The sequence below is a fragment of the Aplidium turbinatum genome, chromosome 3, assembly GCF_918807975.1.
Source record: "Aplidium turbinatum chromosome 3, kaAplTurb1.1, whole genome shotgun sequence".
NCBI classification, from domain to species: Eukaryota; Metazoa; Chordata; class Ascidiacea; order Aplousobranchia; family Polyclinidae; genus Aplidium; species Aplidium turbinatum.
Window position 1 is genome coordinate 40,051,572 of NC_137474.1, and position 72,089 is coordinate 40,123,660.

Consider the following 72,089-nt stretch of genomic DNA (forward strand, 5'->3'; position numbering starts at 1 on the left):
AAGCCAAATGAAGCTCGAGTACTGCATGGCGTTTTCCATTTTTGTGCGATTGGGACCTTAATACCTTTATTAATCTCCACATCTCCATAAATGAAAACAATCTACCAACTGCTCTATCAAAAAGTATATAGACTGCGCAATGTCGTTTGAAGTTATGCGCATGATCAAAATGATATAAGCAATTAAATGCATAACTAAAATTGCAATCGTTAATGTACAATAAGTTTGATAAATAACATGAAAAGTAAATTTTACTTGTTTAAAAGCAGGCAATTGATTACATTTTTAGTATTGTCACATTTTATATATTTTTTGATGCCATTAAAATATTTTTTGTTGATGAAGACCTAGTCCTGTGCAGGAAACGTTGATCTTGTTGCTTGGTTTTGTATAATTGTGGTACTAAAATACATCATACACTAGAACACAAAACATGTATTTTTAAAATTGCAATAAGTTGGGCTCTTGAATATGTTAGATCTCGCTAATCTATGTCCTGGTTATGGTGATCGATTTGACCAAAGAACAAAACCCACACATGGCTATGCAAACGAAAAAAATCGCCTTTTCTGCCTTTGTTTAAACTATGGGGATGTCAATCTAGGAAAAAACTATTTAACAATTGTGTGATATTTTTACAATTTCGGTATCATACTGAATTGTTTTTGTTTAAATGTATTACGTTAGATTTCCATATAAAAAAATCAGAGCCATAGAAATTTTTGTTTTAAGAAAGGTAGCCTAAATAACATCCATTAGTCTTCACGAAAACGTAGGTCTGCTATTCAGTGATAAAATGATTCCGGCTTTCAAACCAAACGATATATTTTGTTGCTACAAACGAGGCTGTAGGGACATCAAACCGTTAATCAGTGATTATGAGCACTCGTTAGATCAGATTCGTAACGCAATCTACTGTAAGCACCTGCATGCTTCAATTGAAGAGTTGAAAGCATGTTGCTGGAGTTTTGGACTTACTGTAGCTTATATTTGGCTTTTGGCACAAAATTGAATGACTTATACTTTATACTTGATTTAAGCTTACTATAAATATGATAATTTACTGTAAAATAAACCAGAAAAAGTAGTGTTTAATATTATCTGGGTAACTTTAATTGTAAACACTAAAAAAACATTATTCAAACCAATGAATAGTAGAATAGAAGCCACGGATAGATAGAAGCTAAGAAGCCTACATGGTTTCACGTTGAGCAAAAGGTTTTACAAAATTTTCAATTATTAAAAACATCAAATAATGTTATTGAGACTAATAACGCCACTGTAATATGTCACTTATGACATCACAGTGTTTTGTACATTGATGTTGTTGATCTGTTTCTCAAGGACTTCACTTAATGTTTATCATCAAGTGGTAAGAAATTCTTCGAATTAATTGTATCACAAATCTAAACAGGTAGTTTTGAAAATAAATTAACAAAAAATTTTTTGAACAACAAAGACCACTTTCTGTAATTTACAGTCTGTGAAGTTACAGTTTAAACATCACTCAAGCTTAGTCATCCACCAATACCAAATTGACAGTGGGTGCATCGACAATAGATCAATTCATTTGCTCTGCACCACAGGCAAGAAATATGACACAAAGCAAGTGTGCGTCAAGTTATCCTTGTTTGTTAGGTGACAGTTAAGCCGGTTGTTTAATGTACAAGATTATGCGTCATATTCTGCTGGCAACACTGAGTGTTTGTTTGGTTAAGTTTAACGGTCGCAAATGTGACAGGCCAAAGCCACAAAGGCTTTACAGATCACTTTGCGTATATAAGTATGACTGACATGCTGATGTTTTCAGGCAAAGTTTAGCACAGAGATGAGCATGTTCTTTTGATAAACGAGTTGACATTTTTTGCATTTACTTGTGTGACTGGAAGGTCTATTGATATTGATACAACGACAAAACTACAACACTTTTTCCTTAAGATTCTTTCACCTTTACCAGTTAGTTTTTCTCACTTTTTCCTTATTATTAGGAGCCTCTATACGTATGTCTAATGGTTTTGGCTATTTTTTAATAACCTTAGGACTTTTTTTTGAAATGTTGAGTCCCTAGGTTTCCGTGAACGTTTGCACCAGAAGCATTTGTGTTTTTTGTCGATTACTTTTAGCATTTTGGGGGAGTCTTCACAAACGACATTCAGGAGCGATCTTCCTGACGTCAGCACAGAGATGACAATTCATGTTACACTCGAGAAACAGACGTGACAATGATAAAGCATTGTTTATTGTGGAAACTCTAGTAAATCTCTGGCACTACGTGGACTGACATGAATAGCGATAAATAATGACAGAAGATCATCTTGTAAGAGGTTTTCTTCCTTGCGCCGCATAACTGCCAAACGGGAGGAATTTCTGCTATATTTTGCATTGACGTAATTTAGCCACATTTTTTTTAAATGGGCTAATTGTGTTACAACTCGCAATAAGTTTCGTAATTATTCTACTGTACCAGTAACGGTATTAACCGGGCAGCAGACACGCAATGCCTTAACGGAGTGTTTGTCGGCAAAATAAAAAAGGTCAAGAACCCCAAAGGGATTTAGAATTGATTGGAGCTGTTTCTTGGAAGCGCCATTTGTTTCATAATCAGGTAAATAAATTTTTAACTTTGCGAGGGCGTTTAAATCATTGGTTGGTTGGTTTTAAATCTTTATTCTCGGACCGCAAAGTCTTTGTCAAACATTCAGGCAGCACCAACAAAAATGTACTTTGTTTGCTTGAGAGGCATAGGTGCACTGTGGCTGTCCACATCAAAAATAAGAAAAACTTTAAAAGGGTGTCTTCATAATTTAGTCATTCTAACGCCACGCGCTACGCAAAAATTGCACTTAGTGCAATTTAATAATTACACAACACCATTGCGGTTATAAAACATTATCTTTATGTAACTGAATAAAAAAGTAAACAAAATTTGTAATCAAAATCATAAAAAAATTGCTAACGAAAATCTACCATTCCTTTCTGTACTTGCACAATGGCTCAACTTTTTTATATAAAAAACAAATCCGATTCTGCATTGTGATTTATTCTCTTTAAATAAGGCAACAGGTGAATTTGCGAGGACCGGCCCAGGCCTCCGCTAACAAAGAATCATTCAGTGGACTTGTTTTGATCGTATTTTTAAACATTCCACGCATTTCATTCTCAAATTCACAACGTGCAAGACACCAGAAGCATGCATTGTAGATCCAAACAATAAATCAATCATTTTTTACATTGATACAAAAAAAAACGGTTGATTTGGTGTCTGAGGAGGCGAAGGCCTATTAATTTAAGAAGTAAATTCATAACATGATAAATGAGTAAAGACGGAAAGCAGAAGCAAGGCACTGCTGTGCAAGTTTACGACAATAAAAACACATAGAAACCATTTCACAACCATCAAGTAATCGATTCATTCATTAGTATAGTCAAATAGAAATGTACAATGCGCACGTTGAAAAGTTATAAAAGGTTTTCAAAAACAAACAAAGTTGTACTGTTTTCCATGTGAATATATGACATACTGTCGTAGGAAAAAAAGCACCCATAGCTGGTTTGTTTGGTGCGGCATCGACATTCGAAACCTTGGCAGATTAATCTGAGATATTACGTTTTTGGCAATACGGCTGCACCTGTTTATAAGTGCTGTAAGCGGCGTCAAAGTAGGCTATGACGTAATGGATGACGTTTCGCAACTTAGTCAGGGGAGATAGGCATGTTTTAAGGGAGCAAAATTTAAAGGCAATTTGTGAACGATTTTTAAATTAAAACCAGTGTACTATTTTATGCACAATGTACTATTTTATGCATTGCGTGTAGTTGAACACTGGGAATCAGTTCCATCCATGTTGCGTACAAGCCACAATGATTGGAAGTTAGCTGCTGTTTATGCATTGCATGTTACCATAAAAACATGATAGGCTTGGGAGCTTTAGATGGTAACTGGTAGATTGCAATTGGTAAACAAAGGATGATCTGTGGTTATACGAAGCCGCACAAAATACAAGCTGAAAAAAGGTACTTTGAAATCAGAAATTAAACCACAAACCTTTTCATCTTCATTGCTCAAAGTCAGAACTTTTATCATAAAGTAAGTCTCTGCACTTTGAAGTCTGTTGGTATTGTTCAACACACGATCACTTGACGCTCTAGAACAGGGGTTCCCAACTTTTCTGGTGCCGTGACCCCTTGATAGCATTTGCCAAGTTGCGGTGACCCCAACGATAAAATTAGTTGGGTTGATCCTTTTTCACTGCATTTCTGGGACTAAAAGTGCCTACTACGCAATATATTAAATTTGACTTTTAAATAAATAAAGAAACTACATATCTGAAAATCTACAGGCACAATATTTTTGTTTACAAATTTTCAATCATAATAATTTTATCAACACAGCAATTTGTTATGTTCTAACTACAAAAAAGTTCAAATTGCGGAAACTAAAAAACATTAGTGAGAAGGCTTCTTGCTTCTTTCTCGCTAGATCTGAAATCCTTGGAAGCACAACGAAGATCATCTTCTGCAACAAGTCTCCTCCTGTATTTAGATTTGATAACCAACAAGCTTAAAAGGTCTGTTTCACAAAGGTATGTTGCTGGAAAAGGAAGACACACTGCAATCTCAGACACAACAGGATATGAATCAGTGACTATTTTTGCTCGGTGGCAGCATCAGTGTTGCCAACATGAGACTTGAAAACGCAAATTTGTTTACCAGAATAGCAAGGGAATTCTGGTTGGTCTAGCATGCACTCAAGGGCCACTGAAGAACGCCACCCATGTCTAAAATCACGCTGCGCTGTGGTGAGCCGCCCGTTGTTAAGAGGTAACTTTCTAAATTTCTAAACTAATAACTCTAAACATTTCAGAAGGTTTCAGGCGACCCCAGGCAAATTGCCAGGCGACCCCAATTGGGGTCGCGACCCACAGGTTGGGAACCGCTAATCTAGAATCTTTGAAAAGTTCAACAACACGTAAATATGATTGAAAGACTACAAATTATCATGAGAAAATAATATTGCAAACAATTACAAAAGATCTCGATGCAATAGACTGCATAAACGTAATAGCTGCGACCTGATTGGTTGGATCATGTCACGTGATAAAATACGTAATAATAAGTGGACATTTCACTTACGAAAAAATTGCACCATTGATTTCAATGTAAAAACGTAAATGGCGAACAACGCGCTCATGTAAAGAAATCATCGGTAATCACTGTAATATCAATGTTACTTTTAAATGTGATGTTAACAGATCAATAACGAGTGTTCGGTAGTTTACCGACGAAAAAACAACTCATTTTGTAATCATTTGCATTCGTTGCGAAACAAAAAGGCTGTTATGTTGATTATGTAACTTTTAGCTTTGGGTGTCCTCATAGAAGCATTTTTTCAAGGCGGCCACTTGCAGTTTTGAGCTCATGTGAGCTCGATAAAAAAAGTAGACAACAAAATTTGTCATTTTTACATTGATTGATTGAGTCTGCAGACGTTGAAACAATGTAAAAATGACAGATTTTATTGTCTGGGGAGCTATCTAGTGGAGCTGTTCAATGGCTTCATTACTTAATGCGGTAATCTTTCCAAAATGGCGGTCAGTAATTCTCATTAAATGGAAACGTAACACTATTATAAGTTTTGTTACAAGCGCAAACAAATAGTTGAACAAGAATGAACACAGAAGAAAAAAGATAAAAACCGCGGTTTTGAAAACGATAAAAAGGGAAAGAATAACAAAACGCAATCTCTCACGCCACCAAGCGCACGAAAATGAAGAAGTTTCGCTGTGCATAGTTCTAAGAGCTCGCGACCATTTTGTACAAATTTTTCATATTTCTCGAACGAACGTGCTCGTCTTCAATCTCTTCGCAATTCTGCAGAGGAAACCAACCGCTCTCTCCGTCCCTGAGCCGTTCTCCTTCCAACCAGCCTATTGTCAACATTGAAACCGGTTAGAACTGGATTTTTGTGGAAGCAAGGAGAGCAGTAATTAATGCATTTGCAAAGTCAGCCTGCAAACACCACTTGTGTTGGTGTACAAGCAGAAACTTGGAGGGCTTTCTGGCACTATAAAAATGTATTACCATACTGCTCTTATCGAGAGTTGAAAAATTGTTTAGTCAAACAAGAACAAAATGCAACATTGAGACACAAGCGAAACACCCATCAAATGGGTGAAAATTATCAACCTGATGGAAGCAATAAGGTATGACTGTCACAAAGTTACCAAAAATAACAAGCATTTTTGAACATCTTTGGAAAATACTTTTGATGTAGAAAAAATTATATCGCTTTAGATTGTTTAGAATAAACCTTAATCAACAACGCTTAGAATAAATCCACTCCATTTTTCCGTTTTGAGGCAATTCTGAAAATTCCGATTCTATAAACTCTTGTTTAAAGGAGGTATCTCCCCAAATTGTCCAATCGCCTAATTACTTTTCTTCATGACAAGTTTCCAATAATGCAATGCGATTTTATAAACTCCCTTTACGAAAACGAACTCCGTGACAAAAATCAATGATCCTTTTTCATAATTAAAAAATTACCATCGGAGGTTTTCTTTAGCACTTGCATGACGTCACCGACATCCAGTGACAGCTCATCGGGTTGTTGGGCGTCGTACGAAATGATGCAGTTGTACTGAGGGCAGTCTGTGGTGGGAGGGATGATTAGAAATGCAGCAGTGCTAAGGTTAACACTGAGCCAAGTCGTTTTTTTTTAGTATTTGAGAGAAGCCATTGCTATGTTTTCCCACGGTGACTGTGAGTTATAGAAAGCCGTAGTTGCATTTCTTTAATAAAACAATCGACAAAAAAAAGCATTTGCATGCCCAGACAGCAAAGCAGACAGTTGAATTAATGAAAAAACAGTTGCTTTGAGGCCTGGCTAGTTAACATGATTAAACACAATATTGTTGGACTTTAGTCTTCGGCAATTTGAGATTGCCGACCTCAAAAGGTTAGTAATAACAAACAATGTCAAACGTCAACGTAAACCCTACGTATATGGAGCAAATGTGTTCCAACGTACCCCACGATTCGTATATACTTTCGCCGGTCAGACCGACGTTTGGAGGGTTGAGGGCTTTTTCCCAACGAGACAACTCATTCCTGTGAAAGAGAAAGATAGTTTCTCTTTAAAAATAAAAAAAATTATTAGAGATATTTTTGCTACAAAAGCACGAGTTGATACAAATGCTTCTCGAGTTGTTGTTTTTTTTGTTAATTTTTCCCAATCTATTGAAAATTTAAACTGTTTTAACATTGTTCTACCAAAGTGAGCTACCTTCCGAGAAAAGAGCAATTTGTATTTTCGACTTAGAAACAGAATGGTCTTTCAAGAACAAGAAAACCTTGGTAAAAAAAATAGTTCTTCTTACTGTTCCAGTGGCATCAGTGACATCTCCACCCGCTTCCCTGCCTGGTTTTCAAGGATGACCAAGAAAATTGCGTTCTCTGAAATAGCCTGTTGATTGACAGCGAGGTATTGCCTTCCAGCCCAGTCTATGACTTCGTATCTGGTAGGCGATCCAAACTCCATGTAACTGGGATTGAGGAAATAACATTTTAAATGTTACTATCGAGCAGGAAAATAATAACAATCAGTTTGAGTTTGTGCAGATTGCAATGACACATACAATGCAAATCACAGATGAAACACCACAGACAACTATAGTAAGCAGTGAAGGGACATGAGGTCAGCTGCTCCCGTTACTTTGGCACGCCATTACGTGGCTCGCAGAGGCACAGCCGCGTGCTCTGCAGCAATGTCGAAACGACACTTTTTCGAGCGTGGCGCAGGCGCTCTCACCACTCGGCGACGCAGACGACATCTATAAACGTTGAACCAACGTAAAAAACAATGTGGACGAAAAGTTTAGTCCTTTTTGCGTATAATCAACATTAAGGAAATTGTGTAAACAAAAAACATGAAATTGATTGAGTTTCGCATTTAGCAGCATGATCGTTGCTTACTTCACAATGTAGATCTTAACGATCTGTTTTAACCTGATGCTGCGAGCTAATACCACAGCGAACTCAACTCGCAGCAGCATCAGGCTAAAAAATGTCGTTAAAATCTATATTGTGACGTAAAAAACATGAAACTTCACACGCAGCACAATCCGTCACTTTTACATTTAACGTCTGCAGACGTTGAATCTATTAAAAATGAGGAACTTTGCTGTGTGGGTTGCTAACCTCTTTTTCTTTGCTATGAAAAGAACGTCACTGAAAAGGAAAAGCCACAGCTTGCTTGTTTTGATGGCTTTCTTCGGTTCGGTTGCCATGGATACGGTCATCTCTCCCTTCTTTACCAGACTCCTGATCAAAGTTGTGCGGACGTTTGTGTTAATATTGAAAGAAATAATGCAGCAATGAAATAAAGCAGCAATGCAATGGCGTAAAACACCGCACCAGTGCGGCATGAACTGAAAATTCTTGCCAGTGCTTCTGTGCCGCTGACAAGTGACAATTGCATTTTGCACAAAATATTTAGTTTTTTGTTGTTTGCAGCACAATACATGATAGTTTTCAAAGGTAAACAAAACTCATAGACAAGGCAAATATGGCGAACGTCGCATTTTCTTCCGCTCTGCGCAGACGTCTCATCAAGTTAAAAACAAAAATATTTCAAAAGTGTACAAAGCTCGCCCTTCATTTGGCAGACATAAACGCAATAATAGAATTTGTTGAAAAGACCAATCCACATATATATCTACATAATGAATTTTGACGTATTTCGGCAACTACTTAATGTAGACAGACATACCTCAGCAACAACACTACATTTAACATTATAAAAACATAAAACAATAAGCTAACTTTTTATAATGTCAAAAGTAGTTTTGTTGCTGAGTTATGTCTGTTTATGGTGTAAAAAAGTTACCTCTCTACCTATATTGTACTTAATGTAGATTAACAAAACTGGGAGAAGAGCCGATTTTCTATGACGACTATGAAAAGATTGCATTCACGAATAAAACGTACAATTGTACATATAATATTTGAACATGAATCGATGATCACTGAAGACATACCTGGACTGCGATACAAGCGCGTACATCTTGACAGAAGAGGAGTAATCGAGTTGGGAGGCTATCTCGGCCAGTTGCTCTATCTGCTGCATCTTACGGGCTCCTTCATTGCACTTCTTCACCAACTGCAAAGACCATGTTACGTCTTGACGTCAGTGCGATGCTGGTTAACGTTAGTGAGACGTTTATTTAAAATAATAGCCTCTGTGTTGAAAATTTTTTGCGTGTTACTCAGGTCCCAAACAGCAAATCCACCGTTTTTTACATTGATTCAACGTCTGCAGACGGTGAATCAATGTAAAAAACGGTTGATTTGCTGACTGGGACGTTGATGTTAATTTATAATGGTGGATTTGCAGTTTGGGATATGTCGATGCAGTTGTACAAAGTGGAAACGTGGGTTGGGTTTTTGGAGCGATAAAAATCCTTACAAAACAATTTCTTTCAGAAGGCAAGTTAGCGTCGACTGAAAACCCAGACAGCAGAATCCGTCATTTTTGCAATGATTCAATGTCTGCAGACGTAGAATCAATGTAAAATGACGGGTTTTGTTGTCTGGGAATCAACGTTAATTACACGATAGATAACGTTACCTTATTGACTACTCGCAGTGTCTGTTTTGCGTTGAGGCACATCTCAGCATCTCCAGCGGAGTCGGCTGCGTTGACAATGGCAGAGACCAGGAGAGGAAGCCTAGTGACCCTCTGCATTGGGAGCATGAGGAAGGAAAGAAGAGGGAGCTTGTTGCAAGCAGGAGAAGACTCAAGACGACAAAGTTCTTCTGCGAACCTCTCACGGTTCCTCCTGAAAGAAGAATTTATTGAAAATCAGTTGGAAATTACAACGGAATATTACGTTTTTTTTTTGCTTTTACAGATTAAGCTTTTTTGTTTCATCTGCAAATCTATATCATTAAGTAAAGGTTGACTTGATTCAAGTCTCGGATATGAGAAGGTAAGGTTCTCATTGCAATAAACCATCGGCACTAACAAGAGTAGGGTGGCCAGTTTCTTTCTCGCGGCCGCCTTTCCTTCAGCAAATATGCCCTACCCAATTATTTACAACCTAGGTCAAGAGTTTCAAACTCAAATTGCTCTGAGGGCCAAATTAACACTTATAAATTAACCCGAGAGTCGCAATACACAATAAAAAGTCAATAAACAAAATGAAACAGGTCAAACGCAATAAAAAAGGTAGTAAGAACAAAGAGATGAAAAAACACTGAACAAACGCAAAAAAAACGCAAAATAAAAATAAAAAACAACGCAAACGAAACGACGGACCAGGAGAGTAAAAATCTTGCAATCAACTTTTAAAAGCGCGGAAAAAACTAAACCTTTGAAGAACTGACTTCAGCAAATACCAAGGTTACTATTGTGATGACGACACAATAAGTGAATGGGCACTGTGATGTGACAATACAAGTTTCTCGCACGCAATGAAATGGCGCCACAGTAGTGCTAAAAGTCGTGTGAAGTTTGATGGGCATTTTCAGATTTTTTAAGCAATTTTAGAGGTAATTTTATCTTTCTAGATCTATAGAAGAAATATGTGTTGTAATTGTTAACTATTTCAAAGTTTAAAAATGCATCGCGGGCAGCACCAAAAGTCCTCGCGGGTGCGTGTTTGAAATCCTTACCCCAGGTAGAGGTGAGCGATATTTTTAACAAACGACTTAAGCCAGGACCCAGACAACAAACCAACCATTTGTTTGCATTGATTTGTTGTCTGGTGAGTCAATAGAATGCTATAAAAAACACAAACTTAAACTCACTGCAGTTTGGTCAGCACCCTGTCTTGGTAAACTTGATTTTGCACGTAAAGAACATAAACGTTGAACTTCTCTTTGGCGTACTCGGCTATCAGCTCACAGGTGCGTGTCAGTTTTACATCTTTCCAGAAGTGATTTTCCAAATCCTGAAGAAATCTGAAAAAAAAAAAAAAAAAACTTTAACCCAACGCAAAATATTAAAAGGTATTAATTACAAGTTATCTCTGCAATGAAAACGGGTTTGGACTTAAGCAAGATCATGTTTTTGTTTCCGACCTTCAAAGCATAAAAACAACACCACTTGCCATAACATGGCAAGGGTTTGAAAAAGGTAGAAGCGACAAAACGCGAACGGCACTGAGACACTCAAAAAATATTTATTTTATATTTTGTTAGTGGTACACCATTTCTGCCTTCAGGACTCGTCAGTGCAGTACGTACACTGGACGTGATACACCATTTCTGCCTTCAGGACTCGTCAGTGCAGTACGTACACTGGACATGGCCACGATAGTATATACCTCTGTAGATTCATTGAGATAATAAATTTGCAAACACGCACTTTCGCTCGACGTTACTGACAGCCTCGATATTGGAGAACAACCGATGTCGATCTGCAGTTGGGAGATAGTCAGAATTCTCCATGGCCCAGTCCTTCATGAAGTGGTTCACCAGAATGTTCAGGCTACGTAGGTATGACGCTTGTGACGTCAGCACCTCAAACTGAGCCTGGAAACGCAAAAAAGGTTTTAATTTTAACCTTTAAAAAAAAAACAGTTTTCTGCCTTGAAGTTTACGTCTGTAGTTGTTGAATCAACTTGGCATCTGAGTAGAAGTTTATATCATAAGCAAAATAGTTGTTATCGAGCATAATGAAAGTCTGGTACGAAAACTAACAAAATTTAATGGTAACTTTAGTGATATTTAATTTGTTCCTAACCCTTGCAAAGTTATATATTCAGAGCAGCAACACCTTTTGTCACAAGCTCTCAAAAACTGTTGATTAAAAAATTTAGTCGTATCCAGGTTTACACACGGCAGTTAAAGAAGTAGATACAGTGGACAGGAAGGCAAGGAAGCCAATGTCCGAGTCCACATTCAGGCATGCAAATGTCTTCAAAATAATTGATGATTAGATAGAAAGCGACGTTTAACGGATGTAACCGAACCTGCTGTAATTTCATTTCCTCTGGAGACAACTTTTCCGCCCAGCCGCTCATCACTACCTCCGGAATGGATCTCCATAAAGTTGAAGTCCCTAACTCCTCCGACATCAGTTCGCTCTCCCACTCGTCTTCTGCGAGGAACAATCAGTTTGTCACTCTTGCATCCCTAGTTGCTGCTGAAGAGTCTCTTAAGAGTCTCGAACTCTATCTTCTTAAAAGTCTCAAGATCTTTTTAGAGTCTCGTAAGTCTCAAGGTCATAAGATCTCGATCTTCTTAAGAGCCTCGACAAGGATGCATACTATTGCATAGCAAGCGCAGCTGCGTGACTACAAAAACATTCTCTAACATGACGTCAGCCCAGCTGGATCACCATCATAAAATGAAAAGCTGTGTTTAAAACGAAAAAAAAAGAAGAAAAAACGGAGAAAAAACAAGCTAGAAGAATTCGTCATACACTGTGGATATTGCGAGCAATGGTAAGATGGTACTATAGCCTAATCTCCGGCACTGTAGAACAGGGGTTCTAAACTGTATCCCGTTGAGTACTCACAACCTCTGGAGGTTTACAAACCCCAGGTTGAGAATCTCCGCAGCAGAAAGAGGATTGTACTTCAAGGACAAGTGGCTAACAAGATTATGACCACTTCTCCAGTTAGAGAAACAATTTCTAGTTTGACTTGAAATGTCAGATGAAGAGCACCGTTCAAGATCAAAGCGTTCACCTTTTCCAGTGGAGTCTTTCTCTTTCACAATCTCCTCCATCCGTCGCTTGGTAGAGGCGTGGGTCATGGTACGGGTCCGATATATCTGGGGAAAAAATAAATGATAGAGAAAAGTAAGTGAGATGAAGGAAGCAAATTTTGATGATTTTAGTGACAGTTAACGAATACTTGCTTAAGTGATGCTCGAACGGCTTTTGAAATAATTTTCTTGTCGACGACTGATTCGGACACATGAAAGAAACGGAAACATAAAGTTTATTGACCAGCTAACGAAAGCAGTCGTTTTTTATCGTTTCAACGCTACCTTACGTTGCAAAATGGTAACTTTTCTTGGCAGGGTAAGCACTACGAGTTATCACGCTGTACGTCTACGTCCAGCGGTCGACGCAGAGTTTGAGTTTTTCTCATCACCAAATGATGACGTCCAACCACATAATTAATCTTTGTCACACGCTACCCGGAAATGAAATGTCATCAAGACACAGCCATTAAACTATCTACAAGCAGCCAATCAGGAAAGAGAATGCCACATAAAGTTAATTTCCGTAGTAAAGGAAAATGTTTTTGCGATAAAATTTAGCAAAATTCACAAGGTAGAAGTGAACGTGAACAATTAACAAACCAGTCCGTTTTTACATTGATTCAACGTCTTTTCTGTGTATTCGCCCTTGATATTAACACATCTCATAAAAAAAATAAAAGCCTTCACCTGATACAGAGGTTCAGATTGCAGGAACTTAGAAGCTTCATTATCTGACTCGTTCGGAGTGGACGGAACCAAAGAGGAAGCTAAAAACACAATTAACTGATGATAGGTTAACATTAAAAAAAGTAGAAATATCGTGAACAATGCCGCGGCTAACATAATACAGCATGCGCTGGGTTGTTACTGCAGCGTTTGAAAAGAAGCAATTTGATGAAAACCTTCACAGCTTACACTGTGATTCTTAAACTGGGGTTCATTCCCCATCATTTCCAAGCGTAAAGAGCTAGCAAGGGACCCGCCCACTACATCGCACCATCTTGCTGTAGTGTCTCTCATAAAAGCCGAAGACGTTGTTTTTATTTCTTTGTATATTATTTTTACGCTTGAAATCATGCTAAATCCAGGAGGGTTGCTTCGTTTCATAGTTTTTTTTTCGTACAAAAAGTGAACTATTTGCGATAGATCTGTAACTTTGAAGTTGTTTCTACAAATGAATCCAGTAAACTATTAACACTGCGACTCAAACAAAAAATCCGGAAACTTTAACAATTAACTCTGATGCAGTTTGTTGGTTCTGGTTCGTGATGTGTTTGTGTGAAAGCCCAGACAGCAAATCACCCGTCTGTGGACGTTGAATCAATGTAAAAAACGATAGATTTGTTGTCTGGGAAGTTACACTGTGAGATATGAAAGCTAAAAGCACAGAAGAATCAAGTGCTGGCGACAATCGCAATCGAAAAATCTCTTTGTTGCTGTGTCATAATGTAACGGCCGTTCCGGGCATAAGCTGCAAAAGAATTCCTTATCAGGAGATAGACATAGCGAGTACTAATCGCTATTGCGTTTGTCTGCTACAAAACTAAACCACAATTAACAAAACCGTTGCTATATCACGTTGTAGCCGGAACACTATTTTTCCGGTTTTGATCAGTGATTGGACACGAGGCAAGCTCGAAACCCAAACAAAACGTGAAAACGTCATTAAGTTTGAAGTAATTGCGATTGCAACCACTTTACTTGTCTCCGTATTAGTACAACCTTGTAAAGTGAAACAATGCTTAGTGCATGTGTTGTTATCAAGCTTTTCGGTAAGCTAAACCTAAGATTTTAACATAAACATCTAGGTTAGCATATAAACACAGCATTTATGGTCTTGAAAAAATTTATAACCTGTGAAGGAAAATCTATTTCTTTGATGAACTTTATCAATAAATGATTTTTATCTTTTACTACCGGCTGAGAAAATATTTTGGTTGACCTTTCTTCATTTCGTAATGGCAACTGTTATTTAAATACATTAAAGACTGTTGATCATTTTCCAATAGAACTATAAACTTATATATTGTACTGTTTGAAGTGAAGTTTATCACGTACCATAGATTGTCGGGTGTCGCCAACTAGGTTTGATTTCAAAATAAAACTTGTTATAAAGTCACTGTACTTCAGTTCCCAGCAACAAGGTTTAACGTTAAACTGCAAAATAACTAAAATACAAACGCTGAGAAAGTAGTTTCAATTTTCCAACGCGTGTCTGTGCTGTGGTACAGAAAAATAAACATCTCCTGTCTTCAGGGCGAATGCGTGGCGAGTTGTGAAAAGAGAACGTCGGTTCAACACCGCTCCAGAGCACGCGGATGCATCTTGGCAGGACACTTATTGGCATGCCAAGATCTTGGGAGCGGCTGATTCGATAGCAGGCGGTGCAAAACAATTTCATTGTTATCGTAAATGAGAAAAAATCAACAACCTGCAACAAATCAGAGCAAAAAGAGCATAGTTTTCAGTCACCTACCAGAAATACCCTCGTAAAGATTTTCATCCTTTTCTGGGATAACTGGAGGAGTCTCATCCGCGGCTAGATACAATCCATTGCTGCCCTCAAGTGCTCCATCTGTCGCCACTTGATAAGATTGATCATCGGGAAGTGATGAATGGCTCGTTTGGGTTTTTATTGATGAAGGTTTAGGTAGTATTGAGGGTGCAAAACCTTCTCTGGGGGGCAGGGAGGGAGCCAAACCCACTAGGGGGATAACTTTTGGCATCGCCCCTACATTACTGTTGTCAACATCTTGAGGTTTCGATAAAGATGCGGATAAAGGTCTGTGAGGTGGGAGGTCTGGAGGATTGTGTAACGAAAGGCCTGGAAACCTCTTATTTTGAAGGGAAAGAGGGGGGCCGGAGAGGGGCCGAGGAAATCGGGGGACTTCTTCTCGCCTGAGCTCTCCTGCTCCATGGAGGAAGCTGGATTTGGGCCTCACGTCGTCAACATCTGCGAAAGAACGATTCATTGATTTCAGTTTGTGATCTTGATCTAGCTATTTTCCATGTCATTTCTCATCATTCTCAATGCTTAGCTTGAATTGTGCAGAAAACACATTCCGTACTTAGATGTCATGGGAAAACAAGATTTATTGTGTTGATCAATGATGCAAAGTGATAATAAATGAAAATAATTTTACCACCAGCTTTAACTTTACTGTGAATGTAAAACTGAGCACAAAATAAACACTTCAGCATAAGCTAATGTTTTTGCTTTATTCTTCTACTAGTACAGTTTAACCGTGGCACATATCCAATCAGTCTTGTATACTTTACATGAAGCAGTTAAGTGGTCACTTAAAAAAGCGAGACCTGACTGCCTCAAAATACAGTTTCTCTTTCAACAACTCAACAAAATAAAACAAAATCTACCTTCGTTCCATCGGCCCGTTGGTTGTTTCAGTGCATTGTCGTTTGGATAGGCCAGAAACGTCGACTCAAGTTGGCCTTGGCTGTTTGACTTCTTATACAGAGGTTTGTCTGATCGTGTGACACGTGGAGATGGGTTGATACGAGGAGGCGGGGTTATACGATCGCTGCTTCTGGCTTCTGCAAGGTTGGAAGTGGGAAGAACTTTCTGTGAAGAAAATGAGATCGTGAAGGCTTGAGTGTGGTCGATGTGTTGATGTAAACGACTACCTACGACAGTCACTTTATTCGGCTGAGTGGTCTCGTGTTAAGAGACTTGACAATGTTCAAAAGGACGTTGGTTCGACGCCGCTATAAAGCAAGTGGGTGATACTTAAAAGCATGATAAAAATGGGAGCACAGTTGACTCGATGTCTGTATAGTCTTTCGTTGTTTTCAGGGGTCTCTTATGTTGGATTTACAACTCGTAAGGTAATGCAAACTGCATACTGTCAGTAAAGGCAGAACTCAAATGATAACTGTTGTCATGAGGGTTTGTTCAAGACACAAAGTGGATCGTTTCAACGAAATCAGCAGAGCAAGCTGCATGTGCCCTGCAGTTTAAAACAATTGAGATTTCGCAAAATCTTTGGCACAGCACTTGTCCCGAAAACCGTTCAAGGCAAAACTAGTCCAACTTTCCAAATAGTTAGTAGTGCGGTAATTATCCCAATCACATACTGGTATTTCAACATAAAATCCTATTACGGTAAAAAACATAATTCAAACAAACTGTGGAAATCGTTTTGCAATCGAAATTGGCAGACAGACGAGCCCATTACCACCACTAGCTCTGTCACTGTGCTTAACAGCATTTCCTGTGACAAAAGCGGTTTTCAGTTAGCTATGTAATAGCGGAAAAGGGTTTGTAGCAAAACTGCCTTTTCAAGGCTAATATTTTAAAACTCAACGAGTTGAACTCCAAAGCAAATACTTTTTCAAGTGACTTCACAGTCATTGTTCGTGAAATCGCTGGTGATCCAAAGTTAGATACGTCGATCCTATTCAAAAGCTAACAACAACAGCTCTGTTTTTGAATTAATAAAAGGCATTTGACTGTGTCATGGTTACATTGATCATCCGTCAATCAATCAGACACAGCTTGTAGCACGCAACTACACAGCCGAATTTCTTGGCACAGGATACCCCGAAACGAGGATGATCATGACATCCGTTTTTCAATGGTAGCGAGTGAATTACATGCGCACGAAGCATCAAGGTTGAGAATTGATCGAAGTGCATATGGTAGCTTACGTAATTTCCCAGCCAGCAACACGCTTTTGAAGTTGCTTTACTGTTGAAATTCTTTTGTTATTTTTGCAACTTTTGCGGCATTGAATAGAGACTACTTTTGGCATTCCGCTCCCACTATCAAAATATGTTGTTGATATAGCCAAGCTAGCAGAGCGATCCTTTTTTACATTGATTCAATGTCTGCAGACGTTAAGTCCATGCAAAAAAACACAACTGATTTGTTCGATGGAAGCGACTTTGCCGTTGCATTTGACTGAGTTACATTTTTAGCCTTAACTCAAAAACTATACTGAGAAATGAGAACCAAAACCCATAAACATACTAAGTCTAGACAATGTCTTAGCCAAAATTTCGAGCAGCATTGTCTGAAACTCCAAACAATGTCACTGCCTTTGTGGCACAATGATTGTAACGTGATCTTCTATTCGCAAAAGCGCTAAAACTTCTTTCTAACGTGGTTGAAAAACGACCTGCACGATTTACCAAAACGACACATATCATTTAACCAAGCAAGGTGGTCACTGGTCAGTTCAAAGCATTGGAGCGAAAAGTCAATCACAAGCCATGAAGTTCCAACTTTGAAACAACTTTGAATAGCAAACCATTCTTTTCCATACGGCTGCTCTGCAACTGTGATGACGTCATTATATACAATTAAATTCAGTGACAATTTGTTATATCATGATTAACTTCAGACATTGACCGCACACTCTGAGCTGCATTATTTCCTGTTATAAATGGTTTAAATATACCAACATGACAAATCTGTTATTTCAATAGTTCATATTTTAATTTTTTTATTCAGCTTTGACATTTTACGGGTTATTTATATCGAATCAAGCAACCAAATAATTGCACAAGCACACAGGTTGAAAGCAACAGGCATGCCTTTCAACGTTGGGTCGAAAGAACCAGGTCTGTGTGGTTTACTTTACATTTAGAATAAAAACTGATTTTTAAAGCAGATTGTTTTTTCATCATATTATAGTGAAAGGTTCTCAGTTTATGACACACAACATTTCAAAGTAACAACGTCATTAAAACAATTACAATCAGCATAATGGGACCGCCAACGATTAAGTGATTAGGATCGGAGCCAAAAACGTTCTCAAGGACAACAATACATATCTGGAAATTCTACAATTTCTCAATGATTCAATCGTGAATCGAAGACTTACCCATTTTGTTTTACCACCACCCTCCCCATAGGTTTGGGGTGGGATGCTGTAAGGAGCTTTAGGGGGTTCCCTGTCTTCTAAATCTCGAGCGATGTCTACGGCGGCCACATGGGGGGTACTAGGGTGAAGATAAATAATTTATAATGAAAAAGACAACATAGCTACGACATAACAACATGCGGAAAAGTTAAGCAATGAAAGTTGGCGGGATAAGATATTTTATATTTGCCAATATAAAACTACACACTGTTGTTAACACTGAAACAGATTTAAGAGTTTCCCTTCGCCTTCGTTTTTTTTTTTTAAGATAACTTGGCAAATATTGGTAAATATCATGTAAGTATCTTTACCCAGAAGGAAGGTTTTCTGCTGCAGCTGCATATCTATTGTCGCTTTCAACGTAAATGCCGACGTCGGGATCAGCAGCATCACTGGTGGCAATTTCTTTCTTGCCGATCTGCAGATGTGCCAAAGGAATAGTTTTACAACTTTAAGGGATAAGATATCTCTTTAACATTATCTCAAAGCTCGCGTCTATTTCTACGTGGTCTCTTCTTCCATTGAATTAAAGTAATATTTACTGTTTGTGCCATGGTCGCATCTATTTGACGGCTGAGAAAAAACACAAACATGTCAGATTGTTCAAACTGGTTCCAACTAATTTTTAGTTGAAATTGAAAGCCTTTGATGTGTTCCCATAGAGCAGGGGTCGGCAAACTGCGGCCCGCGGGCCAAATGCGGCCCGCGGACAAACTTCTTGCGGCCCTCGAACGATCTTACTTTTAGTGCATAAACCAAAGTTTCATCATTATCTACGCATGAATTTATTTTATATCATAACAAAAAGCCCTTTAATATGTGTCCCGACATTACTCGGTAACTCCCATGTATGCTACAAAATCTCTCAAAATTATGGTTTTCAATGGATGTCAATACTGTGCCACATGAGATGCAAATGGAAATAATTGAACTTCAATCATCCAACATATTGAAGGCCAAATACGATTCAGTTCCAATTGCCAACTTTTATAAAGAATACCGTATGTCCAGAAATCCACCTATCCTCATCTGTATGACAATGCAAAATGTGTAATGTGCATGTTTGGAAGCACATATTGCTGTGAGCAGCTTTTTTTTAAAATGAATTACGCAAAGAATAAACTTCGCACTCGCCGTCAGATCGTGATTTGAATGACGTATTGCAAATATCATCAACAAAGTTGCCAGTGGATTTAAACACCTTGGCCATGACACAGAAACAACATTATCCTTCACATTGATAAATGATAAGTAAATAAAAACAATGCATTGCGTTTTAATACGTGTTTGATAATAAATATGAAACGGCAACAAACACGTCTCATTGTGCAATAGACACAGGAATAGGAGTTGCAGGTGCGCCATGATTTTAAGGATAATGTGGCGATTGTTTATAGGTTGAAATTTATGCGGCCCGCACGTTACCGAAAGTTTGTAGATTTGGCCCAGTAGTACAGAAAGTTTGCCGACCCCTGCCATAGAGGTTTGCACTTGGTAACAACGAACGCTTAGTCGCTCACACTAATTGTTATAACTTGATTGGATTTGCTCAACAACGAGCACCATAAATAAAGTAACAGCTGCGGTTTTTCTTTTGATTGAAATAAAACGTCTTTAGGAAGTGGGAAATTCTCTTTACTGTATGAAAGAAATGGGCAATCGCTATTTGACAGACTCTTGCGCAAAACATAGTTCGTTAACTGTGCGTTTAATCAAACAGAAACACCTTTTGATTCATTAAAACTTACATCAAAAGCGTAAAATCGTAAAAATTAAAGAATAACAACAAATACGTTGTGTGGGTACATCGTAAGCTTATATAGGCATCAAAATGCGACAACAAACCAGCTTAAGATTTCATTATTTACTTTTGTGGTATCCTTGTTCCTCTTCTTAAGGAATCGCCCACTGATGCGTTTTTTCTTGTTTCTTTCCTTTTCAAAATCAGTCATGGCTTCTTGAACTTCCTGCAAGACATAAGCGAGTTATATTTATAACTTATCAATCACATATGTCTAAAAGTACAACCAAATCATTTGCATATATATTCTGTTTTGATTGTTAATAGTATCGGCAACTACAACAATGTGATACGGTACTTAGAATTGAACAGTCAATTGAAAGCAACATCGAAAGCATGGGGACGCCGAATAAACAAACAGATACAATTTTAACTCCAAATACAGACTTTATACATCTTTTTTTGCAATTGCAACATGCATACATCATGCAATGTGAAAGGTGTATTGTATAACATAAAAAATCCGTCAGTTTTAAAGTATACAGTTGTAATCAGTGTCATAATGCCCCAAGTTGTATCATAATGTTGTAATCAGTGTCATAATACCCCAAAACACAGCCAATCAAGGCTTTTAAGTGTTAAAACCCTGCTAGGTATTTATTCTCTGAGTGTGATGCAAAAACGAAAGTTGAAAAAGCCACGCCACTAACTGTCCATACAAATGCACGGCCTTGTTTGTTCAGTCGAGGGTCAATGCAACCGAAAGGACAAAGTATGCACCATAAATAAACACAAAGTTTCGTCAGGCAAGTGGAAGTGTTCGTCAATGGCTGTCAGAAAAGTGCATGAGCCTCATCCCACCTGTTCGCGTCAATGCATTCAAATTGAAATCACATTCGCTTCAATACGGAAATTCACTTTTTAACTTCATATCATAACCACACAACTCAATAAAAACAGACACTCTACCGTCAAGGGAACTGGATGGCATCGAAATGCGTGTGCAAAATCAGTGCTTTGTTGAAAAAATCCATGATGAAAGCGTTTCGTACAGTTTTAACCTTTAAGCCCAAACATTATCATGGTTGGATAGATATAGACTTATTTGTCAAATACAAACTGAATGAAAAATAAGGTGAATTTATTGTCTCAAAATCTCAATATCCCACAGTGGTTAATGCTTTGGATTACGATTCGGGGACTCCCTGAGTGGTACTGTTATGACGGAGTGTAAAATCCTGCAGTTTGGAGACTCATTAGATATTTTTCTAAGAAAACGTCTCATTTTCGTTTACTGTGCTAACAAGATGCAAGTACCACTACACCGTAGCTGTCGCAGCCCTTAACGACTTAGCGGCTTAGCCAATAATATTTGCTTTTTAAACCAGTAAGCTGTTGTACAAAATCTCTCATTTATAAAAAAGAAAATGATAATGCAAATCAAAAGCACACACACCGCTGTAGCACTGTAGTATTGAAAACAATCATACAATCAACACAACATAACTTCTGCAGACGTTAAATCAATGCAAAACATGATAGATTTGACGGCTAGGCATTGCTGCTGAACATTGGCTAAGTCGACGTCGGTCAAGTGGATTTGAAAAGCAAATGAACTTCATGCTTGGTTTCATGCCAACGATTCAGGCTCCCAGGTTGCAAAACCTTTCATTTTTATATTGATTCAACATTTGCAAACGTTGAATCAATGCAAAAACGACGGATTTTCCTGTTTGAAAATAAACCTATACGATGAAATACATTGAGGTCGCTGAAAGCAGCCAAGAACGCGTAGTATAAACTTTCTCATACTTGAATAAAATAAAAAAATTGAACAAAGCGTGGTTCTACCAAAGACCAAGTTATCGGTTTGAATCCTGCCATGGTGATTTTTTTAAAAATTTGTTATGTGAAAAAGGTAGCTTTGAACATACCACATTTTCTGATGGGCTTCAAATCCATTATCCTTTGCGAAATAACTTTTTAACTTCTTTTAAGACAATCAGAATACATTTAGTCGGGTGCACCGCAAAGTGAACTATACTGCTGTTGCAATTTACTGAACTGATAGCGTTCTATTTTAAGGATAAAGTTTATACAATTGGACAGTTTCAACAGGTTTATGATGCTCAGTTATCGAAATATACCTTTCAACGCTCTTGAATGCGCGGTTATCAAAACAGTAAACTAATCACCGTCATCGGCACATGACATCATGTCTAATGAATGACGTCATAGTATTAAATGCGTCATATATTTGAACTGCTAGGATAGTTACATTATTGTCATTCCATGGCATTGGAATCACGAAGCAAACAAGGACGTATAAAACTGCGAAACAAAGGACCGTCTAAAGACGTAATACTGGACAAAAATTGTAAAAACTTTGCAATTATTGACGAAGGCAGCTAAATAAACTAGCCTTATTTTAAGTGAAAACGTCCGTAGAGGATAAATTAACATGAAATGCTCTAATTTCTTTACTTTGTTAATCTCGAGTAAAGTGAATGCGCAAAAGCACAAGACTTTTCCTTCAAATTAGATAAGTCATAGCAATTGCGGCTTTTCTTATCAGCTTTGCGAAATCCTGTAGGACGTATTGATAGAAGACTGAAAAGAGATGGTCTTTGACAGATGCATATCAAGCCGGCCAGCAAACCAGTTCCCTTTTACGCTGATTCAAGATCTTTAAACGTTGAATCAATGTAAAAAAGGCCAATTTTGTGAGCTGGCCTTTTCCTAAGAAAGAAATGAAGCCGTAACCAACACATGAAACAAGCACCAATCAGAGAATCGAAAGTAACAATCTGTCAGGACAGAGCACTGCTCTTCAGTAGGGATACTTATCTGGGAGCAAGATTAACTCTTGGACTGGCATCATATCGTTAACAAGTTACGTATATGCGATGTAAGTTAAACGTTGATGTGATGGTAAAAGCAAATGAAGATGCTTGACTGCTTGTGGATGGGTTTGAAATCACAGTTGGCAAATTATTCCATTTTTTACATTGATTTAACATGTACAAACGTTGATTCAACGTAACAAGGGACTGATTTCCTGAATAGGATCTACTAATTGTCAACATCACTTAGCAGATAACACCTCCCAAAATAGTTATGTTGTCCAAAATGGACATTTCGTCCACAAGATAGCAAATAGAACGCATGGTCTAGGTGTATTGGATCAGATTTTTTCTGACCTAGCTGCCCCCCCCCCCCAGTGCATACTGTACTTATTATATGAACAGGATATATCGCAGGCAAAAACAAACCCCTTCCTTTTATATTTCATGTAGTTTTTGATCTCAGTCTCATTGGCCATCTTCGGAAACGAAGGGCGAACATCAGTTTTTGTCAACTATTGCATACCTTTGTCTGGTTGGCTTTGGGTTCATCCTTCGCAAATAGAGATTGGAGTTTCTTTTTCATATTAGTCTGTTTCTTGCCACCAGAAGAAAGCCCTTCCTCGCTCGTTCTGTACATACATAATAGGTAAAAGAAATATATCGTTGAGGTAAAACCAAACTGGGTTATGTCCACTTTTAGTTTTATTGCAGTGTCTCGGTTTTTCAGCGTAGTTCTTTCCAGCACTCCAGGTTTGCAAAACAAGGTTGTAAGTATTGTGGCACTTACATGGTTGTAAGTATTGTGGCACTGGTTGGTTTGATCCATTTGAGATATCAAAAACATTCAAACAATTTTTTTTGCGGTTATCTCAGTTTGATGATTTTGGACATAACTCCATTTGGTTTTACCCCAACGATATGTAGAAAACAGGAATGTAGCAAAGAAAAACTGGTTAGATATTTACATTTTCAAAATACACCTCAACCTGCTTACGCAATCAAAACGTATGCTGCTACTGGCCGCTACCCACACACGAGTTTCTTGACACTATTTTGGCAACAGAAGGAAGTTGAAAGTTTTACTTTCCCCTCACGATGTGATGACCATGGAGTTTCTTGCGGAGAACTAATTAACCACCAACATCTTGCACACAAGTGCAAACTTTCTTTCAGCAAAATCTAAGTTTGTTTTAACACCGAAGCAAAAGATTTGGTGCAAGAGTGCATACGCTGCTAGTTCTCCGAAAGCCTTTACAGATTAGGACATAATCTTTAAAATAAACAGACCAATCACAACGTCATCTCAACATTGCAAGGTGGGGCGAAGGTTGCCTAGAACAATCGACTTGCAATAATTTGTCATTCGTCATTGAGCAACAGAATAGCTAACAACTTTATTCGTATTCCCAGACAGCAAAGCCCATCATTTTTACACTGATTTAACGTCTGCAGACGTTGAATCATTGTAAAAATTACGGATTTGCTGTCTGGGATTTTACGCTGTTTTAGGAATTCCAACCTCACAAGACAGGTCGTGAAAAGCTGACTTATCACACCATCACAAGATGTCAAGAAACAAAATGTAAATTTATTCCAAATAAAGAAATAAAAAAAAAACAATGATGAAATCTAACTAAGTAGTGTATTACACTAAAACCTGAATCCTGTCTTGTTAAACACTGATTATCTTTACGTATTGTGGCTTATTAGTCGGGTTTGTGATGAAAATTCTGTTCCTATTTAAACTCATGGTAAACATCATTAGGCTATCCCACGTGAAAATTGATGTCGGTATGATGCCAGTGTAACCTGCATAGTTTGTCATAGACTACCACTGAGCGTCGCTCCAATGTACTTGAAGAAAGCTAGGGAGGGAATGCTTGAAAATTGTATGAATAGTTTGTGATACACACTAAAGAACTTGTTAGCGTATAGCGTATTGCATTTACTAACCTATGCTGACACAATTAGGTAAAAATTTGAAATATGTTTGCTGTATCTACTTGTGTCCAGAGGTGGGCAGTAACTAGTTACAAAAGTAACTAGTTACTGTAACTAGTTACTTTTTGAGTAACTGTAACGGTAACTTCGTTACTATTTTCCAAAAGTAACGAAACGCGGTAACTAGTTCCTATTTTAGCAGTTTTTCAACAGTTACAGTTACAAGTTACTTTTGTATTGAAATTTCAGTTTTTAATTGCCGTTTATTTCTCTGCACGTGTTTGTGTCTTGCTTAGTGCGTGTTTGCTGCGTTTTGTGCAATAATGCATTTTTCTTGCAGATGTATCGGCGCAGCACTGCGCATGCGCGGTTCTACTTTTGTTTTGTGGTCTGGTGGAGAAGGGTTGCCATATTGGCGAATTTATCGCCAAAGTCCAGAAATCTGGCGATATTTTAAGACGTTTAGTAGGGGTGGGCAAATCCAGGTCGATTTTTCAGGACCCATTTTTTCTAATGCCATTTGGGCTGGTAAATATGAATCCGTTGATTTTTTTGCTCTATGACGTCATAATAGGTTGGTTCAGTGGCAATTTTCAAAATGGCGGCCAAAAATGGCTATTTTGCTCTCAGGACATACGAGTGAGACGAATATACCTGTGCAATATGTCTAAACATATGTTTTGAGGGTCAAAGATTACAATAAAAGCACTTTTATCTACCTGGTATGACACCTTCTTGTATTTTTCTGCAGAAAAGATCATTTTTAGGTTATTATTTGTGTATTTATTACGCCAATGATCTTTTGAGCTTCTTGTTATATGCATATTTACTGACCTTAGGCTCCTTTGTCTACATCCAGGTTGACTAGTTGTTGCACTAAGTAATGCAATATAGTTAATCAAATATGAAAACTGAACGACGAGTAAGAAGTGAAAGCAGGAAAGAACTTTTTGGATTCAACTACACTGAAATACAGGAATATAAACCCACAGGAAAACTAGCTAATGGGACTGTTGTAATTGGACGAATGCTACAGCTATGCAAACGACAGAAGGGGAAGCAAGCCTTAAGCAGGACTGAAGCGAGTAAAGTTGTAGCTAGAGAAATGAGATGTGATTGGATACATACAAAAAATGTGTATCCTATGAAGAAAAAGTTTGTTGCTGCTAAAATTAAGGAAGATTATGAAAAATTCAATGAGTTGCGAAAGGCCGAGAAATGTACAAGCAAACCTAAAAGTGATGCTTGGTTCAAAAAAGCATCTGAATTCAATGACAGGCTTACTAATTATGGATATGACATCCGCTGCAGAAACATAGACTACCAGAAAAAGTTAGAAAATAAATATCAAGTAAAAATGACAGCAGAAGATCAGAAGTTCTATGAAGATAACTGTTTTGGCCCATACAGAGCTGTGTGTAGTAATACTGTGCCAAAAGATTGGCTTAGATCAAAAAAGAGGAAGGAAAATAGAGAAATTTCGCTGAAAAGGAAGCATCTTGCGATTGAGGAAAGGAAGAGAGAACAGCGAGAACTGGATAATCTAGAGAGCATAGAAGCAATGAATTGTGCAGTCGACACAAACAAGGATGTCAGCTACGAGGCTTCTGAACCATCGACATCCCAAATAACATTTCCCAACAGAAAGCTTCGTTCGTCAAAAGAGTCAGCTGAGAAACAAACCGTAACATCAGAAGAAATAAAGTTCCCGTCAGTGAAGGTGAGGACTGGCCGAAAATCTTTCAATGAGACAGTCATACGTTGCTTGGTCCAGTGTTTCTCAGAAACGGCCGCATCGCCCAATGAAATATGCAAACTAATCGTCAACGTAGCTAATATGATATTTGGTCAACAATGGCGAACCGAGAACGAGGAAAACTGCAATGCCGGGAACAAATATGATGATGGAATGAATAGCGATGACGATAATGATGATGAACCTGACCAAACAGTACGTGATCTGACTTACGTACTCCCAAGTCGACGTACGATATCGCGTTATCTGGAAGACGCATCGTATTTGAATCTCGAGTACGTCGCGCGACAGCTGCTGCATAAAGATGATAAAGTTATCACTACAGGCCTCGATGACACACAGAAAGCTGCCGGTCACCGTCATTACGATGTTAAAACCGATCACATTACAATCGTTGGAAATGCTGGTGATAAAAGGTCATTTACTACTGGTTACGTGGAAAATTTGACTCATTCCGGTGAAGACGGAGCGAAAGCGTACAGTTTCAAATTGAAAACCTTAGCTGTTCTCGCGAACTGCACTGTGGAGGATATCAAGAGTCAAATTGACTTTTGGATTCTGACCGGGCAGCTGATTGTAATGTTTTACTGGACAAACTGGACATAGACACCAACAAGCGATTAAAATGTTGTGCTCACATAATACTGTGTGTTGACCACGGCATAGATAAAGTGTACAAAAATGCTGAGCAGAAAATTGGATTGCAAAATCTCTTACCACTAACTGTTGGTGAGAAAGTCTTCGGCTCCCATGGCACATCAGTTCATACCTTAGGACTCATAGCACTCGCTAAGTTGTTTTCGCCAAGTCATGCGTCTCACAGTGTTTCACTTTACAATGACTATACACAGTGGATGGAAGATAATAAAATTGATCACCGAGGATTCAGAGGATTTGTATCTAACCGATTTGGGCGTATTGCAGATTTAGCGCGGTTGTATTTACAACATCGTGTGCACATAGATGCGTTCTTTAACCAAGTGGTAGACATCAACAGCAATAAGTTGGTGCTTGCAGTTGCCGCATACGTTCAGAATGAATGGTTCACTCGATGCTCAGAAATCTACACCAAAATGGGAAATGTAATCATATTCCCTCTGATGCAATTTTTGGGCATTGATGAGACTGACAACAAGGTGCGGCATGACGACAGAAATTGGAATGGAGTGAAGGTTTTTTTTTATCAAAAATTGAATGTGATGAAAGAAGTGATGGAGGCCAAGCGAGAAGGCGAACCAAGTGGTCTGGATAAGTTGGAAGCTGCAGTGATGGGGGAAGTTATTGATTCTGTGGAGAGGCAACTTTCGGCAGTCGAATTCCTGTGGCAAGATGTAAACGTGGGCGTAAATAGAGAAGCACTGAAGCAGGCATCACTGACAAATTTGGGCTGCGAGTCACAGTTTGCAAAATTTGACAATCGTATAAGAGTTACAGGTGGGAGTACGTCTGTTACTACACACTCGCGGAAAAATGTGGTTTTCACAAATGGCTTACTGGTGGACTCCAGCTTTGAACAAAAATCTGTATTGGAAAAGAAAGCACGCTGGAAATGGGCAAGATGCTCAGAAGAAGTTAACAGCGTGAAAAAACTGGAATCGGACTTTCTGGCTACTGTAGAGGCAACAAAAAAACTTTCACTGATTAAAAAAGCAGATCTAAAGAACAAGAAGACACAGAAGACCTTACGTCAGATCGACTTGTGCAAGTTGCATGGCGGTCCAGTTACAAGTACATCGCTTGATTTATTGGAATGTTTGAGTGGAAAACAACTTTTAGCCGAAGTTAGCCATCTTCGACTAACTATAGCACCCGAAATTCGACAAATGAGACGAGTTAAGGCGGCTGACGGACGATACCGGGTTGAAAAATTTGGTGCAGAAGAACTGAAGTCCTCCATTAAAAATGTACTAAAGCCAGTATCCAACATTACGACGACTGTGGACTCTCTTTTGAGCAGAATTATGTAAACTGGCATGTGTAATTATGCGAGAATGATTGTCAATGAGATATTCGTATGATTATTTTCTGTTAGATGGTGAAACACACTAAAAAATTTTAATTTTTCATGTAAAAAGCGTTTTTTTTCGTACTTTCAGATGATATCGCCACAGCAATACAGTGAATCGCAAAACTGAGTTAATTTTTAGAATCTACGCCCCAAACAACCTATATTTAGACATATTACATGACCCATATGATCAAATCTTCATCTGATTGATAGAAAATATCAATTTTTCAGCGGCCATTTTAAAAATAGCCACTGAACCAACCTAAAATGACGTCATAGACAAAAGAACTCATCGGATTCTTATTCAGAGAAAAAAATGGCCATAAAAAAATTGGGTCCTGGATATACTATTATCAAAATGCCTTTATTTGCCCACCCCTACGTTTAGCTTCATATTTATGATTTGGCTCTTTTTTGGCGATTTTTGATAACTGATTTGGCTAAATTAATTGTTTTTGGCGATTAATCAATATGTACCAAAGACAGGCAAGACACAACAATACAACAGGGTTGGGCATCATAATAATATATTTTACATATTTACAAATAAGTTTAACAGTCAAACGTTTTCGATTTAACTTAAGCCCTCATCAGGAACCTGAAAACATTTATAAAAATGCAGTAAATTTCAACTTGTTGAAGGTAACTAACTAACTGACTATAAGCATCAAGAAACACGCAGCGATTAAAAGCAATTTGTTGATGCTTATAGTCAGTTAGTTATTTACCTTCAAGAAGTTGAAATTTATTGCATTTAGTGTAACGCTTGCAATGCCTCTAAAAAGATTGTCTGACATTAAAACCAGCAACAGCATTGCTGTTTGCTTGCCGTTGTTGGATGTTCTTGTGGAAGCAATACAAACCAGATTTGGTCATTGGTTCGAGGACAGCGACTTTCAGCTTGCGACTGCATTCCACCCACAATTTAGACTTATCTGTGTTTAATGCCTGATCATTAAGCGACACTGCTGAATTGAAGACCAAAATAAAACAGAACATGCTTCAAGCAATTGAAAAAGCAAACTGCTCTCCTGAAGAGGGAAGTAGCAGCGACACTGAAGTGGATGGTGGTAGGTAGAGCCATGGAGGACTTTTTGCACCACTTTACGCAAAAACCAAGAAAAGAAAGCAATGGGGGTTGAATCTGTTACAGGAGTATTTGGAAGCGGACCCTGAGGACAAGTCAAGCGGATCCAGATTCACAATTGGACCGATGAAAAAAACTGTTTTAAAAACATAACACTCCCATTCCGTCAAGTGATGCAGTAGAAATATTGTTTTCATTGCAGCACTTGTTCATCACCAGACTTTATTCGTTCATTCCCGACGCCGACACACGCTCCATCGCCCTGACACTACCAAGACAGGCATGGATGCGCCTCAACTGTCTCCATGCGGGCGTCGGGCTTTTCCGCTCAACCATGCATCAATGGGAAATGGCCTCTTCCTCCTCCTGTGAATGTGGTGCCGAGGATCAGACCGCAGACCACATCATTGATTGATTGATTGATTTAATCTTTATCCTCGGACTGGGAAAGCTTCTTGCAGAACTTAATCCTGGCAGTTTCGCATACTTGTAGACTAAAGGCTTTAAATCACTGGCGCAAGCCCGGTCACCGAGATTGACAGAGTGAAGTTTCCGATTGTTGAAGTCTCGTTGCCGGGAAATCATTCCATCTATTAGATGCCGCTAAATGGAGAGCAGTCCTTAACGTGCGTTGCTCAAGTGCATGCCCTGAGAGTCGAACCGGTGCCGCTTGATCTTGAAGCTGCTTCGTTCCAGAAGTGACGCGCCAACCAATTGAACTATTGGGGCGGACATCATCAATGACTGTAACATCTTCAAGCCACCTAACGGAGTGGAAGGTCTGCGTGTCATGAATGATGAAACCAAAAACTGGCTGCTCTCTAGTAGCCTTCCAGTGTAGTCCGGGAACATCGTGAATCTGGGGCGGTAAAAGAATAGACTCTCGGCCCCAGAGGCTCACACGACGACGACGATTGGGCAAGGACATTTTAAAGCCCAAAAGGGCAGGCCTGAGTGACGAGCACTTTGAAATGCTCGTATTTCTCAAAGGAAATAAACATATAAGCCACTGAGTATTTTTTTTAAATAAAACCTTGTTGGCTTTGTGTTAGCATGGATGGCTCTAACACTATATATCAAACATTGCGGTTAAACTGGACGTGCATGCAGAGCTGGCCAGGTGCAGAATTTTATGTTCAGGTTTGTGAGTAGGCTGACTGAAAGTAACTAGTAACTGTAACTAGTAACGATAACTAGTTACTTTTTTAAATCGGTAACTGTAACGGTAACTCAGTTACTATTTTGGCCAAGTAACTGTAACTGTAACTCAGTTACTTTTGAAAGTAACTTTGCCCACCTATGCTTGTGTCAAGAGAAGATGCGCATGTTTTATGAAACAAGAGTGACTAGAGTCAGAAAGGCACACAATGTACATGTGTGAGTTTGTTCAAATAAATAAGTGGGATATTGTAGTACTACCTATTGCGATCGTACTGATTCATCAAAGTGAGATATGCGATAAATTTATTGTCACATCTGCTTTCTCCAACTGAGGAGAATTCACCCGAGTGTCAAGACCCATGTTTACATTGATTAAACGTCTGCAGACGTTCAATCAATGTGAAAAAGAACTCCATTTGCTCGCTGGAATGTAAAGCAATTGGCAAGACACAGTTCACTGTTTATTGCCAACAGTAAAACTCTAACCACAAAGTGCAACGTTGCGACTCAAGGGTGAGATTGGCAAAACGAACAATTCACTTCACATCGATGAACTTCAAACCCCCACACCATGAACCAGAACAATTTGCTTTGGACGCTTGAAGGAACACGAGGTGTTTTTACAACAAAAAGCTGAATCTTGTTTGAACAAGACTGCAAACAGCTGAAGCAAAGTTTACAACTTAAAAGCGTCAATTGACCCAGGCCTGACCTAACATAGCAACTCCATTGGAGGTAATTCTTAAACCAGTTTTCGGGCAACTCAAAAGCAGATAAATAAAATTGTAATTGAATGTTAACAAAATGTAACATACCTCGGAATTGATATAATCGCAAAAAATCGCTTTTTTACACCAGATTGGTGGTGTTGCAGGCTTTTTTTGCATTAAGAGCACAGTATTGAATGTAGTTTTTTATGAAAAAGATTTGCAAATGAACAGAAAATCAAGAAAATACAATAGTATGTAGTGTACAAAGTCGAACTTCTACTCACCCTGACCCGCTCCGGTCCCTCCACTGGGAGTCGCTATCCGACATTACAATGACGTCACTGTAGTTTGTTCTTCGTTGAGTCCTGGACGGAGGTTTGCTGGATTTTGATTCGGGAGTGACTTCAACATCAACGTAATTTAATCTCTTGGCTTCCTTATCTGCATTTAAGTAAACGTGGTAAAGTCGTCTGCGTAGCCAAGCGGTGAGACCTTGCATGACATTCTGAAACCCAGCAGTTCGGTACCCCTAAAGGGCGTGCGGCTGTCTCTGGCAAAACACTTAAAAACATACCTTAAGGTCGGCACGAAAATTGGCCGCATGGCCTTCCAGTTCACTTGATCTAAACTAAATCTTTAACCACCGGACATAAGCTTGGATAGAACAAAACGAGTTAAAGTAAAAACAATAGATAAGTAATGTAAAAGTAAAAACAGTAAACAGTAAAAGTAATAAGTAAAGTAAAGACAACCATAAAGCACAGTGTCACATAAGCAAAGACAACAGTATTCCTAGTTAGAATAAACTGACAAAAATTTGAGAAAATCGATTGCACTTTGACAAATTTTGAACTAAAAACAATGTCTTAAAGTCTAACGTGTTACAGAACTGTACGTGAAGGAAAAATAACTTTACAAACCTGAAGAAGATTTCGCAATATTCTCCTTTAGATTTTGCACGATTTGCAATCTTTTATCTTTAGTGTGAATTAAGCTCCTTCTGCCAATAACGTTATCTGGTGGGAGTGGTGGAGGGGTTCTTCTTTGAGAAAAGTCCTTCTCTTCCTCTTCAAATGAAACAGGTGTTGGGGAACGAGAAGAGTGATACCTTAAGTCCGTGGGGAGTTTTGGAGGGTCCCGATACGGAGGAGAGGGCACTGAAACAAAACGAAGACCAACATAAGCACCATCAAGACACACTGGATCCTAAACTACAAATGAAAATGAAGTGGCATCAAGAGAAGCTTTTCATGGCTCGGGTTGCAGTATTTTTGATCTGACTTTCAGCAGAAACTTGTTATTCTGACAAAAAGCTCCTGTCAGTCAGACGAAAAGTACCGTGCTGTTGCTTCGAACAATGAGAAATCTCCCTTCATCGTATACAAGTTCTGTACCACAAACCAACTCTTGAAGTAGCATCAATATGCTTGGCACACTAAAGGAGAGGTTCGACGTCTGTAGACAGCAGGAAGTTGTGTCTCTGTCATTGAGCTGTTGACACTCAATGACATGCCCGTAGGAGTAAGTGGACACAAAATTGGCTTCTTTGTTTTCCCGTGTGCTTAATCTAAATCTCTGCTAACGAACATCTGCCACTGCCAGAATACGAGAAAATCCTTTCTTTGGTGAGTGCAACCACGGGAAAACTCAATGCTTTTAAATACAATATATCAGTCGTATGTTCGACGCAGATTCAAGAATGAAACTATGTGAAAAATTTGATTGAAGTAAGTGCTATAAGTAGAGTAGATTATTAAAGCACACTTTCCATGCAAAGCGTATGTTGTCTGGGTTATAATAATAGCTCAAAACTGAGCTAATTAGCAATTAAGATTTGAGAAATGTCGACCGCAAGAACTAGTTACGGTATATACTAATACATTTGTAGATGAACATTTCAGTAACAAAAACTAAAAGATTAATGCAAAATGTTAAGCAGCATTTTAACAGCAATACGAAAATTTACGACAACTTTCTGTTTAATAAGATTACAACAATTCTACGTTTTACAACAGCAAAACAATAACTAACTTACACTATTTAGCAAGTAATCCACATAGTACTGTCAAAAACAACAATATAGTTTATAATGAGTTTTAATTCAATGGTTAAATGTGGAGGTGGGTATTGGTAATAAATTATCAAAAATGAGTTTCACGTTGAAGTCGTCTCTTACAAACAATCTTACACACAATTACAAACTACACTACAAGACCTCACAGTCACACTGGTGGAAAGCAAAATTGATTACGCAACAACCATCGGTACGACGAATCTGTGTAAAGACAAAAGCTGAAATTTTTGAAAAAAGAAAAGCCTGTAAAGAACGGGCATCACACAGACTTCATGCATCAGAGAAGAAAAAGCAACTTAATCAATACATCAGAAGACATAGCCCAAGGCTACATTAACTGGATTTGAGCGTTTCCTACAGCCAAATATGAAGCTCACGCAAGCCTAACTTAAAGCGGCAACTTATGCACAAACAGACCGACTAATCTTGCCAATGATGTAAAGTGATATCACAAGTAGAATAGAAGCACGAAAAACATCTCGACAAACAAAAACTGTAACAACTCTATTACGCGCAATTTGGATATGAAATAGCCGACAAATTGGGGAGGCAAAAACTTTGGATTGTTGTTGAGAGGATGTCATGATATCATTACACGAATGGTACGGAACGATCTGTCAAACACTTTTCTGTACCTAATTAAGTGGAATTTGATGAAAAAGTACCAGTGATAATTTACACGTACACTATTAGTGAATCAATTTTAATAGATTCATAAAAAGAGCGTTGAATTGAGTTTATAAAAGTTAAGGTTTAGCTCACCACTCTTAAAGAACAAACACAATCGTATATTAACCTACCATCTGAGTCGATTTTGTGGTATTGCCGTCGACTTTTGGTTTGACTTGCAGGTGGAGGGGGTACAACTCGACTGTGAAAGTTCGCTTCCTCAACCTGAATAATAATTGAAACATTTTCTTTTTTCCGGTTACTTTAACATTTTATTGCAACACACAATAAAGCTCGAACAATGAAGACGTTTTTCTTTCAAGTGAAGACACGAGCATGTGATATGAGTGGTGATATTGTGATAGTGATGACATGTGTAAGTAGGGTCTGCTACTATTCGGTGAGTCCGATTCGGTGAGTCTGATTCGGTGAATTCCTAACCTCTAACCCCTAATCCTAACCCCGAACCCTAAAACGGCAATGATAATTAGGCTACGGTACCCGATAATTTAAAAAAAAATTGAAAAAATCCCCCGTTAAGGGATCGGACTCACCGAATCGGACTCACCAAATCGGACTCACCGAAATGGGCCATTCCGGTGTAAGTAAGGCCGTACGCATGAGCAAGTATTCCATTAGATGGTCATGGAGTGTGACGATACTAACAAGTGATGAAACCATTACTTTCAAATTGAGTGGTATGTATTCCAATGTTATCCGTATTTTTGCACAACCAACTGATATCAATGGCAAAATAGGAACTTTTTTTGACATTTAATTGACAATTATATACTCCAAGGACAACTAAATAAACTGTTCAAGATCCCGCCCAGAGCAGCTCACTTGCTCGGGGTTAAAAACATCAGATTGCTAAAAAAGTAAGAGCTGCAAGGACAAAAATTACAAAAGTGCAAATTCTTGTAAATTCTTGTTACTAATAAATTCTTGTTACATTTAGCAGGCTTAGCAATCAGTAACTCACTGCATAGGACAGGAGCATAGTTTTTCACATGAATGCAAATTGCATAAATAAACAGCTTATTTTCAAACCAATTAACAGTATTCAACAAAAAAATTTTCGGCTTAATTTACCTGATGAAACCCATTTTTGCCCATAAAAACCAGAGCGGGCTGGGTTTTGTTTAAAAACACGTTTTCTTACAAAACTGAACTGAAGCCAACGACAAAACGAAAAGTGTTTTTAAGCATTCACAACAACCAGCCAAGCATGACGGTCTTCAGCCGTGGATGAAAGTCAAAATTGCGCAACCGATCATTTTACTTTCAAGATGAAATTTTCGTGTACCTGAGGAACCAACCTGTGTATTTATGTGGCAACGTACAATTGCGAAAAAGACCAATGCTTTGACACTGCGCTTTGTTGGCGATTGTCCGTGTTAGAGATGTTCTTACAAGATTCAGTAATTTGCGTGTTACTTGTGAAATAAACAAACATAAAGGCCGAAAATGTTTTATTCATTTCAGTGAAATAATAAAAAGGAAACACTACTAAATCCCGTGGTGTTGCATTTTGTTTGTGATGAATTATTACTCTCAAATGACAACAACAATTTTCTGGAACAAAAAATTGAGCTACCGTAAGTGTTTAATTTGCGCATTCGCCTTAAAGTAGCAAAAACTTGTCAACCAAAGTGTGTGGCTGAAGCAGCCTGAAAGTAGATTTTGTCAGTTTTGAAGTGGCAAGTGAACAGGTTTGCTGAAGGAAACCTTAAAAGATTCGAGGCAAAAAACAAACAACTTTCAGTAAAAGTAAAGCTGAGAAGGCTGGAAAACAAGACACGATTCTGGCCGGAGAACATACTTGATTGACAAAGTAGGCTACTAAGCAGTGTATCATAAGAAATCATAATGGCTTTGCTTGCCTGGCAAGTTAATGTGCAAACAACAGACTCATAGACAGTAAACAACCGCAATCAAATGCTGACATCAAATAACATGTAAGTGATTCACTGAAAGAAGATATATTTGAAAAAATAACAGTACAGCTCTGCATGAACAAACTAAAAAAAAAAAATCGAAATGTAATGAGTACAGGGAGTGGCATATTTGAGGTTATTGCACCTTAAGAGACTTATGAATAAAAGCTTTTACATTTGTGGTGGTGCATTGTTGCCAAGTAAAAACAACATAACCTAACTGACATGCAAGTAGATTTGACCGATTTATATATAACTTTTGATTGAAAAGCAGACTCTTTCAAAGAAAAAACTTTTGAATCAATCCAATATTGCCAAACGTTCGCTATACCATTGAAAAAACATCATCATTTGAAAGAAGTTACCGTATATTCAGTGGCAAGAATGCCATGCGAAACAGGATATGTAGTTCCTTTCAACACTACAAGCAATCACATGGCATCATACAAAACATCATTTTTGTGTCAAAAACTGACCTATTCTCGTTTTCAAAACGCTTTCATGTTGTTTGTACTTGAGGTAAAGTAAGGTAGATGAATTAGTAATATAAATCTATCAATATAATCTTTTGATTGTATAATATATTGCAAAAGAGCTGGATGTAAGAAATAGTTCGAATGTGCAAATTTCCTTCTGTCTGATGTGCCATCAGTTAAAGAAAAGCATAAAGACTAAAGATCAATACAAACATAAACATACTTTCTCTGTAAACAGTTGTTTCTCAAAATAAAAACAGACAAAGATATGACGAAGATCAACGCATTACTCAGTACTCACCTCAGCATCATCAGACATATCCACATAACAAATCTCCTCGGAGGAGTTTGCTTTAGGTGCCATGGGAAGATAACCATCTCGGAAGCTGAGTTGACGTTCATAGGGGCTAAAGGTTTGGGCTGATGAAGACGTGACATCATCATGTGGAGGAACAACGGGAGGACAATCTTGAGATCCATCTTCACTGGAGGAATCACATTCCCCTACTTCTTGTAAGGTGGAGTAGTTGTCATCTAAACTGTTTTCATTATACACAGCTACTTCGGGGAGAACGTCGCCAGCCTGAGAATTTCCAGTATCCTCCTCCTCATCTTGTGGAAAGCTTTCATAAATCCCAACTTCAGGGCCACTGCAGCTGTGTTCAGACTGAGAGTTGTCCTCCACACTAAGAGAGTCACTTTCGTATTCTTTTGACGACAAAGAACTAACTGTATAATAAAGAATGAAAATTACACAGTGTCTGATATGCATACATGAAACAACACATTTTGAAGTGTAAGTTTCTATGCAACATTGCAACAATGCTACAGTAGTCAGCATCAAAACAAGCTTAACAAATTAATCAAAACAAACAAGATTACAATGTCACAGATGGTTATTTGGTTAATTCGGAATGGCCCGTTTCGGTGAGTCCGATCCCTATTCAGTGATTTTTTTAATTTTTTTTTTTTAATTATTGGGTACCGTAGCCTAATTATCATTGCCGTTTTAGGGTTAGGGGTTAGAGGTTAGAGGTTACAAACTCACCGAATCGGACTCACCGAATAGTAGCAGACCCTGGTTAATTAGTGCACAGGTAACAATAAACTGTGCAAACTGGTACAGTACATGCAAAAACAATAATTAATCACCACAATCAAGCGATAGAGATGAATCACCATATCATCTCATTGGTTATAAGTTATTATCATCATATCATGAATGATAATAATGACCATGAAAATTCATATGAATTATCATGAATTAGGCCTGTCACTGGTACAGTTCTCCGGCGACAAACAAAACTTGCAAAAGAGAGTTGCATGCAGATTGTAATTGTTGTAATTTGCAAAATGACTTTTTGATCAATTTTAGTTTTTTTTTTTACATGAACGCATTTTCATGCCTATATTCACCAGGTAAGGCATAACCATCATCAGTCGTTGAAGAACTTCGAAATGGCTTAGGAGAAAGAATATCAATCGATTCACCGACATCTTGCAAACTAGTGCGCATTTTAGAACCACTAGAGATCTTTTGACTGTGTGGGCCCGATACATGATGCCAAGCAGTAGGGCTACCTGGAGATGACAGAGTGATGGACCGTGGTTTTGCAACCACTTTTTCTTTTGGTGAAGAGACGCTGGAGTGAGTGAAAGGCTTCGGAGAAAAAGTTTCCGATTGGCCAGTTTTTAAATCCCACATTCGCCTCAAGGATCCAAAACCAGGACTGTCAACGTCTCTGGCCAATGATTTTCTATAAAACAACGAGTTGGATGAATATAATTAACACGACAATTAATTTTAGCTCGGCCACAATTCTTACATTCCTTTATTAGCTATGCCTTAATGCATAGCTTTTGACACAGCTTTTACAAAAAAATTGGGTGCATCAAGATTGAACTGGAGGTATCCATGGTTTTGTACCTGCTGAAGAATAAAACTAGACACCATAGGCAGAATTTGAAAAGAATAGTTGGATCCATTATAACACTACACACAAGTGAACTATTATGAAAGTAACCTTGTGACAAAAATAACTGATTATGGAGTTGAAACCGCTTACCTAAATGGGATATTAGAATCATTCTTTAATCTTTCTTCACATAGAGAAGATACTTCTTTTCCATTTTCTTCCGTAACATTCATCTTATGGTATTGGGGCGATTCTGGTATCTTTGAAGTTGGTACACCACTCGTTCCATCATCAGTGGACAATTCAACTTTTCCATCAACAAATGTTTTTAATGAATTTAAATCTGTGTTGTTTTTATTCAATTTTTCTTGTTTATCTTTGATATTGGAAGGGCGTGGTGCTGGTCTCCATTCCACTGAAAAACGTTTTTTCGACAATTCTGAAGGGCTGTTTACAGAATTGTTGGGTACAACTTGAGAAAAAGCTGCAAGTTTGTCAAGTGGGTTTGCATTCTGCCGATTCGACCAAACCTTTGGTATAAAATGGTCAAAAGAAGGAATTCGATCCGATTGCTTTGGCACAACCTTTTCGATGGTTTTATCACTTTGCAAATTCCCTTCTTGAGTGCCATTGCTTTTGGTGGCTTTTAAAAACGTAGGTTTAGAAGGGACAGTTGGCTTCAGTGGTGGGTTGGGCATCTGTCTAGATTGACTGTTATTGGTATTGCTATTCAAGTAAGCCATCAGTAAAATGTTAAACTTATATCATTTTTTAATGTTACATCATCTAAGAAAAACAATCGGCAAGTTAAAAGCATTAGTAACATGCACAATAAAATGATATATTAATGGGCTTATTGAACAAGCATTCAAAGGCCACCATGGTGGGCCAATGACAAAAACAAACAGAAACTCTACAGCAAAACCAAATCATAAATAAATTGGCTATTTTTACAATTTGTGTAAACATTAACAATGTGACATTAACCTGACAAAGCAACTTTGAAAATGTTTGTGTGATGAATTGCAAATGTATTGTATTGCTCATAGGCTAAAATGTAATTACAAGTCATTATAATTCTCAAAAATCATTTGTAATTTTTGGTATGATTTTCTTTCCATGCAACTTGTTTGGAAATCTTTTAATAGGGACATCAAGGCCAAAACTAAAGTCAGCAACATTTTGCAGTAGTCTAAGATGCTTCGTAGCCACAACAAATAGTTTGGTGATCAATGTATAGTAATAAGATTGGCCGAGGTTGTAGGTAAGTCAAAAACTTTGAAACACTTACAGAGTAAGATGTACTATTTAAGTTGAGCGCTAATAAGTCTTTTTATGTACCATGTTATTAGTATCTACATCGGACTGAAGGAGGAAGATGCAAGGGACAGGGTGAAATGGAGAAAAGGGATTAAAACAATTGCTGCGCGGAAACAATCGGCCACCCCCACTAGTGGGGAACAAACCGACGATGGATTATGATGATTCTACACTATACAGCAGGCTTTATACAAAAACAAACTAGTAAAATACGTTTCAAGTAATGTGAAATATCATAATATTTTCAGCAATATAAAAGTCACTCAAAGTACCAATACAACAAAATAAACTGGTGCACTGCATGCTCACTGCATAAAATAAAAAAATAAAACAAAGCGCTGCAACAAGCTACCATGCGAAATGCAAATGATCTTGATTGGAGGGGAAAGTGAATTCAAGCAAAACTAACCAACCTCTGTGCCAGTAGGTTTACTGATTTCAAAAATGAGAAAACATGCTCATAAACTAAGAATTCAATGTGATACGGTAGAAAGAGAATTTTACAATTATATATACTAGTTATTTTACAAAAATTACCAAAAAGTTAGATTTTTAAAACAATTGCACAACTTATATACAAAAACAATCTAGTCATATAAATTGTATCATATCATCAGTCATCACTGAATATAAATTTGAAGCAGTTCTTCCAAATATCTACAAAAAGGTAATTGTTTCTTTCTGTAACCGGTAACAAATATCTAACAGAGCAGTATTGGATTATAGCCAAATGGTTACTTCACCTGAACGACCAAACTGAAATCATGTTTAGTTGACTCGCATTTTATATACACTCAATAAACAGTGGATTCAAAATCCTTAAATCATCCACATAACATAACTGTAAAGAAAAAGGTTGAAATGCATTTGGTCTGAAACAAGATCTTTTTTAAATGAAGTTTAAAAAACAAAATAGGCATATAAAGTAACAACAATAGTGATTATGTGATGATATACGTACGGTACGCTACACGAAGTGCACAACTTCTTCTGTCATTGATAAAAATATATGAAATTAAAATTCCAGATTATCAAAGCAATTCTAAACTGGACGCACCATAAGAAGCTCCAAAGCAATATTTTGCAAAAGCGAGTTATAGTGACAAGACTAATAAACAGTCCAGTTTATTTTTGACCATCACAACAAAAACAATATAATACATGACAAACATAGCATAGGTTAGTTTGTCAAGATAGTAGGTAGGCAAAGGTAGTAGCAATCAAATGCAAACATTGAGACTGAAATAGGATGAACAGTTTAAAATTTGGCATGGTTGCAACGCACTGCTTCAACAGTTTATAAATTACGAAAAAGGTCCTTAAAAATATTTCACATACGTAGCAAACTTGCAGCATGTCTCATCAGACGTTATTGTGTACCATCACAACAGCTACAGTAGTTAGTGTTTTGTTTGGTGAAAGGATGATTGAAATACAGTTAACTTCAGTAAATTAGAAAGCATAGAGTTCAAGTCAAATAGATCCAATTACGTTCATTGTACTAACGTTCCGAGTTTCGATCTCCACTAAGCCGGGTTCATTGTGCTAACGCGTATTAAATTTGATCAAGTAGAAAACAACTTTTTTATATTGGAAATTGAAATATATACCTGATTTTTTCTGAATGCTATTAAATTGTCCAACATTTGTTGACAAGTGCAGACTTGTTTGTACGGATAGTTGCAGCAACAATTTTATGACAGTCTTTTTTTTAAGTAAGAAAACGACAATATGCACTATAATTTATGAATAAGCAAATATAATATACTACCCAAGACTACAGCACCAAGTTAATGTTAAAATCACTCCATCACAGCAGTGACCAAAGCGAAAACAGCAGAAATCATTGCTGAGACTAATCTTACACCAAAGATGTAAAAATAGAGTTTTTAGCAACTATATTGCAACACGATACTGCAAAAGCGATTAAGGCAACTAACACATGAACTAAATATTGTAACACACGCAGATACATGCTGCATTTAGAATAAATCAATTCTGTTAAAAAAAAAAAAAACTAAATCCAATTTCAAAAAAAAAACTTGACGTGAAAAAATGAGAACACAAAGTTTTGCGATTGTCTATAGCAGCTAAAGTTGAAATTTTGAAATAAACGTTACATCAAAAACATTTCAATGTTTTCACTTAAAAGCTAAAATATGAAACATGACACATTGGTACAATTTTTGTATTGATTTATATATGACACCACAATGTAAAAAGCATATGCATATAATAAATTAGTAATAAGGTAACATTTTTCACAATTAGCAGAGCAAAGAATACACAATGCTGAATATAAGCAGCACCCATTGAGTTAGTTCAAACAATAGCGAAAGCTTTTGATCAACTGAGCATTATTATTTAGAATTTGTAAACTGCTTGCTAAACAAACTACAAAAGTTTATGAAAGGTATTCAAATGTAAAAATAATGGTATTTTTTATAGCTTTCTAGTTGTATAGGCTATATATGACACTTAATCTTGGCTCAGAGATCGCCAAACATTTTACACAAAAGGCTAAATGACTGTGGAAACAAATTACTTTAGTGATCAAGTGACAATGCTATTGCGTTGATAAACAAACTTCAATCTTCCTGGTAAAAAGGACCAGACCAAGAAAATGCATACAGCACATGAAAAGAGAAGCCCTATATTAAAAGTAAAACAGCAACATATATACTACATAGATAACAACTTTTTTTTGATCAAACAAACATTATCTTTGACTTATCTACATTGAATTAAGTTCTACTGTACAAACCTTTGAAAGAAAACTTAAGAAATGCTAGTATCATTCACTGTAATTTTTTTTTTCTTCCTACAATCTTACTTTATGTTTAGCTTTGAAGCAACAGCTGCTTAGAAGTGCAGTAAAAAGTGTTTTTTTTAAGCAGATAAACTAATGCTGATAAACCAAAAACTCACAAGTATGAGATATTCTTCAGATACTTGAAAAGCCATAGCACATTACAACACACGCATAAAGCAAACTAATGGTGTTTGTGATTTTTTTTCAAAATATACCTGTTTGTGATTTTTTCTTGCAAAATACCATATCACAATGTTGCTATATTATGATGAATTATAAAATGTCAGGTTGCTTGAAAAAGTCACAGTACGATTTATAAATATCGTGACATTCTTGAAAATTATAAAGCAGTGTAGATAAATGCAATTGTTGATATGTAAATTTATTTTACAATATCAAATACAACTGGGAAATACAGTTTTGTTTCAAAGTGACATTGCAATAAACAATAATGCAGATAAATGGAAATGGTGCTCTCAAACAACTCATTTAATGTCGTAAAACCTCTCAAGGGGGAAAAACATTGAAATATTAGGCTACATACTGTATATACCTAATACGGAAGTTAATTACAATGCAGAGATTAAAACAAATCTGCATTATAGGCCTACATTTGATCTTTGACCTTAGGTTTATCCATTTCAACTTAAGTAATAATACAGTATTTGTTATTTTGTTGGATTCTAGCATTACAATTAGGACCAATTTTAAGGCATAATTTATGTTAATCTAAAGCAACCTAGCATAGACATTAGACAATACATTAATGAATAATGGTATACACGAACGTTTGTGGTTGAAACATGCATCAAAACTAGTCCGAAGTGAATCATAAGTGCTTAGCCTTCGGATGAAAGTCTTTCGGATAGGGAACATTGTGGGGATTAAAACTAGCAGTAACAAAGCATTTTAGGAAGATTCCAAGTATTTGCTGTCACAGTATCTAATCACCGCGAGAATGGTGTGCCCACCATTATATAGCTGACAAAATAGTTTAGCAAAATAATCTATCCATTAGAAAACTTAAGACAACAACTTCTCTGAATTTTCATCAACTTTCTGTGACGCTTGTTGGTGTTTTCTAGCTTTGTGGAAATCACCATAATCTCGTCTCCGCTTAAAGAAACCACATTTCCATAATAAAAGTACAATAACAACAAGCAATATAACCCCTGCCAGAGTTGCAACAATTATAATCCAAAGTTTCACTTGTTCCTCAGGTGCGATCACCTTTTCGGACAGCATGCTTGTGGAAATTGCAGCCTTAAAAACTGATGTCGGTGAATTCTTAGCATTGTTAATGGTCAGTCCGACCGTAGCACTGGAGTAAACTCTTACTTCAGCTACGCCATAGTATTCTTCAACCAAGGTGGTGTTCCATGAAACAGCATCAAGTCTTATGAAAACTTTCCTTTGAGGCAGTAAAGTACCTAATCTACATTTAAACTTCAAGCACTGAGCAGAATCAGGACAGTTTAATTGTTTGTGTGATGAACGACCCTCCACCACAGCAGCAGGCTGTGCATTTCGAGGTTTTGTGTTAATGTCTGAATTAGTTTCACGCTTCAAACGTGATCTGCTGGTGTCAGAATATAATCCACTAAACACTGCATCTTTTTTTAAATTTAGAGGATTAAATTCACCAGATGGAAAATCACAACGAGTTTGATTGACACCAGGACCAGAGATTTCTGCTGAGAGAAGATAAAACAACCATTTTCCATTGCTAATCCTCTGAGGCCAGCTAATGTTGACATATACCCCATCCAATGGTGTATTGCCTGTATTTTCAATTTCATATCCTTGTTGAATAGGTAGCCCAGCATCTGATGGCTTCTTCACAGCAGATTCTCCAATGGGCTTTCCACTAAAAGGCACTTGGTCACTGCTAGAAAAACCAGATATCACAACTTCAACTTGAGTACGAACAGACACTGGGTACTGCACCAATCCCAACAGTTCTTGTGTGCTTGAAGTAGATAACTCCATATTTAATGCAAATTGACGGATTTCATAAAGTCGAGGATTATTTCCAAGTTTGACTATCATTGACAGATGACTGTCAGTTTTGAATGGATTTCCAAGATTGCATGTTATGACAGACGAGTTTTCAGGTAATTCAGTGCATGAAACAGTAGCAGCTTTGGCTGCGACATCAGCAAGTCCAATGTAGTACAAAAAGTCAGGTAGTTCAATACGCAAATTTGCTTGGTGAGCATCTTCGCCAGGGTGTAAATTGTTTACATTTATCTTTACCCCTATTGCCTTTTCTGTGCCAACAATCAGTTCAGGTATACTATCACTACCTAGTTTCATAAGCTCCCATGTGTTGGTTCCGGCAAAAAGTACCATATACTTTGCATCCATTTGTAAGTCACTTTTGCATATCTCATCACGTCCACAATTTTTTGATATGTTTACTTGTGTTGATGAGTATTTGATTGTATTTCTGTTTAAAAGAGGGTATTGATTAAGAGATAAAACTTCCCCATCTGGAAATTCATCAGAAATACTCTTGTTTAAAGCATCAAAAGTTACATTAATCATAAATGGAGATAATTTGTCTTGCATATTATTGTCCAAATATACAGGTAAAACAACACACTTGGGACGGCTCTTTGATTGAGGAAAAAGCTTCATTTTTGCTGTTTTGGTTCCATGTGTGTAGTTCAAAGGCACAAATGTTGCTCTAGGACGTAAACTATTATCAGATCGAACTGTATCTAGTTTCACTGTATAAGTCATGTCAACAGCTTCGTCATAACTTGGTGGTGAAGATCTGTATTGCATACATACAGTAATATTAAACGTAACAAGTTTATACTGTTGTTTAGTCGAAGGATCTTTAAACTTGATGGTATTTGGATTTTTCTTTGGAACGATACTGACTTTGCTCAATGATGCAGTAACAGAAGCTTCAACATTTATAATTGGGCGTGTTCGATACAGTACAGCAAAATCTGACAAAGATCCAACAAGAAGATCAGGATACCCATTGAAATCCATGTCTAGCCCTCCACTCAATGAATAACCAAAGCCAGATACATTGAGCCCATTAGAATTATTCAAAGTTTTACCTCTGATAACTTGCACAGGAGTGTCAGAAACTCCAATGCTGGAATTGCTGTTTCCATGATAAATATACACAACACCTGCACCATTGTCCGCACCAGGAGCTCCAATAGCAACATCAGTGATACCATCCATATTAATATCTCCAAGTGAAGTAATGGAGGATCCAAATGACGAATCCACCTCACCATACAAAACTGTAGTTGGATCAGGGCCTATTTTCTCTAACCCATTGTTTACATATATATACACAGCTCCTCCAATCTTGTTCTTCCGATCAAAGTATTGAGGAGCCCCTACGATTAGATCTTCACGACCATCTCCAGTAATGTCAATCACCTTTACATCATATCCAAACGCTGAGGCAAAAGCTTTGCCATAGATGACTTCATTGGTTCTCAAGCCTTTACCAGCTTGTAAATCATATTTTTCATAGATGACAACAGCACCAGTATCATTAACTCGTGGTGCTCCAGAAATAAAATTAACATTCGATTGTGTTAGTCTTCCTGCAACTATGGAAAATCCATTATAACTGTTTTGAGGAATGTCATCAAACTTACTTGAAAGAGCCCTCTTGCTCCATAGAGGCTGAGGAAAAAATACATTTTCAGAAAGTTCACTTGACTTTATCCCACCTGTCCAATGAAAGATCCCAGGCATTCCAATAACAAAATCCTCATCTGTATTTTGAACAAAGGCAGATGATATTCCAGCTTGGCAATATCCATAGTTTGCTTGTGAATAATCATTGGTTTTACCCATGCAGGGGATTTTTTCAGGTGAAACATCCTCTGGTTGTAAATGAGAGGTCAGCATGTAACAACGACCTAGTTCTGCTTCCCAAATTGCACCTTGCCTGGCAGTGCCTCCATGAACAGTAAAACGATGAGCACAGACAGCAACTCTACCTCCTGGGCTTTGGGATTGAACACTTACTCCAAGCCATTGATTGGAATTATTCCTACTGAAGGAATTTTTGGAGTCATCAATTCGAACAGATTGACAGTCATTTTCATTAGATGAAATACCACAGGTAAAAAGTGCTCCAGGTTTGACAGAATCCGAGCTATGAAAATCAGAAGCATCAGCAACTGGAGCACCGACAAGTAACACAACATCATCTGTGCTATCTGCGCTTGCAGTTATATAATGTTGTGCAACAGATAGTCCAAACAAGCTTCCAGCAGGGCCGCGTTTAATCATAGGTACCCTTTCTTCAATATTGTATGAATTTCCATTGTAAACAAGCAACAAAACTAGAAATAATATCATTTTTACCATGATTGCAAAATCTAAAATCCCAACACCTAATCCGCATGCAACCAGTCCACCAAAAAACACAAACACGATTTGTCACTTAGGAATAGCACTTGCTAAAATATTTAAGCCATAGCCGTTTTATAATTCATATTATAAATACCTTTATTGACTGTATATCATAATCGATGCATGAACTATATAAATACATCAGACTGCTGCTCTGCAGTTAAATGTGTTATGGTTCAACTGCTATCAAAACCAGTTTCATAGGGCACATGTACTTTCAGCACTGCATTTAAAAAATAAAGAAATGTGCGCCCTTTAAAAACTTTAAAAATAATGCGATAAGCCTAATATTTCAAATCAAATCGATTGCTCATTCAACTAGTTAATAGTAGAATTACCCTATTCCAATGCTAATAAAAGTATGAAGTAAAGCGAGTGCTTGTGTACTACAGGGGTAGGAAGACATCAGATGCAAGTTTGATATTTTACTGAAAGACTACTAAAACTTACAAACTACAGACAATTTTGTAAAAAAAAAAATATTATTGAAATCCTTTTCTAGCAATAAAAACTTGTAACTTCAATTTAAATCAAATTTTGCAATACTAATTTTTACAGAGTAAGTAAATTAAATCACTATTATCAAAGTAACCTTTACAGTCAGTTTCACCTTTTGTGGATCATCAGAAGGTGCTCTAATTTGACAAATTTCGTCAAGTAGCCTACAAAGTCTATTTTTACAAAAGAACATTATTGTATTAAAAAATACACAATTGAGTTTATTTGTTTTCGTTGACAAGAAAAAAAGTACAAACACAAATAGAAAATACTTTGCACAACAAGGATGGCAGTAAAAGACCAAAAAGTTATTAAAGTCAGATGCCACCCAAAAATGATTAGCCACACAAACATAGTAAATTTGCACACTATTGTGGAGGAAAAACCTCCCTGCTACACCATCAGGACCAAAGTTTTATGTTGTTCATTTTCTTTTAGAATTTTAGCTTGATGAAACTGTGGTGCCTGTTGAAATTTGTTTCTAGATTCACTTCAATAAAAGTACACAGATCTACTGGCTTGCTGGTTCTTAATGTACAGTATTCTTTTGCAAAAATCTCTGCATCCAAGAATGGTAAATTGTCACAACATGCTCGGAGCTGACGTCACTTACCCCATCAACCATTGCTTTCATTCGGCGATTGGCGGATCACCAATTCACCATATCATTGGTTGCTCAGTTTAACATACTGTATGTCACTTGCATACATAAACTACCTGGTTAATTTTTCATGGATTGAGTTTTGTGCATGCCGGCTAACTCCAATTGATGTGTTTGTGGTCTGTGGGTTAGGGTGACACAAAAAAAACTAAATTTTGACTTTTAAACTTTTTCTTGTTTAGACCTCTGCATTATAGTCCTAAATGACACCTTGCCAAATTTTGTTGAGATTGGTCCACATTTGACACCCTAGCAGAGGGCCGGTACACCCCGCCAGGTCAAAATCGGCCAATCTGGCTGTATTTGTAATCTTCTCGTATGTTTATTCCATTTTGAAGCCAACTGAACAAGAAATCTAGTTATCTAGAACTGATTCTTTAATTCTATTCAATTTTCTGTTGTTCGTTTGGAAAGTTTCATAAACTTAAACATAATATATTGTTCACCCAAACTTCTGCAAAGCTTTTAAATACAGCTTCATGTGGTGATTCTGTGTCACCGTAGACCACTGAAGCTGCTCTACCACAAACAAGCTCCATGATATGATGCCTGCAGGCTAGTTGAAGGATACTGTGTCCTATATGGCTTTGAAATTGAACGGTGACGCCACTTTTCTAACCACTGTTTACTGCAGTTGTGTCAAAAACCAGACCCAAGACTATTTTTATGTCGAAATTGACAGCATTCAGTTCTTCAATCACGTTTCTTGTTTCATTCTTTGATCCATTTGGCCGTCGTGTTTATCACATCAACCAACACTTCTGCCTCATTATTTAAACATTTCAGTACCACTGCAAGAACTGGCTTCTTCCAGTATGTTAACGCTTTTTTATGTTAAATATTAGTTTACATCCCCAAGTTTGACAAATGCTGAAGTGAATGACTAAGAAATGTGGAACGCTCTCACAAATGCCATTCCTAAAAGAAGCAACATAGGCTACCTGGACCTTTTCCTTGAAATGGCAGTTGGTGCTCGCCTGAAACTCAACCTGCACCTGTGGTACCTCATTGAGCGCCACGTTGCGTTTGCTTTTGCAAGTGATTGTGTGAGCATAATTATCCACCAAGGTCCGAATGTGGCAAAAGATGCAAACATTTCGATCAAGTTCTGAGAGAGCCGTTACTGGAAAGGGCTTGGTTCAAATGCATACTATTCAAAACTCCACTCGCTTGCTGGACTTGATCAGACCAGACTCTTTTGAACTCATTAGAGTTTTTCTCAAGTTTGAATGTCTGACTCATAAAATCCCAGATCTTGGCACCATATGGAGGAGTTTTCATCATTCAAAACTCTGCTACAGAACATGCCTGCTACAAATCATGTTGTTGAGAGAGTTTTGGGCATGGTCACTGATGTTGAGGAAAGGGCTTCTGCCCCAAGTAGTGAGAAAGAGTTGGACAAAGCAATCAAAGTCACTCATGCTTACCAATCCAAACTTCGAGATATGGCCGAGAAGTCATTGTCTAGCAAAAAGCTGGACACAACCACAAAATCATTTTTAAGAAATGTTAAGTGGTAAACTAATACGAAAAATGAAAAAAAAACTGTCTTGAATTATTTAATGGGTAACTAATTACTGTGGTCAGTGGTTGAAAGTTAAGTGGTAAACCAAAGTGCAAAAGCACTAAAACTTGTCTATGATTAAACAAAAGTTGCTTGTGTTTTAAATTTTGTGTGATTAGTCAATTAGTGTTGTATACTAAACTAAAAGTTGAACATTACACGTTTATGGGGTGCACATTTGGTTAAAAATGTGTTTTTTGCATTTTTTTCATAAACTAAATGGTTTAGATCCCAAAACCCTCTAGAAGTTAGATAGGAAACCATGCGTTCTGCTTCTTCAAAGCCAAGTTTGAGCACTCTAGGCCTACCGGTTGCTGAGATACAGCCAGATTGGCCGATTTTGACCCGGCGGGGGGTACCGGCCCTCTGCTAGGGCGTCAAATGTGGACCAATCTCAACAAAACTTGGCAAGGTGTCATTTTAGACTACAATGCAGAGGTCTAAACAAGAAAAAGCTTAAAAATCAAAATTTAGTTTTTTTTGGGTCACCCTACTGTGGGTCGCTGCAGCGGATGGAATGTTTTGAGCATAGACGCTTTGAACATTAGGCATTTTTCCCTGTGGATCAGTTGACTGCAGTTGTTGTGACCCTTCTGGAGCACAGCCAGAGAGTTGATTCTTGCTTTGAATTTTGTTTATTAAAGAAAAGAAAGAGTGCATGCATAAGTGAATTGAGTCCATGTTGTCGAGGTGGATGCCTCCCTAATTCTGGGCTGCTTGACTAACCTTGCTCTTCATGATCAGCTAACGCATCAAGAGTGTTCCCCTCAAGACTATCAGCACTTTCGATAACGCATCAAGGTCGATCACCATAGCAGCTATCTTTTTTGTCTTGTTTTGTATTTATTTTTTCTTTAGTCATAAATTGTTCAAAAAAAATTTCATTTTCCTTTTTTCTCTGCATCTTTTTTTAAAATTTTTAAAAATGCTAATAAAGGTGTTGCGACCATGCCGTATTTTCAACTGATTGTCCTGTTTTGCTATCATGCAAGGGTAACACCCACATTTTGTCGCTTTTACTGTTTTCTAGACCTCTGCTATGTTTGGCATATTATGATATATATACCATATTATATATTGTCTTTTGTTGTGATGGTCAGAAATAAAAACAAGGCTGTGGCTATATTTACACTATATGGTGTAATAATAGCCTCAATACTGTTGCCAGATAATGAATTCTGCCCTAATTTGAGAAAAGTTTAAAGTTGTTGAAAATAAAAACTTGTATTTTGGAATTTTTTTTCGCCCTGGGCAAAGATCAAAATCCTAATCTTATTCCTAACTCTAACCTTTACCTTAACCCTTTCCTAACTCTGGCAACACCTAATTGTAACCATGGCATTAAGTGTGGAAAAATAGTCACTTCCTAAAAACAAACTAAACTGGATGTCTGAAATGAGTCTTGCAGGCTTAGGTGCAAACTTTTCTACTCAGATACATTGATGAAAACTTAACACTGATGCTTGAATATTAAGAGAACACCTGGTAAATACTGTGTAACAACATCTCACAGACTATATTGGGTTGAGGCTACCCGTCCTGGCGCTGGTCACTACAGTTGTGAAAATTCATGAGCCATGGTGGTTTCCCCGTGGCAGTCCATTCCTCAGCACGTATCGATGGCTTTTTATCATCGCCAAGTGGCTGTCTCCGTGTTTTTGATCAAACGTGATCAAACTAACCAATGCGGAGGAACAAGCTGCTGACCATGTCGTTCGTGAATGTCATGTCCCAGTAGCGTAGCCAGGAATTTTGAATGGGGGAATTTTGACGACCCAGCGGCGGGGGGGTCTGGGGGGTCTCCCCCAGAAAATTTTGAAAAATTACTTTGAATTTGGTGCATTCTGAGAGCATTTTCAACAAAAATCTGGGTATGAATATTCCTGTAAAATGGTGCTGTCCGGTGGCATAGCGAAAGGATAAGATCATGTTTTCTTCGGCATTTTTCGGAAATAAAGCTAAGTCTCTATGTTTTCTTGTTGCTAATTCCTGGCTGAGATATTTGAATGTTTGGTATTGGCAAAACTCGCTCTTTTAATGCAGTTTTGTTAAAAATTTGGCAATTTTTTTTTAGACTGAAAGCATCATTCTCAATATCGTGACGTCACACGCGTGCCAAAGGGGGGGGTTGTAACCCCCAAAACCCCCCCCTTTGGCTACGCCACTGTCATGTCCCATTTACAAGGCACCAAATCAAATGCATGGTATAGCAGCACTAGACGAAGCTACACTCACCTGACTTTCTATCACCTGCCCTGAAATTTAAACAATCCTGTCTCATACGAAAAAAGAACAACCAGTACCAATTTGAAACTTTGGTATAATTTACCACCAAATCCAGGCCTCCCTAAATCAGTGCCAAAAGAACTAGTTTTTGAGATACGGAATTATCTGTCTTTTAACTTTGAATACATTTGTTAATCGTGATATCTCGAAGAGTAATTGAACCTGACGTGTTGCGACCGTGCCATATTATTTTAAACTGATTGTCCTGCTTTGGTATCATGCACGTTATAACGTCCGCGTTTTGTCGCTTCTGCCTTTTTATAGACCTCTGCTATGTTTGTCATATATTGTTTTTTCGTTGTGATGGTCAGAAATAAAAACAAACTGAACTGAACCTCTGATTGAACATCCCTTTTTGCAGTTCCGCAGTTAAATAAACTTATCACACGATGTCGCATCAGACCAAACTTGTATGCCAAGGCAACAGGCGAATCTGCGAAATGTTGAATTAAAAGTTTTTTTGGAGTGATGGTCCAATTCAATCAAAATTAGACTATTGAAGCAGGCAGTTGATTTGGTACGTAAGAAAATTATTTTTCAGTTGAAGTTGCAAGGTTCAAAATTGGTAAAAATTCTTATACTTTAGGTTTTGCATCATCTCGTGATAAGTTTCACCATAGGTTAGTTGAATATGGAAAAGAACAGTATGAGTTTTCATCAGGATAATTATCATTTCTAGCACTAGTTTTGCTGTTATCTATACTTTTATCGGAGCTGGTATACAAGTCCTCCCCCCTTGGTAACTCATGACAAAGAGGAATTGACCAAAACATGTGGATTGAAGTGTGTAAACAGTGAAGCAATGGTAAAGTAGTTTCACTCTATATGTTTGGTCGAGTCCTGTCTTTGTCATGAGTTACCAAGGGGGGGGGGGGGGGGGGGGGAGGGGCTTGTATACCAGCTCCCTTTTATCATATAAATGATGCAACTAGTGCTAGATAAAAACAATAGGCTAGCTGCTGACAATCAAATTTTTATCAGAGAAATCCCTATTTGGATGCTTTATCCTGGCAGTTTCGCATATACTTACCAAGGCTTTATATGACTGAATCTGTAGTACAGTATTGTCTGCAAGTAATTTCTTACATTAAGTGCAGCTTGATAAAAACATATCTTTGAAGTCAAGTGTGTTGCTTATAATATCTTCTATCCCAAAATCTACCTTCTATTTCTGATGATAACTCTGGACCTACAATCTGTAGTTTTTATTAAACTTCTTTATACATATTTGTGAAGCTCTATAAAAATGCCAAAGGGAGGCTTGGCTCAATAACCTTGCATTTTTTTAGACGACTTGATGCACTGTTTTGTTTGTGTGTATATTTTGCTTGTCTGTTGTATGTAGTATATTCGTTTTCATTGTTGTTTTGTGCACCAAAATTAAACTTTTTGACCTTTGTGCATCAGCATTTCTCAATCTTGATGTTTCTTCATGCTCAAAGAATTGGCTGCTAATTTGACTGAACTATTGAGATTGGACAGAGTATTGTAGTCTAGTTGAATTGTAGCACGCAATAGTTAGTTCTTGTTAAATGTCTAGTCACTTCAATTTCTAAAAGTTTATCTTTTTTGTTCCCTGGTGTAATATTTAGAACATTAATGTTTGTAGGCAAGCATCATGAGGTTATTTCATTTAATTTTAATTATTCTGTTCCAAATACTTGTGACATCTGCATATTACACTGAAGATGGAATAATTTTAAATCATCATCATCATTATAAAGAAATGGAAAATCTACTTAAAGCAACCCATGAGGAGTGTGAAGGTAATAGGCTCATTAGGCTGGTTTACATTTTACCTATTAAGTCACTTTTTTATCATTGAATATAATACAGTTCCGTATATATACGTATTCTTGTTGCAGAAGGGTAGCTAGCTTTTATTTCTTTTGGTAAGGAAGAGAACTTAGGCATAACTTTTACTTCAATTATCATATTATTCAAACATGTATCATGGTTTTGCTGATGTGTGTGTAGCCTAGGGTACTAAGGGCAGGGCATGGCAATTTAGGGCATCTGTGACACACTTGGCACGCTAGCCTAAGCAATTTCCATTGACCCAAATGAAGCAAAATCTTTCAAATAGTCAACCATAGTTGTTATGGTACACTTGTTTGGTTAGGGGCTTGAAAACATTTGTGAAACACTACTTTAGTGTAGATGCCACTGAATGAAGACTCTGGAGAACTGTTTGAAATGCATTGATCATGCTAATATTACAGTTAAACTTGTATTACTTGATCTTGTTAATTGCAGATAAGTCAAATGAATTGTATATTCAATAATTTTAAGGTATAAAAATATTTGTATTCTTTTGTTACTGAAATGCACTGTATGTCAGTTTGTTTTAAACCAGGGGTTTGTGACAATACTATGTGATGCAAGAGCTATATCTAGGGTTGTGTGGATGCTGAAACATCAGCATTAATAAATAATAGAAGATGCAAGTTCAGACTTGCTGAACGGTATTTTAACTCACGTCTTGAATTACAGATAATTATAACCCTTCAGTTATTTCAAACAGATATGCTAGATTTTGCTAATACTTTCAGAGTGGTGCCAACAAAAAAAAAGGTTTAAAACTTTTGTTTTAATAATGATAATAATAATAATGGTGTTGCAAGCACAGCAGTGCTTTTTCACCTTCATAACTTACGTAGCAATATTACTGGTAAATAAATAAATTAAAAAAAACGAAATAGAATACCAACAAGGAAGTCATAAACAAGAGACAAAAACACTAAGAAAAAACGAGTCAATGATGATGATGATGATGGCTATCCCTCGTCTTCGAGGATGATGGCCTTCGCAATAAAATAAAAGCTAACGGTGAGTTCTTAAATGGCTAATTAGTCCAATCTTGGCTTTAAAAGTTCGGTTACATTTGGTACATTTAAGGTCCTTTGGGAGAGTTGGTTGTGGGTGTGATTGTCGTTCTTTTCTTTGCATTCTTTTTTCTTTTAACCTTTTAGATCTGCTCTTCTCAAACGTGGCAATACCTTTCTGAGTGGCAGATCTCCAAAGCAGCCTATCCTCTGCCGTTTCCTCCCAGTTTGTATAATTGATGTTACACATTTTAAGATTACTCTTCAGTGAGTCTTTATACCGCTTCTTTTGTCCACCTACCGAACGCTTACCCTTAGCCAATTCCGAGTAGAACATTTGCTTAGGGAGACGCTGATCTGGCATTCGCACTACATGCCCGCACCATCTGAGTTGATTTCGAATAATGCGGGACTCAATGCTTGTTGTTTCAGCCTCTTCTAGCACGCTCAAATTTGTTCTTTTCTCTTCCCAGCTGATATTCAGAATTTTGCGCAGGCAGCGTTGTTGGAATCTTTCAAGAGTTTTAATATGGTTTCGGTAGGTGGTCCAGGTCTCGGAAGCATATAGTAGTGTTGTGATAACTACTGCATTGTAGACGGCGAGCTTTGTACTTTTTCGTATGTTATGGTTGTCAAATATTCGTGAGCGAAGTTTTCCAAAAGCAGTGCTAGCACAATTTAAACGATGTTGTATTTCATCCTGAAGGTCGGCGCTGTCTGAAATTTCACTTCCGAGGTAGCAGAAGTGTTTCACATTCTTTAGAGGTGTACCATCGAGAAGGATTTCTGGCAGAGCACTGGTACGATCTTCAAGAAGTGGTTGAAAGAGGACCTGAGTCTTGTTAATATTGACGCTAAGTCCAAGCCTCTTGTATGCTTGATGGAAAGCATTCAGAATCTGTTGTAGGTGGTTTTCACTCAGTGCTGCTACACAGTTATCATCGGCATACTGAAATTCCATGATACTCCGTGTTGTAGTCTTTGATTTACTTTTAAGGCGGGCGAGGTTAAAGAGCTTTCCATCCATGCGGTAAGATATGTCAATGCCAGATGGAAGGTCATGGTGGACTATTTCCAAGATAGATGCAATAAAAATTACAAAAAGAGTTGGTGCTATTACGCAGCCCTGTTTCACTCCAGAGTTAACCAGGAAAGGTTCAGAACTGTTGTTGCTGGTCTGTACTCTGGCAAACATACCATCATGAAGAAGACGCAGAATACGAAGAAATTTGTCTGGACATCCGTATTTCGAAAGTACATCCCACAGGAGATCTCTTGAGACGCGGTCGAAGGCCTTAGAGAGGTCAATAAACGCCATATACAGTGGTTGATGTTGTTCACGACACTTTTCTTGCAATTGTCTGAGGGAAAATATCATGTCTGTGGTGCTACGCGACGGCCTGAAGCCAGCCTGAGATTCAGGAAGGATCTTCTCGGATATCAGTTTGAGGCGATTGTTCAAAATACGCGCTAAAATCTTGCCAGCAGTTGCTAACAGAGAGATCCCACGATAATTTCCACACTCTGATCGATTACCTTTGCGCTTGTATATGGTGATGATATTAGCATCTTTGAAATCAGATGGAACAGTTTCATTTGTCCAGATTTTGATTAGCAGTTGAGGAAGGTTATGTTGGATTAAACTGCCGCCTACTTTGTAAATCTCTGCTGGGATTCCATCAGGGCCCGCTGTTTTGTTGTTTTTCATGGCCATGATGGCAGTTTTGACCTCTCCGAGAGATGGTGTCTGAGAAAGAGAGTCTTCTTGTGTCGTGTTGGGAATGATGTCAATCACGCATTTGTCAATAACAGCTGCATGGTTGAGAAGCTCCTCAAAATGTTCCTTCCATCGAGATCTTATTTCGGCTTCGCTCTTAAGTATCGTTTCTCCATCCTTACTTCTCAGAGGGGATTGTCCATGCGTGGATGGTCCGTAGACTTCTCTTATTGCATTAAAAAAGCCATGTGTGTTATTGGCATCTGCCAGCTGTTGCATTTCGTGGGCTTTCTTTTCCCACCACTGATCCTTGAGAATACGAGTAGTTCTTTGGACTTCAGCCTTACATTTTTTGTACAGGTCACGTTTTATATCAGATTGAGAGTCATTCTGGAGCGTGATAAAGGCTTCTCGCTTTCTATCGATTAGTTCCCTAAGAACTTTATCGTTCTCATCGAACCAATCTTGGTGGTTCTTCTTCTTATAACCAATAGTTTCTTTGCATGTGTCGAGAATAGCCGTTTTAAGGTGATTCCAGCAATCTTCAACAGAGTCAGAAATCGAATTTTCCTGAAGACGAGTTTGGAGGCACTGTTGAAAAGTCTCACGTGACTTTGTGTCCTGAAGAGCTTCAATATTGTATTTTTGTGGAACTTTTGCTTGGTCATGGTGTTTTAATTTAGTATGTAGTCTTATCTTTAGAATCGATGCAATGAGACGATGGTCTGTCCAACACTCATCGGCTCCAGTGACAGCTCTTGTAAGGAGCACATCTTGTTGGTCACGAGATCTTACAATTATTATACATAGTCGATGAGATGCCAATGTTTTGACCGCGGATGTTGCCAAGAAACTTTCAGGCGGTTTCTTTGGCGAAATAAAGTGTTGGTTATCACCAGGTTGTGCTCTGCACACTTAGTGAGAAGAAGGGTTCCGTTAGAGTTTACCTTCCCCACTCCCTCTTTTCCAATTGTACCTCTCAGAGATCCACTTGTTTTCCGACTCTTGCATTAAAGTCTCCAAGAAGAATAACTTTGTCTTCTCGTAAAGTGTGGGAAAGAACATGATCAAGTTGGTTATAGAAAGCTTCCTTGATTGCATCCTCTGCATCAAGTGTGGGGGCATAAGCACTGATAACAGTTGCATGTTGATTGTTAGCCAATTGGATTCGGAGTGTCATCAGTCGAGCGTTTATTCCAACTGGCTGTTCTGTCAATTTTGGGAGGAGGCAATTTTTAATCGCAAAACCTACGCCGTGGATTCTCGGATGCACAAGATCATAGCCCTTCCAGAAAAAAGTAAAATTGCCACATTCTTCCCTTAATTGGCCCTCTCCATCTCTCCTGGTTTCACTAAGAGCCACGATGTCAAAGTTGAAACGCTGTAGTTCACGAGCAATGATAGCAGTTCGTCTTTCTGGCCTATTTGAGCTGGAGTTATCCATTAGAGTCCTAACATTCCAGGTTCCAAATTTCATAGTTACATATTTCGTTTTTCGACCGCAGGTAAGGTGAACCCTCTGGACGCGGTTTTCCAGACAGGTTGAGTTGAAGCAGACTATGTTTAGGGCACCTTTTCTAGCCCCTTCCCTATTCAGGGTGAGCAGAGTGGATCCTAAAGAGGGCTGCTCAGTCGTGATAACTGCTGCCGAACATCTTTCCTGCTTCTTCCAAAAGGTAGAGCGACTGAATCAGGTTACCACCACTAACGTGTCGGTTCCGCACTAGAAACTTCCAGCTTTTACTTGCCTGTTCCCGTTATGCATTATCGATCGCCGTTAGGTTTGAGTGTCTTGCGAAGACGCCTGTGCGTGAATTGATTAGCGTGGACTTGCTGGCGCACACTCAACAAGCACACATAAACTTGACAAGGCCATCAGCTTTATCCAATGGCAAGGCAAGCCAAGACGATTGGAGCTGGTGGCATGCTGCAGCCTTCATCCACCTTCACAGTCGTTGAGCCTGGCTGGCTTCATCCGCCTGTTCCGCCGTTGGGGACTTTGGACTACGTTTTGTCTGACCTCTACCTTTCGACCAACTTGGCATGAGTGACTCTTCTGGGAGCAGTTAGCTCCCGCCAGTACAGCTCTAGAGGTCATTGAGGCACGGAAACTCTCTCACCACGTTAAGGTAGTAGTCCGAGGAGAGAGGATACATATCTTATAAAGGCACAGCATAACACTAAAAATTAAACAAAAAACACCTGGGGCTGGAGACACCATATAAAATAGAATATAACTGTCAGTAGAGATAGGTATACAATACATCATACAATGGTGGGCTACATACGTTATATACTGTACAAGTTACAAGATGTAGTGAATGTCAACGTTAGTGGAGGCGGCCAGTACTTGCAAATATGACTACCCAAGTGGGTCAAATTTAACTTCTCTATTTCGCCAGTGGTGATCCAGTCTTGCTTTGAAGCTGTTTAAACTAGGTGCTGTGACAATTTTCTCAGGTAACTTATTCCATTCATTAACGATCCGATTCGGAAAAAAATTTCTTCGCTTTGTTGTTTTAAGGTACAGATTTTTAATTTAAATTTGTGACCTCGAGTGTTGTGGACACCTTCATGTATGGAAAAAAGTTCTTTTTCATTAACATCATAAAATTTTTGAAGATACTTGAAAGTTTGAATCATGTCATTTCGGAGTCTTCTAAACGTTAGTGTTGGTAGGTCTAATCTTTTTAGTCTTTCATCGTAAGGTAGGTCATGGTTTTAAACTTATAGTTTTTAAATGGCAAAGTCGTATGATTGTATCTGCGTATCATATGTTTTAAAAAAAATTATGCTTTTAAAGTTGATATTTTGCAGATATAACCGATCTTAAATCTATTGGACAAAGTGAAGAAGGCAGAAATTTGTGGGTTATTATTTTCTCGTCAAATCCAACTGAACATGTTCCAGGTGTGTTTGTTATTATAGTCTGCAGACCAGGGCTGTAGACTGTAGAGTCGGAGGGATTTTGGCATATCTAGAGTCTGAGTTGTGCATTTTTTGCTCGAATCTGCCACTCTGTCAGGACTGTGGAGTTGGAGGGATTTTGATGTATCCGTAGTCAGAGTCAGCCAATTATATGTAAACCGAGAAGTCATATAATTTTTACTCGACTCCACAGCCTTGCTGTAGACTTGTTACTTTTGGAAGTAAACATGAGGGTGACGTCCTTGATGGGCTGTGATAATTACTTGAAATGAATTTTTTGCTACGTACTATTCTGATTCGAGTGCATAATGTAAAGGTTTACTGGTAAGTTATAATATTTTTTTATGCTTTCTTTTCATTACAGTCAAATCTGCAGTATTACTTTCACTCAGTTCTACATGTTAAAATAAAAGTCTAATACATTTAAGAACAACAATGTAGAGTGCGGAAACATACAGAACCCAACAAATCAATTAATTATTTCATGTTATGCTTGATAGAAAGTTATTTCAGAAATTGATGTCAAAAGGAAGTTTGATATGATGAATAGTTGAGGGTTGACATCAACACTTAAATTTATGGTATTGGTTTCATTTAATATTTTACACTCTGGCCATTTCTACAATTTCAGTGTGGTTGTTTTTATCCAAACTGTTACTTGTTATTACTATTTTTGGGAATAATTTTATTATTATTCATTAAACATACTATATTTCTTTAATATGAAATATTTTAGGCAAACCAGAAGTGAAATATGTTGGTAACATGCATGGAAACGAGGTGGTGGGAAGAGAAATGCTCATTAATCTCGCACAGTATTTCTGCAAAGAATATAATCAGGTATCTTGCAATTTTTTAAACTTGTTTCTAAAAACAAGCCAAACAATTAACTTACCGCCTTGCTAAAGTCTTTCGACAGCTCAAATGTGATTTTTGATTATTTATTTAAGAAACTTAATTCAGTAGCCTAATACAAGACATGAGTTCATAGACCCAAACTATCTTTACTTTTTAAGGGGAATTCTACAATCGTGTCTTTACTACAAAAAGTCCGCATTCACATAATGCCTTCTATGAATCCTGACGGTTATGAATCTGCTGCTAACCAAAAGGTGAGATATGGAAGTACATTGTATGTTCATAGAGATGAAGTTACAAGTTACTTTTTCAAATGCAGACATAACCAGATAATCCCCAAATTTTAACCGATATTTGCGATTATCCGAACCAGATTTTAAGTATCTTATTGTCTTAGTGTAACATTTAGGAATTTAATGCAATAAAATAGTTTGTACATTTAACCGCCTCTATGCGATTAACCGATTTATGTTGTATCTCTCAAATGACAGCCAAGCATCAGGTCAATGAGCTATCAATAAATATCAAACTATTTAATTAATTAATTATTTTTGTTGGTGGAAGCGATATGGTAGCGGATCTGAGGGGCTCTTGATCATATGCTTCTTATATCAAACAAAAAAACATGCAGCCTAATTTTTGTCTGTTTTTGCAAATGACTTTTTTTTTGCTCAGTTACATACATATCAATTACCGGCAGCATTTGACACCCGTATTTTCAGAAGTAGATTCAAAGAGTAAAACCTTTTGTGTGCTCCTTTATGTGCTTTTATTTTTATGTGCCCCTAATAGTATTTTTCTTGTTTTATGGGCAGGGCTACCCCAAGGACTACTTGTTTGGCCGCGCAAACGCCAATGGTGTCGATTTGAATCGTAATTTCCCTGACTTCGACAAAATTGCTTGCAAAGAAGGTGTCTCCAATCATTTGGCGTATGACCGAAATTACGTGAATGACGCCGTCAAAGGCTTACGGGTTTGTACTTAGGCTATCAACCTACAGACGCTGCTAATGACTGGTTTTTATAAGTATCAAAATTGTGCAAAACAGATTAATAGACTATTCACAATTAATGCAACTTCGTGATGGAAAATGTAAATTGGTTACAAAATTTACCAAGTTGTCACTTCTAGCGGAAAAAAAAAAGTTTTTTGTGTGTGAATGTGTGGATTGATTTTTTTCCTTGAGTTGAGCTTTCCATTTAATTTGAGTGTGACAAGCTGCGTAGTTGTAGACAGTTAGGTTTTGACTCTTGATTGTCAATAAGCTTGCCTGTACAAAAGGTTTACCCAGATTGTAATAGTCCAAGTTACACTTCGACAACAGCTTTCTTCGTCTGAATAAAAGCATAATATTGGTGCATTATTATCACAACCAATATCCAAAATATTGAAACCCAAATTTTCGATTATCTCATGATCTACAAACCACTTCAAATCAACAGTATTTTTCATTCACGCTGAAGCTTTAATCATGAGCATTTAATGATAATACGCGTTTACTGTTCTCTTGACGTCACACTTTTCTTCATTGATCAATATTTGATATTCTTTAACTCTGTGACGTAAAGAGTCACATGACTTGCTTGAGTGTCATGTATCGGTCTTTCCATGGCAAACAGTGCCGTTCCATTTAGCAAAATTCGTTCTTTTAACATTGAGTCAAGGTACAAACGACCGGCTTTGCTAGCTGGGATGTTGAACGTAGAATGAATGTAGACGTTGTGGCAGACGTTGAATCAATGTAAAAAATGGCAGATTTTACTGTCTGGTAAAAGATGCAGATGATGCTGCCACTGTTTCGTCAATTTTACATTCTATGAAAATAAAACTGATTTACCGTTGTAAAGGCTACGCCCTTTGCGTACACCTTTTAGGTAGCCATGGTACACCGAAACAGAACACATATCCATACGTTGGAACGATGTAAAACACGGTTGGTTTGCTACCTGGTTTGATGTGTCGCATTTCTCTATCACGATTCGTTGACGTTTATATTGTAGCCCATGTGATCCTTCATAAACTCGATGCCGGGTTCGCTTACGTCATGCTGTCAATCAAAGTGTTGTTGGTAGCCCTATTGATTGAAGTACCAAAAATAGGTAATTCAATAATACAATAGCAATAATAGGTTGCCCTATTATTGAAGTACCAAAGAAGTAATTAAAGTTGTAAGTAAGTAAAGTTGTAAAAACCAAACAAGTACCAAAGACAGGCAATGCTGAAAATTGAATGAGGCTGCTCACCAGGCATTAAATATCATTTAAAGACAGGCAAGTTGTATTGTTGTGTCTTGCCTGTTTTTGGTACAAGAAAGCAAACACTCTCCCGAAACTATATTATCATAAAAATGTTGTTACCACTAGCAGGCTTCCCAAGTAAACGACCACCTAGAATCACGGAATAGATCTGCACATGGCCTAGTATATTTTTAATCGGTTACCGGTGTATTAAGCAACACTAAAACTACTATCTATTCCGTCAAGAAACCAGCAGAAATTTAACAAAATCTAGCTGCAAGTTTGGCATGGCCAACTGTTGAATTGACGTAAAATCTTTTTTTTTTCTTAGATCCAACGGGAAACGGAAGCAGTGATCGAGTGGATCATGAGCGTCCCGTTTGTGTTGTCGGCAAACCTTCACGGGGGAGACCTGGTTGCCAATTTCCCGTACGACGAAACGTGTTCCGGATCCATGCACGAATACAATGGTGCGTATTATGGCAGGTTCAGCTTCAATCGAATGCTGACCTTCGATTTTTACTTCATTTAAGATTGGGGTCTGTATAAGAGAAGGTGTTCAATTCGCCTGGTGTTTTTTTTTTTTAACTTTTTCTAATGACTACCGAGTTATAAAATCTTAACAAGTGCTTTTTGCGTTAAATTTTTTCCCTCTATCCTCATACACGGCCCACATGTTCTACTATGCTATCCTTCATAGTTCAGGAATAGTCATAAATTTCAATCAGTTGAAATTATATTAAAAGTATTGATTAAGCAACCTGTTCAGATGTTGTATGGGATTAATGCTGTCAAATTTTCATTATTTATAATTGGACCTAAAATGAAATGAAAACATCAATCCTTATTGATTATTGTTTTTGTAATATTGCATCGACTACTTTGTTTCGTAAGGTCTTTTTTGACGAGCGTCTTTTGATATCTCAGAGTCAGAACTCATCAGAACAACTACCCCACACAGCAAAATCTGTAATTTTTGGTATGAATCTGTGTAAAGATGTACGGATTTTGCTGTCTGCGAAAGTCACAGAAACAGAAGTTAAAAATATATAACTATGTCTCAATTTCTCGGATAATTGATGATATTTTCTTAGGGTGCCCGGATGATAAAATATTCCGCCAGTTGGCTCACGCTTACAGCAATGGCAACGACCATATGGCGAAATCCAGCGGCTGTGACTCTCAAACCAACTTTGACCACGGAATCACTAATGGCGCAGCCTGGTACAGCGTAGGCGGAGGTAAGTTCATTTCAAGTCTTTGCTTTGTTTTTATCACGACTTTGTCAGCGTTAATATTTGCTTGCGCGCAATCATATCCGCATCTTTTCTCAATGGCATTACCTTTGCATGCCTCTGTTGTTTTTTTGTGAAAAGTTGTATAGTTTCGTCTTCGGCCGCCGCGTTTTCTTGCTGGTTGTGTGCGCTGCAGAATATTTTTAGAATGAGCTATTCTTTTAGAAAAAAGATGGTAAAATTCACAACAATGTTCACATTTTATTTCACAAAAACAATCACCGTTTCTTCTATTGTAGAAATTTAATTACAGAAAACGAACAATGTTTTTACGCGACGAAAGAAAATTCTTCACTAACCCTACGATTGTCTTCATATTTTAAGCTTTTTTCCAACATATTTCTATTGAAATACATTATATCTAAACTTCCAGGTATGCAAGATTTCAACTACCTTGCCAGCAATTGTTTCGAGCTTACCATAGAAATGGGATGTGAAAAGTTTCCCTTACCTCATGAGCTGCCTAGCTATTGGCATGACAACAAAAACGCTCTCGTGGAATATATCTACCAGGTAGTTTTAAACATACGGTAACAATTCAATGGACATATTGGTAAGACCGAATGATTGCGGGATTTCTCGCACCTAACTAGCCATACATTAGTAGTAGTAGTCCAGTTTTAAACTGGTGATTCCCCGTTGCCGAAAGTGGCTGGATTTACCTCCAAGCGCTACAATCGCCTCCACATCGATCTGTCCAATGTGACCGAACCAAATCAATGTGTAAATTGGTTGCTTTGTTGTCTCGGTATAAACTCTATTGTTCGTCTTGATCAATAATTGAAATAAATCGAAATTCTGAAGGCGAAATAATCTAAACACTACGCCAAAATTTGAGACAAATAAATTGTGATCACAGCCTTCACACTGTGTTGTTAGTCTTCCCACGGCAACGGTTTGTGTCATTTTCTCAATGAGACTGTTCCCTTGTAGGGTTGTCGATTTTGTGCTCTTCAACATTTGATCGACAATATCGATTAGTCCCATTTTGTCGTTGTAGCACGCACCGTACAGGTTTTATAGTTTGTATCATTCAACCAAAATTTGTCAAACAACTTAGCCAGAAAGTCAGGTACTTATTACATGAATTCAACGTCTACAGACGTAAAAAATGACTCATTTTTTGGCTATGAACCTGGACATTGACAATCAAAAATGCACCTCAGTTACACTTAATATTTTCATGACCATTTGTAGCAATCATTAATAATGTGATAGCCGAAGGATATATTAGTCTACTGCCGAACCACGTCAATGCACAAATTTCCAAATGTAGACGTTGAATCAATATGAAAATTGACTGATTTGTTGTGTAGATTTAAGCATCTTCTTTTAATAACATGCGGTTTGAATGTACGTCACTGTCCGATGAAATGCATTGTGTGAATTGAGAAGGCACTGTCACGCGTCATTCATAAGGATTGGTAGATCCTTTGTGCCCTTTCTCTTCAGTTTCCATCATGAATAATTTATATCCCGAGCTGTTTTTAGCCGAATGTGACGAACACAGGTAAAAAAATGTCGTTGCATTCTGTTCACCGAGCCACACATCCCAAAATAACAGATTTATGTTTTTGAAATGAACACGAATGTTAAGAGGTCTTCTGACCTATATCGCGTTTTTCAGCTAAATCTGAATTCGCTCTGTGAAAAACAACGTAGGTTTTTTAGTTGTATCATTTGAACCAAAGAAATTTGTCCCCAGCGATGTAGGTTATGGTCTTAAAAAGACTGTTACGAATGTAAATATTTCGACTTTTCAAAGGGTTGCCATACTTTTCCAAAATATGGTCAACTTTCATACCAGAAACCTTTTTTTTTCATTCCATCCAGTGTAAACCCAATTGAATACCTGAATTCAAGAAGGGCCCAATTCGCACAAAAGTGTTTTTGAGATAGATGCTGTTTATTTATTTTGCCTATTTACGTTTGTGGTGGAATTTCGATAATGATTATACGCTTAGACATGCCGGTGAGAAGTATAATTGTGCCTGAAATGTCACTCGCTGAAAATTCTGTCGAGAAACTATGGAAACGTTGAGGACCAACTGCTGGAGTTGGGCCTTTTTTAAAATCAATGGAAATATTGGGAGTATTTTTCATGTTTAGGCTTGAAACAATTGGCCTTTTTTCAGCTGTCCTTTGGAAGACGCTGATAAGAAACGAAAAATCACAAAAAGTGAAATTTGAAAAAAATGGAATTGGATCCTTTTCGAATTCTCATTTTCAATTTAGTTTCAAATGTAGCTATCGTCTGCAGACGTTGAATAAATGTAAAAAACGGCTGATTTGCTCTCTGCCTAGTCTGTGTTGTTATCTCACTAGAATTATATTGATTTTTATTAGTCGCATTCCAAGGTCAATTTAACGACCGGAAAAGCTGATTTATTACTCTTGCAATATCGGTCATTGTGTTTTTGTTGGTAGCAACTCGTTTAATCTGCTGTATCTTTTTATGTTGATTTAATGTAAATATGATGGAATTTAGTCAAGCAAGTCCGTTTCTTGACAAAATTTGTCATTTTCACATGATTGTCTGCACGCTCGAAAACAAGAGAGGGGACAAATTTTGCCAAGAGACATACTTGCTTCAACTAAACTCCATTATATTTACATTAAAACAACGTAAAAAAAGTACAAATTACAGAGTTGTTTTGTCGTTATTTTATGATTTAATTACATTTTTTATTGTGGTTCGATTTTCGCCAGGGCTTTTGTTTCAGTTGAGAATTCTTCGCCGCTGCTGCCCTTAAAAGCTTTTGTTTTTTTGCATTACTTTAACGTAACTGAACGATGCTGCAATATAAAAAAAAAACGTAAATTTTACTGTCATGATGAATCCTTAACTTTTTAGGCGACATGTGGCGTGAAGGGTTTGGTTACTGATGGGGAAACTGGGTTCCCTGTACCCAGGGCAGCCGTCATTGTTCAAGGGATCAGCCATTTTGTTGAGACAGCCGCCGATGGTGACTACTGGCGCCTTCTAGCACCAGGAACGTACGAGATATCTGTCCAGGCGTCAGATTACGAGACATCAGATGCAGTGGTCGTGACTGTCCCACCTTGTAGCCCATGTAAGTGAGCACCAACTGTTTAGCGTTGAATTAAGTGCCCCTTTTTGAAGGGTCTCGTAAGTCGTTTCTTAAACTTGATGGATCATCACTATCACTCCTCCTCTTCTTACATCTTCTTCGGTTTTCTTTCCATCAGGGATTGATGCAGCGGATCTACCTCCATTATTTGGGCTTGTTTGTTGCATCCTCATCAACAATTTTTATATCAAACGTGTCCTACCTTGTTGTGTCCGTGCATCTTCTTCTTGGTTTTCTATTAGGGGTGGATGCGCCAACAGTAGTTTATTCACCGATTAAGAAAATTTGCTGTTAAGCAACTCATTTTGGAGACTATGTTTTGTATACGCCAATCTTAATCCTCTGATTAGAATCACCAAATTAGTAACTAATCAACCTATAAAATTCACGCAAACTAATTTTTGATTAACTAATCAGACGATTAGCTTAATCGGCAGCTTAACAGATCCGTTGTCGGTACAGCATCCAACCCAAAGAGTTTAAGATCCTTGCTATTACTTATGAGAGAAATAACTCTGAAAAGAAGCCAAAGTTGTCACCAAATATTGAAGGAACTTGTAAAATTGTTATCCGTTATACCAGTTACTTCATTAAAATGAACTGTAACCGCCAATTTTTTTAATCAAAGTCACTAGCCTAAACTTTTTAACCCATGATATATTGACAAAAGTATTTCTTATAGACTCTGCTGTGTCTGTCAACTTCGCTCTGAGTCGTCCCACCATCGAAGAGACAGCCAAGGTGTCAAACAGCAACCTCCAACGAGTGCGGGATTTGCTTCGGTCTTTCCAATAAAACCAAGCGTTTAATTTTGATGTTGTTTTTATGTTGCTGTTATGAAATAGTTTTTACACCAATCATCGCAACTTTTCTCCTATATGGTATTTGCACATTCTCGGTGAGCAAACGTTGCTGTTTTTTTACATCGTTTTGTACGACATGAAGAAGGCAACTTTTCTAACCGACTCGTGAAACATTGACTGCATATAAATGTAATAATTTGAGCCAAGCGCAAACTATCGCTGATGACATTGTTTTTTAAATGGTGGTTTATCTGGCAATAGTGATTCTCCGCTTATGCGCCATGGGCACTCTTTGCTCAACTACTTCGAGCAAAAATTATCCCAAGCCAAATTACGTTGTTTTAACGTTTTTGGACGTTGAACCGATGCAAAAAACAACTCAGGTGGCATGATATAAGATTTATTAGATTCTATTTGAATAAGGACCTTCTGATGATTCCCCTTTCAGGGTGAAGGCGGTAGAGGTTTTAGAAAGTAATAACTATATTTGATGTAGCTGGCATGATATGTGCTTCAGACAATTTAGTTATTTTATGAGCAAAGAGATTGAACTTCCAAATGCAAAATGATAGTTTTTTGCATCGATTCAACGTGTTCAGAACCAGCCATTTGAAGACTTACAGCTCACCCGCAGCGCTGTGTAACTTAAAAACAATGTAGTATGAGTTTTGTAGAAGTTTTGTACTTTGGACATTGTGTGTTCCAAGATGTCACGCAACAGAGCAATTTCCTGTAGCAGTTATTTTTTTTGTGTAACGCCTTTAAACTTTTAACCAATATAAACTGTTCTGTAAACACTGTACTGAATATAGGGTCTTACGAAACAATATTCTCTTTGTCTGTAAACCTTCTGTTTCCACTGTCAGTTAAAGCATTTTAATTCGTGCTGCTTTAAAGTGAATTTTTAATTTGCACCATTCTGTGATATGTAGTAAGAGAAATAGAAATGTCTTTGTCCCGTTTTCGTAATCCTGTGCAATTGCTTCACAATTGAAGATGTTTGTTTTTGGCTGGAATCTCTCTTCAATATAGTCCATTTATTCTTGTACTGTATTTCACCGTAGCTGGCAGCAAGTCAGCCTTCCTCTTAAAAGGAACTTACGCAGTAAAAAAACGAAATTCCAAAAGACTTTAAATCCAGGTGCTATTTTTCAAAACTCTTCTTTTAGATTTTCACCTCAATGTCCAGTCACGTTTTCCATTTTCAATGCCAGCATTTGTTCTGTCCCAGACAGCAAATCAGACATTTTAATGTAAAAATCGATTGCTTTGCTGTCCAGGGTAATAGTAATACCGAAGCGTTCTAATATATATGTCTTCTAACTACAGTATATATAAGTGAGTTGATTAAATTACTAAAGCAATGACTGTGTTCCATCAACCACCCCAACTTTTTCTACTATAGCCTTAACTGAGCACGGTTAGCTTTTAATTAGATTGCGTTTGTTTTAAATTTTACTGACGATATTAAAATAAAAAAAATGAATTTTCACCGTTTTGTTCAATGTTGGAATTGGTCCTCAGATATATGTTAACTTTTTTTATCAAAATAAGATACATTTTCCTCTTGCAAAAATCAGCATCGACCAAGCACTTTTCCAGACCGCAAAACCCGTCATTTTTACGATTATTAAACGTCTGCAGACATTGCATCAACGTAAAAATGACGGATTTTGCTGTTGGTTGTTTTTCGTACATTTTGTTCATGTCACAAATCAACATCTTCAAAACTGAATGTTTTCACTTATGTTTTTTGAATCATTTTGTTTATGCATTCAGTTTTTGCTTCAAATCTGTTGTATGTTGTTATTAGGTTGTAAATACTTTTGATTTCAATGTCTGCTTAACAATGACTGCCACAGCTCAATAATGTGTTGGCAATATGATTGATTTGATGTTCAGACTTTGCAAGCTGAATGCGTCTTCATTTTTTCCTTATTTGATGACACAAAGCATCTTCACGTGTACAAAAATATGTGTTTATGTTGCCGCTAGATGACAATGCTGAGAAGCGTAATATCTCGTTTGCATTTAAAGGTTTCGATATTGGAAGCAGCTCTTCCTGCCACTTGATAACCTTATTGTTGTGGATAGGGAAGTAGATTGGCCCTGTGTGCTGAAGAATTATTTCCCCATAACCTTTGTGCGTCATACACAAGTATTTCTAAAATTTTAGAGTTTTTCTATGAATGTAGGTTGATAGGCGCATATCTGTAGATTGATAGGTTTAAAGTTAGCACCAAACAGCTATCCTGCTTACATTTTTACTTCTAATTGACTTTATTATACTTGCTTAAGAATTCAATGCAGTTTAAACGTAATCTCAAGCGATTATTCTCAATGTGCCAAGAAAAGCAAAAAGGTGTCAGTTTCGCCGCCAACACCTTGACTTTAAAATATATGATATAGATTTACAAGCTAAGCCCAACATAAAATAATTAAGACTCGTCTAACCAGACCTGGACATAAGTTATCGAAGCGTGCCATCGAATGAAAAAGTTTGCAATTCTACTCTCCTTTACGATGCATGCCTCCCTTTAATACAAGAGAATCGCCTTTTACCGTTTAACTTTGATTCTCATTGGTCAATAAATGGTTGTTATGTATACGGTTACAACCAGACTTGAAACTTGCACATTTTTGTTCTTTATCATATCAGCTCATCGGTATTTGTCGTACTTCGTACATCACCGCTTTGTATTATGACTTTCAATTCCGTGCCGTGTTTCTTCTGAAAAGGGGTTACACTGATTTTCGCACATCTTCTGACTGGCATCCATAGTAATTACATATTAAATCGTGTAATATCAATATATGTTTGTGTGTGATAAGCTGTGCTAGGAAGACTTCATGGCAAAAGTTGACAAATTACGTTTATTTTCAGTTGTTTTTCAAGCCACTTTGCTATTTGTCTGAATAATCTCTCCATGTTTGATTGGGTTACTCACTTAATCTGACCAATTTGATTTGTTTTCAATGGGGTCTGGGTGTCGCCGCGGTATTTTGTTTCAAGAACAGTAACCGGGTGTCGCCGCGGTATTTTGTTTCAAGAACAGTAAGTTACGATGTGCGCTAGCATGTCAAAGTAAGCAAATTAACTTGCTGAATTAATTTGCTTGCTTAATTAACCTGCTTGCTGAATCAATTTGCTTGCTTAATTAACTTGCTTGCTGAATTAATTTTCTGACTGGAAAGTTTGTGTTTTTTTGAGATTTTTCCTTCTTGGTTGTTGTTTGTTTTTTCACACATATGCTTTCTTAACGTCTTTTCAACGTTGTTTTTTAGCAACTGACGCTTCAATGCAGTGGATGTAGACATCTTGATTTAAAACTGTACAGTCGAAGTTCCCAATCTCCTTAAGCTTGTTTAAAAAAAAAGAAAAAAAGACAGATGTTGTAAACCTACTTGTAGGCCATGCCAATATATCTCAGTTGTTTGCATTGTGTAGGTGTTGTGTTGGTCAGTGCAAAGTTTTAGAGTCGGGTGGTATTTTTGGGCCGGATTCGCATTCGTGTTTCACTTTCAAAAAAAATAAATTAAATTGGAAATCTTTGCAGTTGGGATATATTTGTAATCTTGTACAAACTAGCATGCCTTGATACTAAATTAAAGAGTATGATCCATTCAGGAAATTTAACTCGAATTTACTTCAAGGCTACATTTAGATTCGGTTTTATCCCGGCTTGCTGCTCGTGTTCTTTTGCCGTGGCATCAACTTTGTGCCAGTAGTATGCACACAAACAATAATTCTGCAATGTCTTCAATCTTACGTAATTGTCGAACTATACGTAAGCAAATATAATTTCATGTTGCATCGCAAGGTTTTGTCTCTTTGGTTACCGACTTGGTCCGAACTAGCGCAAGTGGTCA

The 72,089-nt window shown here is 37.6% G+C and overlaps 3 protein-coding genes across 3 annotated transcripts; 1 reads left to right on the top strand and 2 right to left on the bottom strand.

Annotated features, from left to right (window-relative positions):
• Positions 1–2,789: 2,789 nt before the first annotated feature.
• LOC145766002 (uncharacterized) lies at positions 2,790–38,615 on the bottom strand. The gene is made up of 23 exons (XM_082577656.1): positions 38,422–38,615; positions 37,307–37,734; positions 34,724–34,817; positions 32,770–33,006; positions 32,134–32,290; positions 23,710–23,815; positions 20,468–20,566; positions 18,911–19,017; positions 18,561–18,678; positions 16,093–16,297; positions 15,194–15,670; positions 13,405–13,484; positions 12,696–12,780; positions 11,976–12,103; positions 11,369–11,535; positions 10,810–10,962; positions 9,629–9,839; positions 9,039–9,160; positions 8,200–8,322; positions 7,380–7,544; positions 7,031–7,110; positions 6,547–6,651; positions 2,790–5,927 (listed from the first exon to the last, which is right to left on the bottom strand). Exons 1-23 carry the CDS (start codon positions 38,519–38,521, stop codon positions 5,794–5,796), a joined length of 3,681 nt encoding a protein of 1,226 aa, XP_082433782.1. The 5' UTR covers positions 38,522–38,615; the 3' UTR covers positions 2,790–5,793.
• Positions 38,616–39,706: 1,091 nt separating this feature from the next.
• LOC145766003 (integrin alpha-6-like) lies at positions 39,707–47,409 on the bottom strand. Its single transcript, XM_082577657.1, has one exon. It carries the CDS (start codon positions 47,407–47,409, stop codon positions 44,077–44,079), a length of 3,333 nt encoding a protein of 1,110 aa, XP_082433783.1. The 3' UTR covers positions 39,707–44,076.
• A 6,661-nt stretch (positions 47,410–54,070) lies between these two features.
• Positions 54,071–71,032, top strand: LOC145766004 (carboxypeptidase E-like). The gene is made up of 10 exons (XM_082577658.1): positions 54,071–54,229; positions 59,823–59,915; positions 60,670–60,773; positions 60,950–61,045; positions 61,607–61,765; positions 63,361–63,499; positions 64,124–64,270; positions 64,698–64,837; positions 67,179–67,398; positions 68,099–71,032. The coding sequence occupies exons 1-10, from the start codon at positions 54,082–54,084 to the stop codon at positions 68,209–68,211; spliced, it is 1,359 nt and encodes a 452-aa protein (XP_082433784.1). The 5' UTR covers positions 54,071–54,081; the 3' UTR covers positions 68,212–71,032.
• Positions 71,033–72,089: the final 1,057 nt, after the last annotated feature.

Coding starts and splice junctions, on each gene's coding strand:
- LOC145766004 (XM_082577658.1), top strand. CDS start 54,082: ATGAGGTTATTTCATTTAATTTTAATTATTCTGTTCCAAATACTTGTG. Junction 59,916..60,669: donor TCCAACTGAACATGTTCCAG/GTGTGTTTGTTA, acceptor GAAATATTTTAG/GCAAACCAGAAGTGAAATAT. Junction 67,399..68,098: donor TGTCCCACCTTGTAGCCCAT/GTAAGTGAGCAC, acceptor TATTTCTTATAG/ACTCTGCTGTGTCTGTCAAC.
- LOC145766002 (XM_082577656.1), bottom strand. CDS start 38,521: ATGCGCACTAGTTTGCAAGATGTCGGTGAATCGATTGATATTCTTTCT. Junction 19,018..20,467: donor GGAACAAGGATACCACAAAA/GTAAATAATGAA, acceptor GCACATCTGCAG/ATCGGCAAGAAAGAAATTGC. Junction 15,671..16,092: donor AACGGGCCGATGGAACGAAG/GTAGATTTTGTT, acceptor GTTCTTTCGCAG/ATGTTGACGACGTGAGGCCC.
- LOC145766003 (XM_082577657.1), bottom strand. CDS start 47,409: ATGGTAAAAATGATATTATTTCTAGTTTTGTTGCTTGTTTACAATGGA.